The 72,089-nt window shown below is 35.6% G+C and overlaps 1 long non-coding RNA gene and 1 pseudogene across 1 annotated transcript; one reads left to right on the plus strand and one right to left on the minus strand.

Moving 5' to 3' along the window:
- Nucleotides 1-7,858: 7,858 nt before the first annotated feature.
- On the minus strand, nt 7,859-24,446 carry LOC116572464. The gene is made up of 3 exons (XR_004278342.1): nt 24,435-24,446; nt 12,975-12,979; nt 7,859-7,937 (listed from the first exon to the last, which is right to left on the minus strand). It is a non-coding gene; the product is annotated as an uncharacterized LOC116572464 (long non-coding RNA).
- A 10,250-nt stretch (nt 24,447-34,696) lies between these two features.
- Nucleotides 34,697-37,980, plus strand: LOC116571486 (annotated as a pseudogene).
- Nucleotides 37,981-72,089: the final 34,109 nt, after the last annotated feature.

Here is a 72,089-nt window from a genome sequence, read left to right on the forward strand (position 1 = left end):
CTTGTTTGCCTTAACATTTCCCATCCATTGTTCTCTTGACTCTCTCTTCTAGACTTACCAAATTGCTTCTTGTCCTGGTACTATGTTCTCTCTCATCCCCCTAACATCGAACTTCCTGTTCTTTCCTGAAATGCCCTCATGCTTTCTCTGCATTCCTCAAAGCTGTGCAAGCATTCTCTGTAAAGCTCTCTTTAACTTCTTATATAAGCAGGGCAAGTAACTCTTTCTTTCTTTTATGTGATATTTTTTATTAACCACCAAGCTTCCTCGGTTACATGGTCCTCTTCTGCTATGTTTGATTCTATATAAATTTATGTCTGCGTAACGTTTGGCTACCACGTGAACTGAGGCTTCAGTATACATACAATCAGTTCAGTAGGAATAATTTTAAATAGAATATTGGGTGTTGAGGTTAGAAAAAGTAAAAGCAGGCAAATGAGAGTGCTTCAATTCAAGCGTTGAGAGAAATAAAGATAGCTGCACTTATTTGTAGCCTTCTTTGTAGTCTTATTCTTAGACTTCAGCTGAGGAGGGTATTTGGAAACAACAGCAAAGAGTACCTGCTTAAACATGAACTCATCATACACAAAGCTCAGATTATACTCAAATATGTTTTTCCTTCTCCTGATCTATGCTTTCCACACAGTATTTCTGACCATACAACTGGTATAAGAAACATCCTGCTGTAGTCTTCTTACCACACACTTTTCTCTTTGTTGAGATGTCCTATAAAGAGCAAATTCTTCAAAAACTTGAATACAAAATGTTTTGAGATTTTTTATATCAAGTAAATTTTGTAACACTTAAATTGGCTTTCATTGTGTTAATCAGAAAAATCTTCACAGGTATTTGCCTATGTTTTCCATTGAAACTCCTTTAGAGACAAATCTGCCTTACCTTCTTTCAGTTTTTTTTTTTTTTTTACTTTAGCTATCTGAAAAAGGTTTATGTTATATTTTGTGTTTAATCTGCTTGTTTATTTGTATTTGTTAATTACAAAAATCTATTATTAATCTCTCAGTATAAAATTTACAAATGTAATTGTACTCCTGGGTCTCTTAAGTAGTCAAACTGAAGGAAAGTTATTAGGAAAAAGGGAATTTCATTTCATTTATTTTATTTTAAGTAAGGTATTTTAATATACATTTTACAGAAGTTCTTTTTCTTATCTTTTTATTTTTTTCCTTTTTAGGTTGGCTTGCTGTCTATGTACTAAATGCGAGTATGTTCCCTCAGATGAAAAAAACTGACTTTGTTGATGTGATTAATGATCTTGGGATGAGGAGAATACCCTGTGTTATCAAGGCGGCCCAATAGCATAACAGGGTCATCACAATGGAAAGAGGAATATAGGACAGTTAGTTAGAGATACGAAAGCAGAAGAGGCCAGAGAGACATCTGTAGATGCAAATGGCCTCCAGAAGCTGGAAAAAGCAAAGGAACAGATTCTTCCCTAAAGCTCCCAGGAGGAATGCAGCCCTGCCAATACCTTGGTTTTAGGATTCTGGGCCTCCAGAGCTCTAAGATATGAATCTGTATTGTCCTGAACCACTAAGTTTGTGGCAATTTCTTAAAGTGGCACTAGGAAACTAGACCATGATCAATACTATAATGTTATAGTTTGTTATATGTTTTCAGATTATGGAAATTGTTTTACAAAGCATAGATAAAAGAACTAATAGGTATTGTATCAATGTATCAGAAATGACAAAGCTACACATTTTGACAACCTTATCTATTTTTATCTTTAAAATTTCATGAGATAGAGCTTATCTCCAGTTTAATAGTGAAGATTTGGTAATGAACAACACCAAAAAATTTAAATCAAAAATTTACACAATTAAATGATAGAACTAGGATTCAATAACCAGTATCTTTGGACTTGAAATCTATTATCTTTCAAATGAATGCTTGACTCAAATTTTAGATCAAAATTATTTCTGAATCTAGAAATATTTCTGTCTGATGGTGTTGAAATAACACCACCAATCCTCGCTTGATTATTTCATTTTAAAGATATTTTTACTGACTTTACTTTTTGTCATTTTTAATGATTTACCACTGTCAAGAAATCATTCTCGCCCTTTACTTCCTTCCGTCATCATGGTTTAGGTGGTTCTTTTAAATGTTTTCCTATTCTGCACCTCCGTCTATTTTTTTTAAGCATTTTTTTGTTTCCCTATATTCTACAAGCATCTTTACAACATGTAGAATTTTTTTTTTTTGTATCTAGTATGGTAACATGATAACTTGCACTTTTCAATATTTTTTGTGTAATTAATAATTCAGAGCATGGTCTGCTGATATTTTAGTAAAGTGTTAAAAAAGAAAATTTTGAAATATTGGACAGTTGCATTATTTAGACAAAACATCTTTATTTTTACATCTATATCTATCAATCAGTTTGATGATTTGTTGCAACAGTTTAACTCATGTTACAAATGTTGCCTGAATGTGGTTTTATTTGTCTGCATAGTTGATTCTAAAATATTTTGGAAATAACACTATTGCAGTAGTAGATGGAGACAATATTATTCGTAGTTCTCAGAAAGAAAGACTGCAAAGAGAAACAGAAGCAAGTTATCTACCAACAAGTCAATGGCAGAAATGAAAATAGGAGTGGCTCAGTCAGCAAAGTGACTGCCTTGGTTTTGGCTCAGGTTATGATCTCAAGGTTATGAGATTGAGCCCCATGTGTCAGGCTCTAAGTTCAGCACAGAGTAGCTTGAGATTCTCTCCTTCTCCCTTTACCCCCTCTCCCTGCTTGCACACTCTCTCTCAATAAAATAAATAGATAGATAGATAGATAGATAGATAGATAGATAGATAGATAAATATCTTTAAAAAAAGAAAATAGAGTCCAGGTAAGCTAACAGCACATACTACTTTTTCTTTTCAAATGTTTCCTTCTTTACCTCATGGTATCTGTGACTTTCAAGTTATTTCATCCAATATATCCCCACAAGAAAAACAGCTAAAGTTAATGGGTATATACATATTGGTTCAGTCACGTCTGGATCCCAGTTCTACCACCCACTAATAAGCTGTTCCCTGTTGTGAAGTCAAAATGTAAAGTGCAAAACTCATCAGAAACGTGTTCTGTTATAACAGCAAATCTGAAATAAACAGAATCCTTTTCTTAAAAGGGAGACTGTAGGAGTACAGAGTGCAGTGTGTATATGATTTTAATACAGGAAATATTTTCCTGGTAAAATCATATGTGGTTTACCAAATACATGAGACAACAGAAGAAAACTGTGAAAAGAGCTGTATGTATACATCTTGGGGCTCTGATTTAATCAGATTTGCTTGAGCTTTGGCTCTTGAGATTTTAAATCAAAATGTTACTTTTTGAGATGAAGAATATGAATAAATTGGAATATATATTTTAAAATATGCTGTATATTCTTAATATAACATAATCATGGAGTAAAACTTTCACATTAATCAATTGATCATGGAACTATCGAAAGGTAATTGTGCAAGAGACTTGTTAAAATTGGCAAGGAAGTATCTACTCAAGACTATTGCAACAGAGGTCAAGATTATAGGGGTGAGAACTTGAACTCAACCCCATTGAAACAAAAGGCAGAAGGGTTTTCAAACTCTAAAGCTGACTAATGGAAAAATACTGAAGACCCTATGGGAAGGTTGATCTGTGTGATTAGGCTATCAGTGTTTGCTAATTGACACTTATCAAAATGAGGCTTCCACTCTCTCACAGAGACTGGGCCACAGAAGCCTTATCTTCCTAATGGTTACAGTTCAGAGGGATAGCTCCCAGGTCTTAGAGTAGGACAATATATTTCTGCATTGTAAAATATTTGTATCTCAAAGAAACAAAGAAAGGATTTACAATTGAAAATTTTCTAAAGTAAATGCTCTGAGAAAAAGGAGTGCAGGAGTTTACAGTCAGTAAGAAATTGATCGAAAATATAGTGAACTTGGAGGGAATATTAAGGCCCTCCTGGTCAATGTATATAATGCATAATTTGAACAACATGAATTATAATACTAAAAACATTATGTTATCTTGAACAGATTTCAATAGTGTCTTTAGGATTCAAATTTTGGGGGAAATGTAATATTTTAGGACTTTCCTTTCTTTCTTTTGCCAGTAAGTAAATAATCTGTTTGCAGGATGTTGGGTAATATTTTCCTTTAGTTCAAGATCATAATGCAGAAAAATGTTCTTCCATGTGGTGCCTCATGACTCAGTCAATTAAGCATCCAACTCTTGATCTTGGCTCCAGTCTTGATCTCAGGGTTTTGAGTTCAAACCCTGCAGTTGAGCTCCATGTTGGTTTGGAGCTAACTTAAAAGAAAAGAAAAAAAAGAAAAATGGTCTTTCATCATTATTCAATTGTTACAAAGATATTTCAATAGTAATCTGTCCTCAGGTTGAATTTTGAATATAGGCTCTCCTGAAGAGTACAACTATGAAAACTAGATAATTCAAACAATGATGCTGATGGTTTACATTTCCAATCTTTTTAAAAAGAGATGTCAACACAATATTTCTATCCTTGATTGTATATCTTTATAACTCCAATTTAATTTCTGTATTTATAATCAGATCAGCAACATGTTGACATGGACAATAATAAGAAAAATTGTATCCAAGGTTAGTATTTTAATTTGTACTGGTGAGTCCATGCAAATTAATTTTTTAAAGTGATGTGGGGTGGGGCTTCAATTATTTTGCTTATCTATTGTGAAATTATTAAAACTGAAAAGGATAACAAAACATTTAAAGAAAAAGAATGAATTGTATGAAAACCAAGATAAGAGTACAGAGGTAAATTCCCCATTTGGACATTTTTAAAATTATATTTTATTATTTTTTAAAAGATTTATTTATTTATTTTAGAGAGAGAGAGAGCAGGGGTGGGAGGGCCAGGGGTAGAGGAAAAAGGAGAGAGAATCTCAAGCAGACTCCTGACTGAACTTGGAGCATGACATGGGCCTCAGTCTCACAACCCTGAGACCATGACCTGAGTTGCTACAAGTCAGATGCTTAACTGACTGAGCTACCCAGGCACCCCTGCTGGACATTTAATTTCCATTGGGTTCTACACAAAACAAAAGTGAAAACAAAATAAAAACTAATAAACAAGAACACCAATCAAGCAAAAACACTAATAATGGGGATTTTAAATCTCTAGCACTAAGAAGAAAGGAGGAGGAAAAGGAGCTAAATTCACTGCTATTCTTCCTGGAGACCCACTTTAAGGGGAACAGAACTTGTCACCCCAAAATATGTCTCTTGGAGATTAAGATTTTGTTAACTGGTTATCTGTAAAACAATAAAAAAAAAAAAGACAAATACAACAACAATAAAAAACAAGCAAATAAAAGACAATAGACATAAAAGAAGCTTTGAAAACCAAGTGGAAATTACCTTTTTGTAAAACACATGTACATTTATAAGGGAAACTTCCATTTGTAATAGTATCTCCATCTCTATAGAACTATGAATAAATCTCCATAAAATTTTAACAATGAAGAAAACATGGACTTAAATCACATAATAGCATACCCTTCTTTACTATGTTTTGCCTGATAGCTTCCCATAACTTCTCACCCCCAATATCTTTTTTTTTTTTTTCTTTAGCTGAAGATGTTATTTAAGGGGACAGCTTGGGCCATTTCAGGAGTTACTCAGTTCTCCTCGAGGAAATAAATCAGGAAGTATACATGTTATTAAAATTCTGTTTGTTTTTCCTTCTATTAACCTGCCTTTTGTTACAGAAGGGGTCTCAGCCAAGAACCTATAAGGGCAGAAGGAAAATTATTTTTCCTGAGAAAAACCTCTGAGATTTATTGTCTATCAGAATAAAAACAGTCTGTGCTTTGAAAATGGTCCAAATCATCTGGCTGTAGCATTTCCAAGGTTCTTATGAGTAAGACTGAATTGAAGATATCAAAGGTCATTGGTGTAAACGACAATAATAGAGCTATGGTAATATTGATAATGAGGCATATAATGAACTGGACTTCATTTTGGAGATCCTCAGTGACCAAAAAGAGAATTGCAAATGAAGTGGAAATTTAGAGAAGATTAGTCAGGGATGATGAAAAAAGACTATTTTAAAAGGTAGAATTTCAGGTTGGTTGCAATTTAGTATAATGAGATTCTACTCTTAAGTGAAAATCCATTAAATGACAGAAATAATTTAAATAATGAGAAATTCTATGAGATGAGACAGCAAAGTCCGTATATGCAGAAGAGATGTTCTCTCCTGACTTTAGTCCCTGAGAACTGCAATGAATCTGTTTCAGTACTGGTCCAATTTGATCAATTTGACCTATGCAATCCATAAAAAACCCAAGAACTTTTTCCTTGATGGCACTGAATTAATTTATTATTAAAATTTTGTTAAATTATTGTAGAAATTAACATATATATTTTATTATTTAAATGTATAAGTTTATGACCTTTTTCCTGATTTTATATAGCTTTTCAAGTTTAATAAATTTTTATTTGTACCTACAGTGATGCAAGTTGATCTATCCTATCCACTTATCACCTATATGTTTACATAAAAAATAACCACTACACTGCCTTTAAATGATTATAATAATGATTCATTTAAGTAATTATTTTTTATTCTTAGAAAACTGTCCTTTACCATAAAAGCATCTTTGAGAAAGCCACCATTCCTCTGACAGTGTTGCTTTCCATTGTTATAGGTAGATACCTAGTTTCACCATTTATCACCTATATGAACTCCAATAAACTTATTATCCTTTCCAAACTTCAGTTTTCTAACTGGTAAAATGGTGGTAACTACCATTCTCATAGGGTTGTTCTGAGAAGTAAGTGACTTTACTCAGATTATCCTAAATTATGGGAATGGAGGTTGGATTTATATATATATTATAGATACATATGTATAATATATATTATATATCTATCATATATATGATAGATAGTATGATAGAAAAGGCTAAATACATTTGGAAATCACTTTTCGTTATATATTTTTAAAAAATATATAACGAAAAGTGATTTCCAAATGTATTTAGCCTTTTCTATCATTTACAGATAAGGAAATTAAAGATAATGGAGTATAATGAATTACCAAGGTTATACAACTTGGTAGAAACCATGACAATATTAGAATCCAGTATTCCTAATTGTCTAAGTCAGTGCTAAGAAAGAATTTCTTTATTTTTTTTTAAAGATTTTATTTACTTGAATGACAGAGATCACAACTAGGCAGAGAGGCAGGCAGAAAGAGAGAGAGGGAAGACTCCCTGCTGAGCAGAGAGTTTGATGTGGGGCTGGATCTCAAGACCCTGAGATCATGACCTGAGCCCAAGGCAGAGGCTTAACCTACTGAGCCACCCAAGTGCCCCAAATTCATTTCTTTAAATATTCTACTAAGTAAATAACAATAACTACAGCAATGAAAATAACAAATTGCCCTATAATGTGTTTCAATAAGACACTTCTGTCTCCACTTCTGAACTCTCAGCAACCTTTTTGATAGTCATATGAAAATTTTCAGTTCTAGAGATATTTTACATTTTTTTTTATATTCCAAGAAATCAGTAAAAGTTTAAAACTAATTTCAAGAAAGCTATGTGCCTCCTTTCAGGTTATAGTTTTATCACCTATCCTTTCTTCAGGGGAAAAAGAAGTCAGTTGAGTAAACATACATATATTTCCATGCATACAGAGAAATAGTAAAATAATTCATAATACCAAGAATCAAGAAAGAAAATACATAAACTTACTATTTTAAATATCCTAAAAGTATTCGGTTTACATACACACACACACAATCTTTTTTTATATTATTTTTATTAACATATAATGTATTATTTCCCCCAGGGGTACAGGTTTGTGAATTGTCAGACTTACACACTTCATAGCTCACCACATCACATACCCTCCCAATGTCCATACCCCAGCCACCTTCTCCACACCCCTCCACTCCCCAGCAACGCTCAGTTTGCATCCTGAGATTAAGAGTCTGTAATGGTTTGTCTCCCTCCTGATCTCATCTTGAAACATTTGTAATGACATGAATGGAACTAGAGGATATTATGCTGAGAAAAATAAGTCAATTAGAGGAAAACAATTATCATATGATCTCCCTGAGATGAGGAATTTGAGAGGGAGTGTTGGGGGTTTGGGAAGTAGGGAAGGAAGAAATGACACATACAATCTTTTACTCATTGGTTGAGGAGAACAAACTTGGTGACATTTAAGGAAAAACTTGTGAGGGTAGGTACTACAGATTTGTAGATTTTTCTCTCATCAGAATTTTATAACCCAAGAATAATTAACAAATTTGACAAAAATTTTTGCCTAATGAGCATGGAATATTTGGTGCTATAACTCTTAATTTCATGAGAAAAACTGAATTATAGGGTGTTACATTATCTGGTAGGTCTCAAATATTTGCTTCTAGTAGACAGTAATCTTCCCTTATTGATATAACTGTCTTGCTTAGACAAAAATACATTAGTACTTATATATAATTGTAATGTAAAAACATAAAAATCTAATTCTTTGTTATACATTTATTTATAATCCCTATAATCCTTTATGAGTATATATAATTAAATAACAATTACCTCACTTAAAAACTTGATTTTATGTACTGTAATATGAAGTGTTTATTTATTAATATTTAATTACTTCTTAATTAAAATTTGCAATTTATAAAATATGTATTCCTTTAAAATAGCTAATGATAAATATAAATAAATGAAAGTAATTATTTTACTTACAAGTTAATAATTATTAATTATTATCTTTTTAAACTGACATTTTATTTCCTTTAAGTTTTTAATAACATATACTTACAGACTTTCTAAGTGAATAGGTAGGAACATTTTAAGTATAGATGATCTCATAGATTATTGTCCATAACAAGTATTATTTTCACTTAGTTAGTGAAACACAGTTCTTGTGTTTGGTAATTCAGGATGAAGAGAGTTCCTGCAGTTATATTCTCAACTTAAATGGTGATTGACTCCTCAGAAGTCTTACTAGAATATCATTTTGTGGATTTCTCCTGGGCCTTCGTTATTGCAAGTGTCAGCAGTAATTTGTTAGAACACTTCATTTCCTATAACATAGACTTGTGACCTGAATTTGGATAATAGTTTCTTTTTGTAACAACTCTTCAGTGTAGCTGAAATAAGCTCCATTTTACAGATCAAATAGTGTTAAGGGAACAAAAATTCCATTAATCCTTATTCAAATTATAAAAGCAGATTTATTTTTCCCAATATGCTCAAATCAATAGCAAATGGCATAAATGATTAAAAAGGAATTATCTAATAGATTATTTCATGTAATATTTTTAAAAATATGAGGTAAATTATTTTATGATTACTAATACATGCATATTTTGGTTCTATCATTATTCATGTGAAAATGTGCCATGCACATAAATCTACAGCATATATTTAAAAAGTTTGTCCAATAAGAGGCTTTCTCCAAGATGCTGTCGGAAGTTAAACACCATGAAACATTTACTTCCAGTGAAAATATATTTCTGATTTACTGAATAAATCTTGCTCAATTGCCCTAAAACATTAAGCTCTTCACACTTCAAGTGGTCTCTTCTAATTATGTTTTCATTAGCTTTGGATTTATAACATAAGCTGGTCTATTGGGTCAAAGGGAGGATATTAGAAAATCAGATGGGAACACACAAAAGACAAGCTGAATAGGAACATTTCAAAACTTAGAAACTGAAAAAAATATTTTTCATACATAGTAATGGGAGGAGAAAGATGTATACAATATCGGGTTTTGATGAATATATCTATCCCATTTGTCTTTCCAATTATTCAAAAGTTTTGTGGGACTTTTCCAGAGGAAAGCAATGGTCTATTTCTGTGATGAGTCAGCAGGGGGCAGTAGGTATCACAGAAAGAGGATGGAAGAAGCTTTAACAAACTCTTTTCCAATGAGTTCCCTCCCAAACTTCTAAGAACTGACTTGTTACCAACACATAGCTTTGTTGTTTCCATGTCAGTGCTTTTATACACCTGTTTGAAAATGAGCTGATGTAAAAAGTAAACCTATTCTCAATTTCCCCAGAGTATACTTGTTGAGTGCATTTATTTTCAACAGGAGAAAGTTAATCCATGTAAATAAAAACTTACTGGAACATCAAAAATAACACATTTGGAGTTAAATGAGCCCTTGGTTTGATTTGAACAGCTTAGAATTTCATAGGGGTGGTACTCTCACCCAGTCCCCCATCCAGTAGATATTTAACCATAAATTTTAATTTTTCTATGTAGTTGAGATTAAAGCAATATTTAGAATATAAACCACTGTAAAGCCAAGGTTTTCTAAAATAAAATCAATAAAATATTAAAAATACTGTGATGTCTTTTAAAAACTATGTCAATGCGGGTTTTTGCTTTGCTTTGTTTTGTTTTCTGAAGTCCATTTAAAATATAGTTTTCTGTGGTTACTATGGGATAATGGTAGCTGATTATATGATAGAGCTGCACAATAATAATTTGCAATCTGTCATGTGTGAAATCTTGCATTGAAGCAGATAAACCCAGGCTGCTGAAGTGTGCTCGGTATCATTGCATTAGACGTAATAGCACAGATTGTATAACAGTATATAATAAAAACACTGTGTTCTTTCTATGATTAGAAATTTGATTACTCTAAATTATCATTCTGCCAAATGTTTTAAAGATTTTTTATAAGTTTAACTGGAACTTTGTACCTTAATTAAAACGATCCACCACCAATGCAGAAAATCCATTAGGAAGAACAAAGTTTGCTCCACCTGGTTATTTTTTACAACCTCAAGAAGATTTGAATAAACGTCATGTTCAATTCTACCCATCATCCTATTGCCTTTTTTCTGTAATGAATATGGAAAAGATGATGAGGGCAGTTTACCAAGGAGACAGGCCATGACACTCAGATGCTGAATAACATTACCATGATTCTTATCTCCCAATGAAACTAGAAAATTAAAAATGTAGGGAGCATGACCTCATGTAAAATTGAGGTCATTCCTTTGAATGTTGTGACAAAGAAAACTTCCAGGTGTATTACGCCCTGTACCAGTGTCACAACTCAGGCACATACATGTACTGTGGGGGCATCAAAACTTGTTAGTCTATTCCTGTTGGTAAAAATTTCCCTAGGTTTATTCAGTAATCATAAAATTATCTTTATGTCCATGATAAAAAAAACAAAAAGAAAAAGAAACAGCTTTGTGTATAGGTATATATGGATAAATTTTAACCACATGAAGTAGTTTTGAAACTTAGCCACAGGTAGGTATGAACTGTGAGATGTGGGTTGCAAGACTGGGTAAGCAAATATAGAATTTTCATGGACCGGGAAAGAAGTCTTATGGTTAATTGGTATTAGTTTAGGATGGACTGCATGAAAAGAGACTGCTTGGTTGTCTTTTTATGAAGGGTAGGTAGCTGGTTAGGATCCCAAGATAAAGAAGATGCCCTAGTCAAGAAGAGGTATGCACACAGATTCATAAGCAGCAGGCTTTTTTGAAATTGGGTGCTTTCAATCAAAAAAAGAAGGTAGGTGGAGAAGTTGCCAAAAAAAAAAAAAAAAAAAAGAAAGAAAGAAAGAAAGAAATTGTTCACAAAGAGCTTACTTTTCTCACTAAAAAAATCTCTAACAATCCAGAATTTTGTGGTGGTACCAAATTTTGTAGGGGATACGCCAATAACTGACTGTAGCAGAAACAACTATTTAATCAATAATAGTGGTAATAATGACAACAATAGCTAAGATTTCTTGATCGAAAATGATGTGTCAGAAACATTTCAAAGTTTCTTGGTAAGTTTAAGAGGCTGATATTAATTTTATGCCATTTTATACATGTAAATATTGAAACAAAGAGTGATTGGCATACCCAATGTTCTGAGAGCTAGTTAGTAGTGGACCCGGGATTTGCATCTAAGATATCTGGATTGAGAAATACAGACCCCCTACTTATATCTATAAAGTTATTTGTGAAGAATTTTGAAATAGCTAACAAATTTATGCTCTAGATTTTTGTTGCTAATTAGTATTTTGGTCATTAACACATTACTAAAACCTTTTAGTTTTATATTACCAATGTAAAATTTAAGTCATCGAACACTGAACTTAGCTATTTCGATTAATTAACATACAATATATAGCCTTTCTAACCATGCTTGGAATTTTTCAAATTTGACAATTCTGACAGAATTGAATGATTAGAAATGAAAGAGGTTATATATATTTCACTAAAAACAATGTAGAGAATTACAAGAGACCTGAAGAGGCTTGGGTTGTGCTTAACTGTTCATGTGAGGAAGGAGGTAAAAAACTTAGATTATAAAAAAATGCTGAGTAGAAGTCAAATGTATATTCTATGAACATTCTATTGTCTCTAAGTTGCTAAATTATATATTTCTCCAATTCTCTTCTTTTCACTTTTTGCATTATATTACTACTATTTATGAACTTTCCTTTACCCTATGATATTCTCATCTCCTTGAGATCAAGGTCATTATTCATATCTGTTGGCCAGCAAAATGCAATGGATGGTAATAAAAGAGGAAAGCATATATCAAACAGTTACTGTGCACTAGAGTCTGCGCTAACCTGATTATTTTATGTTCGTTACTTCAGTTAATCCTTACAACAGCATGAAGTCCTGATAAATGAGGAGCTTCAGTTCCCACCATAGTAAGTGGTGAGGCTGGTGTCGCTTCTGTTAACTCCGGAGTTTTGCATGAGAAAATGGAAAAAAACAAAACAAAACAAAACAAAACAAAACACCCCCCAAAACCATGAAAGAGTGGAGAGGAGAGTGTGGTGACTAAGTGAATGAATAAATTAAAGTACATATGAGTAAGGCATGGTTCTCTATTTTACCTTATATTGCATCAAGCTGTTTCTTTCTGTACGTGCCCCAAAAAATGTTTTTTCAGAAATTTTAACTCTCTTAAAGTGTCTCCTTATATTTTGGAACCCATCCTCACTAAACTCCATTTATTTTCAGAATATAAACAATTGAATGATCTGTTCACTGTGACTGTTTTGCTGAAGTTTGTATGGCATTGCTTATGGTACAGAAATTTATTGAGCTTTTTGATAAAGTGCCAAAAGAATTTTACTGTCATAAGTGACCTTGAGGAAAATCTTTTCTTCCCTGATTTGACATTCTCTTATAATATGATGGGTGTGCACATGTGTGTTTATTATATGGATCGTGGTTAAAACATCATTGTAGTGAGGGGCACGCGGGTGGCTTAAGCAGTTAAGTGTATGGGTTTGGTTCAGCTCAAGGGCTTGGCGTCCTGGGATCCAGCCCCGTGTAGGGCTCCCTGCTCAGTGGGGAGTTTGTTCCTCCCTCTCCCTCTGCCCCCACCACCTGCTTGTGCTCTCTCTCTCTCTCAAATACATAAATAAAATCTTTTTTTAAAAAAAAGTAAATGTAGTAAATCGGTGAGAAATTTTTCACCCTTCGTTATTTTTTTTTTTTTAAAGATTTTATTTATTTGTCAGAGAGAGAGAGGGAGAGAGAGCGAGCACAGGCAGACAGAATGGCAGGCAGAGGCAGAGGAAGAAGCAGGCTCCCCGCCGAGCAAGGAGCCCGATGCGGGACTCGATCCCAGGACGCCGGGATCATGACCTGAGCCGAAGGCAGCCGCTTAACCAACTGAGCCACCCAGGCGTCCCCACCCTTCGTTCTTTTCAGAGAAGTAAGTGAACTATTATTGGGTGAAGCTGGCTGCCAATTTTATCATGGACACCTTGATTCTTCCCTATGTTCTGAATCACCAAAATAGGAGGGTAGTACATCCATAAAATCAACAAAATATTTACATTTGGAAATCTGCATTTAGCATGATCTTCAATATGACATTTGACATGATCAGATTTCCAATGCTCTGATCATTATGTCTATAAGCGAAGAGAAGTGAACACAACTTAAGTAAAAAACTTGATTACATTCATTTTTTATAAAAATAGGTGTTCAATTTTTGTCTCTATCAAATTAACGTTAACTTAAAAATATCATCAGGATTGTTGTGTAATTATCATTCTATGCTAATAGGATTTATAATAGCAATAAAAACTTTTCTATAATTCTATGCACGAGATGTATTACCAATTGAAAATTGAAATGTTATACTTATAACTTACATGTTTATAAAATGGGATAGAATGTTGGCATTTCAATTTAAGTCTCTATTATTGTTATTTTGTTTGTATGCTTTTATTTTCATGTTTCAGGTTTTATATTATGCAATAGCCGCTACGAACTTTTAAACAAAATATAATTCTGAAGTAATAGTTTGCTTCAGTAGGGATGTAGATTACCAAAGCATATCAATGCAAGTATCTTTTAAATTTATCAAATTATTTTTAGTTTGGGAAGTTATCATAAATTGGCCTTCCCAAGAAATTTATATATGAAAGGGAATTTTTTAAACTAGCTGAAATAAAAATCTTTGAGCAAATTGTGCTTCATTTAATTGAAGAAAAACTTTTAAAATCTGAATAACTTAGAGCAAATGTTTATATTACAGTTGCTATAGGTCAGATATAATTATGAATATTTTTATATATTTCAATTCAATTCATTAAAGTGTTGTAATTATTATCTGATAGGTATGAAAACAGAGGCAAAGAGAGGTAAGGTAAATTACCCAGGGACATGTGGTTAAAAACACAACAACTGGGATTTGAACTAAATACTTGCCTCAGAATTTGAGTCTTTAATTATTACTCTAGACTAAATCTTCTATTTTGTTACCATATTAAGAGTCCAGAAACATTAGAATATATTTTTATTTATTGACCCTTTTTATCTATAAGCTCATGTTAACATTTATCTATCAAGCTCATTGATTTCTTTCTGTTGAAACATCATTTCATCTCAGGGATAGGTCCTATTTGATCATGGCTCATGATCCTTTCACTGTGCTACTGAATTTGGTTTGCTAGTATTTTATTAAGAATTTTTGTATCAGGGCATCTGGCTGGCTCAGTGGGTTAAAGCCTCTGCCTTTGGTTCAGGTCATGATCCCAGGGTCCTGGGATCGAGCCCTGCATCGGGCTCTCTGCCTAGCAGGGAGCCTGCTTCCTCCTCTTTCTCTGAATGCCTCTGCCTACTTGTGATCTCTGTCTGTCAAATAAATAAATAAAATCTTTAAAAAAAAATTTGGTATCTATATTCATCAGGGTTATTGGCCTTTAGTTTTCTTTTCTGGTAGTATTCTTTTCTGGTTTTGGTATCAGGATAATGAGTTTGGAACTGTTCCCTTCCCTTTGGTTTTCTGAAAGAGTTTGAAGAGTTTTGGTGTTCGTTATTCCTTGAGTATTTGGCACAATTCAACAGTGAAGCCAGCCGGTCCTGGGCTTTTCTGACTGGGAAATTTTTGATTGCTGATTCAATTATTTTGCTAATAATAGGCCCATACAGATTTTCTATTTCTTCCTGATTCAGCCTTGGTAATCTGTAGGTTTTAAGGATTTTTCGATTTCTTCCATTGTCTAGTTTGTTGGCATATAGTTGTTCATAGTAGCCTCTTATGATCCTTTGAGTATCTGTCATATCAGTCACAATGTCTCCTTTTTAGCTTATAATCTTGTTGATTTGTTTCCTTTCTCTTTCTTCTTAGGTTAATCTAGCTAAGGGTTTGTCAATTTTGTTTATCTTTTCAAAGCACCAGCTCTTAGTTTAATTAATCTCTTCTATTGTTTGTTCTCCATTTATTTCTGCTGTAATTGCTATTATACCCTTTCTTCCACTAACTTCAGACTCACTTTTTTTTTTTTTTTTCCAGTTTCCTAGGGCATAGAGTTAGGTTGTTTATTTGGGATCTCTTTTGCTTCCCAGAGTAGGTATTTATTGCTATGAACTTCCTACTCATGGCTGCTTTTCTGCACCCTATAAGTTTTGGTGTGTTGTGTTTCTACTTTTGTTTCTCTCAAGAAAACTTATTTCCCCTTTAATGTCTTCTTTGACCCACTGGTTATTCAGGAGAGTGCTGTTTAATTTTCATGTGTTTGCAAATTTTCTAGTTTTCCTCTTGTTTTTGATTTCTAGTCCTATGTCACTGTGGTCAAAGAAAATATTTGGTATGATTTCAATCTTCTTCAATTTACTAAGACTCGTTTTGTGGCCTAGCATATGGTCTATCCTAGAAAATGTTCCAGGTGTGCTTGAGTATGTATATGCAGTTGCTGTTAAGAAAGATGTTCTATATAATTCTGTTAGGCCTATTTAGTCTATAGTATTGTTTAAATCCACTGTTTCCTTACTGATTCTCTGTCTGGATGATCTATCCATTGCTGAGAGTGGAGTATTAAAGTTTCCAACTATTATTGTATTACTCTTTATTTCTCCTTTTAGATCTGTTAGTTCTTGCTTTATGCATTTAGGTGTTCTTATGTTGGGTGCATAAATATTTATAATTGTTCATATATTCTTCGCATATTGACCTCTTTATCATTACCTAATGACCTTTATTGTCTATTTTTAATATTTTAGTTTAAAGTCTATTTTCTCTAAGTATAGCTACCTCTGCTTTTTTTTTTTTTTTTTTTTAGTTACCATCTGCTAGAAATATTTCTTTCCTTCCATTCACTTAGCCTCTGTGTGTCTTTTTTTATAATTTTTTTTCTTTAATTTGATAGAGAGAGATCACAAGTAGGCAGACAGGCAGGCAAAGAGAGAGAGAGGAGGAAGCAGGCACTCTGCTGAGCAGAGAACCCAATGCGGAACTCGATCTCAAAACCCTGAGATCATGACCTGAGCTGAAGGCAGAGGCTTAACCCACTGAGCCACCCAGATGCCCAGCCTTTGTGTGTCTTTAAATTTAAAGTGAGTCTTTTGTAGGGAGCATACTCCCTACAAATAATTTCATAATCCATTCAGCCATTCCATGTCTTTTGATTGAAGAATTTATCCATTTATGTTTAAAATAATTATTGACAGTTAAGAACTAATTATTTCCATTTGGTAACAGTTTTCTGGTTGTTTTGTAGATCCCGTGTCCCTTGTTTCTTATCTTGTAATTTTGTGTGTGTGTGTGTTCGGATGTATTTTGGTCTATATGCTTTAACTTCTTGATCATGTTCTTTTGTGTAATTATTACAAGATTTTCTCTTGTGGTTACCATGAGGCTGACATAAAATATCTTAAACTCCTCATTCAGGATTGATTCAGGAGGTCTGCACCCTATTGAGTTCTCTGATTGAACTATACTCTCAACTTGGTCCTGCAGATGAGCAAAACTATCAGATGGCATTTTTACTTGGGTACTGCAGGTATGAATTTGATCTGCCAAGATCTATGTGCTGATTGTTGCAAGCTTCCTCCCCTTTCTTTATAATAGTTCAATTCCTGGTGGCTGGGTCCTGTTGGTTCTTCCACAATTCCCATGGTGCAAAATAAGAGTAGGTGCTCCCAGGAAGCCAACCATAATGCTGGGTGGTGGGGAGCCTGGTTTGAGTTCCCTTTTCGCATTGAAGGATCTGGAAGCTCAAGGGAGACCTCTCCATATGATGCTGTGCTGTCCTGGGGGGTGGGGGCAGTGTGATCAACTTCTCTTACCTAGATACTTCTCTTTCCCTTTTAATATAGTCTGTTGTGGTCTTTGAGAAGCTGAAGGTGCTGCAGCCCAACTCCCATGTTCTAAGATTCTCTCAGTGGTGAAATTTTCTTGAATAGATATTAGCTGTTCTTTTTGTGAGAAGTGAAGTCAGGAACAAAATATGTTACCATCTTGGTGATGCCCTCCTAAATTATATATATATATAAATATATATATATATATATAGCTATTAATAGAAAAATTTACAATCAATTCTGGAGCTTATTTTTTATACATTCCCTTCCCTACCATGCACCAGTAAGTGCCAGTTTCAGTTGAAAGTAAATTCCAATGTCACAAAACATTCCATATTAAACTTGACTATAATACTTTGAAAAGTAAACTATCTATGTAAATTTGTGGGTAATGGTACAAGGAGCAGATTCGGGTTTGGTGATCAAAGGGGACTTTAAATCTTTATAAGGAGAACAGCAAATAATTTAAAACATAAAGTTTAAGTAGTAGTTTATAAATAATTTAGTATATGTTATATGTTCTTAAAATTGGGAGTTTTATAGCCCATTTGATTGCCCTCTATTACTCTGGCTTTGTCAAGCTATTGAATATTCAATATTCTTATCAGATAGCATTTCTTTCCCATATAATTTAGTTGGAAAGAGCTCATTTCTTTATGATGTAGTTGACAGTATTTATTCCTACTTAATTTTTAGTAAGTTTGCATCTATATTAAATCAAATATGTATCTATAAGTTTATACTCCTTGTCATTAAGTAGTTTTGACTGCCATGAATATATATAAGAATTATAAGTTAAAAGTTAGTTCAAGCAATCAACTTAGTATTTGTGCAAACCATATATCCAGAAGTATGTTAAGGACCTATAAGGGTGAACAAAATATAAGATAGTGCCTTTGCTCACAAAGACCTGGAGAAAATAAGTGAAGACCAATTAAGAGCTAAAGAGTGAGATACTGATTTTAAGGTCAATAGAATGCAGAGAATGACAAGCTCACTCTGGGCTGAAACTCAATGGAAAGGGTCAGGAGTGAATACTCAGGGAGAAGAAAGAAATTGAAAAGCATAAGACTTCCTGTGATTGAAAAGAATCCAGACAAAAGGAATTGGAACAAATTTGTAGTTCTTAGAGTGACTTATAAGATTAGACATCAGGAGCTGACCTAAGCAAACCCTGAAGAAATCATGGGGCATAAGTAAAAGGAAAGACAGACAAATTTGGAAGGGAAAAAAATTGCTTGAGAAATCAAGAGATGAATTCTCAGTGCAGATACAGAAGGTTACAGAGGGGAAAATACAGCCATTGGTTTCAGAATGGGTCTCAAGTTTCAACCTGCAAAAATAGAAGATATATTTTTAAGTCAAAATTATGTGCTTTGGTGAGTGCTGTGAAGTGTGTAAACCTGGTGATTCACAGACCTGTACCCCTGGGGATAAAAATATATGTTTATAAAAAATAAAAAATTAATTAAAAAAAATAAAATAAAAAAAAATTATGTTTAAAAGAAGAAAAATGGTTAAGTGCAGTAAAAATTGCAAAAGGGAAGAAAAGCACATATTTATTTTTCAGGAATGGTTATGATCATGATTAGTGGTTGAATGAAAGCTAAGTGCTAATCTTTTACAGTGCACTTAAAACAATAATATCCCTCATTGGTATATGATTATATCAATTGTTATTGAAAATTTTATGTGTTTTCATATTTAGCACAGTTTAAGAACAACTTTGGGAAATCAGGTTATTATTAGTCACTATTTTCTCTTACCAAATATTTTTGTAAAGATTATTTATTTATTTATTTGAGAGAGAAGGGATCACAAGTAGGCAGAGAGGCAGGCAGAGAGAGAGAGGGGAAATCAGGCTCCCCACAAAGCAGAGAGCCCGATGTGGGGCCCGATCCCAGGACCCCGAGATCATGACCCGAGCTGAAGGCAGAGGATTAACCCAGTGAGCCACCCAGGCATCCCATCTCTTACCAAATTTTTGAAAGAAGAGAAATATTAACACTGAAATGTTAAAATTTCTTGAACATAATAACAAGGCTTATAAGTGTCAGAACTCAGATATTTGTTTGAAGATTTTAATCATTTATTTATTTATTTTTGGAGAGTATGCATCTAGAAGTGGGAGGAAGGGCAGAGAGGGAGTGGAAAAGAGAATCTCCAGCAGACTACATTCTAAGCATAGAGCCTGAGGAGGGACTCAATCCCAGGACCCCTAAGATCATGACCTAGGCCAAATCAAAAGCTGGACATTTCACTGACTGAGCCACTCAGGCAATCCAAGAACTCAGATATTTATTTATTTAGTTATTTTTAATTTTTTATTTTTTATAAACATATATTTTTCCCCCCAGGGGTACAGGTCTGTGAATTGCCAGGTTTACACACTTCACAGCACTCACCAAAGAGAACTCAGATATTTTGAAAGCTAGTTGTGTGGTCTTTTTTCACTATACCATGTTGCTCTCCACCTGTTGGATGACTGTGTTTATGCATATTAAATGTATTATAATAATACACATATATCTTTTTCTACATGTGTACATTATATACACATAATATGTGAATGTTTTAATTAAAATAAATGCTTTATTTTTTATATTTGATTTTTTATTTTTCCTTAAATATTCATTTGCTTTTGTTATTTTTTAAACCATTTTGCTGAGATATAATTGACATACAAAAAACTATATATACTTAATATACAACTTGATGAGTTTGGGCATAAAGATATACTCATGAGATCATCACCACCACCACCAAAGCCATAAAAATATCCAAGGTTGTGACAATTAACTTTTCTCAACCTGAATGTTCTCCCACTTTTGTCCACTGAAAGATATTCTGCTTAATAATTCAGAAGGTCTGAAATTAGAACAAGTTCAACTCTTTTTTTTTTTAAGATTTTATTTATTTATTTGACAGACAGATCACAAGCCGGCAGAGAGGCAGACAGAGAGAGATGGAGAAGCAGGCTTCCCACTGAGCAGAGAGCCCGATGTGGGACTTGATCCCAGGGCTCTGGGATCATGACTTGAGCCGAAGGCAAAGGCTTTAACCCACTGAGCCTCCCAGGTGCCCCAGAACAAGTTCAACTCTTAATTAACAATTTCCTTGGGGTGCTTGGGTGGCTCCATCAGTTAAGCATATGCCTTTGGCTCAGGTCATGATCCCATGGTCCTGGGATAAAGCCTGCATCGGGCTCCCTGCTCAGTGGGGAGACTGCTTCTCCCTTTCCCTCTGCCCTTCTGCCCTGCTTGTGCTCTCCCTCCCTCTCTCTCTCAATCTATTTCAAATAAATAAATAAATTCTTTTTAAAAAATTTCCTGTAAGTTCTGGCAGTTAGGAAGTCTTTAACAATAGCACAGGGATCTAAGTTTACTGAAAAACCAGTATCTTTTCCATGTGGAGGCTATATGTTGACTTATAACTAACTTCCCATGATTTCTGAGATTGAGTGAAAAATTGCAAATGCACAAAGAACTCCAAAATTTTCTTTCTCCCTTTCTCTGTCCACTGTTAAGAATATTCAACATGGAATTTTTATTTGCATTCAAACATGCACAAATAGAGACTGAGATAATAGCAAGTAAAGCAAGAACTGAAAAAAAAATGATTTCTAAAATCTCATGGACATAGGAATACATCTGTTATTCATAACTCCTACTCATAACTAACTGATCATAAACACAGTTGAATTATTGAAAAGTTAATGAATTTACAGGCTAAAAATAAATTGAACTAGTTTTGTCGCTTAAGTAATTTAAAAATTAATTACAGTGGTAAGAAATAGATTTGTTGAATTTATGTAATTTATGAAAAAAATCAGAATGCAAGATATTTAGAGCATCCTGACAATGTCAATACAAAATGCAAACCAAAATCATTCAATATACGACATGCTCGGATATATGGGATGCCTGGCAACCTTAGGTAGAAGTCTTTTTATAGACCTATGCTTTCACTTTTCCTGGAGGAGTGCCTTAGAGTGGAAAGGCTGCTTCATATCATAAGTCTGTATTTAATGTTTATAAAATCTCAAATTTATTTCCAAATTGGTTTTATCATTTTGCATTCTTACCAGCACTCCATGAGTTCTCCTGGTTCTCTATTTCATTCTCCAAACTTGGCATAGTTTGCCTGTTCACTTTTAGCCACTCTAAAAAGTATATATTGATCTTCCATTGTCATATTACTTGGTAATCTTCTAATATTGATAATATTAATGGTTTTTCATGTTCTTAGCTTGTCATCCTTATATCATCTATCTCTCTATCTCTCTAGTGAAGTGTCTATTCAAATAATTTGCTCAGTTTTTACTGGGACATTAGTTTTCTTAAAATTGGTGTTTTAGATTAATACATATATCTATATGTCTATATAGATATATCGATATTCTGACTAGAGATTCTTTATCTGACATATGATTTGCAAATATATTTTTCCCAGTCAGTGGCTTGTCTTTTCTTTATTTTAATAATGCCTTTCAAAGAGCAGGAGCTTTTAATTTTTCTACTCCTTTGCATTTCTAGTAATATTTTTTCTTGTTGGGTGGTAGATATTTTTGTATTCCTATAAATATTCTTAAGCTTTGTTGTAGAATGCAGTTAAGTCACTTAAAACAGTTTAAATCTCTCTAATCTTTTTTTTTTTTTTTTAAGATTTGTTAGTGGAGACCAGAGTAGAGGTCAGCCTAAAGTCAGTATTTCTTGAATATCTTTCATAATACTCTAGGAAATATTTTTAGATTTTTTTTTCCAAATTACTTTCCTTTCATGAAATTCAATGCCACCATTTATACAGCATTTCCATTTATAAACTGTGGCTCATTAGAGGTCTATAAAACATTGTGATATCTAAGATCTTCTTGACTCTGGTTGACTTAAATCAGAAACTGATTTTTAACCTTTAGAGGTGATATTGCCCCTATTGAGACTATATGAGCTACGGATACTTATTTCCCACTACTGTGAACTTCTCTCTGTTCTTGTCTGTTACTCTGTCCAAGGCACAGCATAAGATTTCCCATCCATCTGCTAGGAATAGGCAACTATTTCCAGCCCTGCATCAGGGCCAGTCCCTGTTACTTGTTATCCTTTTGGGCTCTTTTTCTTGACATTGTGTAGGTACCACACACTTGTACATTGATCCGCACTCAGCTGAATGTTTATGGTGAAGTTTTTGAAGATCTCTGAAGTTCTTGCTCTACCTCGCAGTTTCCTTTCTTATATTCTTCCTTGTGAACTCTAGTTGCTTTGTTTTCTGGACTCTCAGATCCATGTCCTTAGGTGATCCACTGTATTTTACCAGGATTTTCTCTCCCTCTTCCCCTTCCTGGCAGTAAGCTGGCACAATCGTAGGGTTCACCTCAACATATCTCATTTCTCAGGGATCACTGTCTTTCAATCCCTGATGAATTGTCTTGAAACCACTGCTTCAGATGTTTTACTTTTTGTTTCTTTGTTTTGAGTGATAGGGCAAATCCAGTCTCTTTCCACATCTTGGGTTGAAGCAGAAATTTCCCTTTATAAAGCTTTACAATGGTGATCCACAACAAAAATTTGTCAAAAGGACAAGGGTATGAGAATTAGCTTTTTAAACTCTTTCATTCCAGGAGCAAGTTCGGGGTTGAAATTAACATTCCTCTGCCTGCCCTTCCTTTTTGCTCTGTTTTGTTTTGTCTTAATAGAAAAATGATCCTCAAGATCCTGGACAAGCATACAGACAGTAGAAACAGGTCTTAGAATCTCATCAAGCGAATGAACAGGTGATTAAGAATAAACAAGGTAGTAGTTGCAGAACAATGTGAATGCACTAAATGTCACTGGATTGTTCACTTTAATTTTATATTATATGAACTTTGATTCAATAGATTATTTTTAGAAACTCTCAGTTTCTTTTAAAGATGTATATGTCTTTGATGAAAAGTTCTCCTATATTAATTCCTTCTCCATTAGACTCATGATATTCATAAGAGATAGAGTTTATGGTTTTTCCAAATTCTTAAATACATTGGTTACAACAAAAGATTAATTACTAACCTGAATGAGAATCAACAATATTATTTGAAACTACTATTTAAGCTGACTCGTGCCCCACACCCAGAAATGATTCAGTAGGTCTTGATTTGTGGCCTTGGCATCGGTATTTATGAAAAGTTGTTTAAATATCTTAATCTACATTCTTTCTTTTGAATTCTGCACTAAATCACAAAACTATCCTCATTATATTAAGGACAATTTAGTTGAAAAAATTTGATGATAAATTTTAGACTCCCTGTATTAATATGGAATACTGTATTTGCTTAAAAGTTAAACTCCACACTGTATTACACTGTACAATGAATGTTGCATGATTGAGCACACACTTATCTGATACAAAAAACCAAAGTGGAAATGATGACGGATAGAGTTCAGTACATGTTCAACATCTATGATGTAAGGCAATGCACACTGCTAGGGGGAAGCCGGTTATGATCAGTGCACCTTTTTCTGGGTCATCAACATCAACCCTTTATAGAACAAGGAAAACAGGAAAATGAGGTGATGGAAAAGAGAAGGAAGACAGCTGTAACTCGAACATGAAAGACCAGCAGAAGAGGGCAAAATCGAAGCTGTAGTTTCAATCTTTGCAAGAATATTACCACCATCAGGCCTCCTATATATAAAAGGAGAGAAATCCCTTTTAATGGGGATGGCAAGTTTCAGAAAGAGCATGTAGAGTAAAAAGTACTGTTGAGGACAGTTTGGAAAATACATTCTTCCTTTAAACATTAAAAAAAAGTTGATAAATAAAATTGAAAAATGAAATTAAAAGTTTCAGATATTTAGATCAAAATTGGGCTACATAATATTTTTACTTGATTAGTTACTATGTGACAGCTTTCTGATTAAGACTGTTTAATTTAAGGATTTTAACTCTTTATAATTTATCAGAAATAAATCTGTTTCTTCACCTTTATTTTTCAGCATTTATTATTAGATTCAAAAATATCTTAAAATACCTGTAACTCTTCAGAGTATTAAACATAAACAACATAAACATGAGAAGGTTTCGTCTCTGTAAAGTTATAGTTATTATAAGAAGTGTGATTTCCAGAGATATCTGTGAAGTTTTTGTTGTTTTTTTTACAAAAAATTCAGTACAACCTACAGATCATAAATAGGTACATGAAAATATGCTCAACATCACTAATCACCAGGGACATGCAAATCTAAACCACAGTGAGATACCGCCTCACACCTGTCAGAATGGCTATTATTAAAACGACAAGAGGGGCGGCTGGGTGGCTCAGTGGTTTGAATGTATGACTCTTGATCTCAGCTCAGATCTTGAACTCAGGGTTGTGAGTTCAAGCTCCGCATTGGTCTCTATGCTGGGCATGGGGCTTACTTAATTAAAAAAAAAAAAATGGCAGACAAGAAATAACAAGTGTTGGCAATGATGTGAAGAAAAGAGAACCCTTATCCCTGTCAATGTGAATGTAAATCTCTATAGCCACTAATGGAAAATAACATAGCAGTTCTTCAAAAAACTCAAAATAGGACTACCATATGATCCAGCAATTCTACTTCCAGGTATTTATTCAAAGGAAACAAAAACACTAATTTAAAAAGATATGTGCGTCCCTATGTTCTTTGCAGCATTATTCACAATAGCCAATATATGGAAACAACCAAAATGTCCACTGATGGATGGAATGTATAAAAATCTGATAGGATAAAGATTGATGTACTTACACACACACACAAGTGTGTGTGAAAACTACTCAGCCATAGAAAAAGAATTAAATCTTCCATTTGTAATAACATGGATGGAAATTATGGATATTATGCTAAGTGAATTAAGTCAGACAGAGAAAGACAAATATCCTATGATTTCAACTATATGTGGAATCTGGAAAAAAACAAATAAACAAAACAAAGTAAAACCAAATGTATAGATGCAGAGAACACAGATTTATGCTTGCCAGAGGGGAAGTTGGTTGAGGAGTGGGTGAATGAAAGAAAGGGTCAAAAGGTACAAACTCCCAAGTCATAAAATAGATAAGTCATCAGGATGTAATGTGACAATAGTCAATAATATTGTGTTGCATATTATGAAACATTTTATGGTGATGGGAGAAACTGGACTTACTGTGGTGATCATTTTGCAGTATATACAAATATCAAATCATTATATTATACAACTGAATTTAATACAATATTATGTCAATTATACCCTAATTAAAAAAATCAGTACTAAGTATTTCAGTTACTATTTTAATGTAATGTAGTTCCATAAATTGATATAATTCCTCTCAGAGGAGCAACAAAGGAGAACAGAGTAGTTTGGTGTTTATTTTTATAGTGATACTCTTTGGAATGCAAGCTTCTTGTTGGTTTGATTGTTTGGTTGTTATGTTATTTTTTGTTCTTAAAAAAAATTAAGTATGCTTTTAGCTATTTCCAGGAACTCTGGAGAAGGAAAATACCTAGGAAGACAATACTTCATTAAATAAATGCATGTAATGTGTTGATCAACTTTATGAACTTATATTGGTGTGGATAAATTAGATAGTTTTCTATTGAACAAAAACCATCTGAATTTCATAACAATTTACTTGTTTATTTTAGAGAAAGAGAGAGCATGAGTTGGGGGGAAGGAGAGAATCTCAAGCAGACTCCCTGCTGAGCTCAGAGCTTGATCTCACAACCCTGAGTCCATGACCTGAGCTGAAATCAAGAGTCAGAAGCTTAACCCACTGAGCCACCCAGGCGCTCTGAAATTATTTCGTTTACAACTGATTTTCATTTGTCTTGAAAGTGAACATGAGATCATATCAATAATTGGCAAAGCTATCAAACTGTCTGCTTTGATGGCACATGATGTGATGAGCACTGGGTATACACAAAAACTAATGAATCACCGAACATGCCTTCAAAAACTAACAATGTTCATCATCACTAGCCATCAGAGAGATTCAAATTAAAACCACATTGAAGACCACCTTACAGCAGTTAGAATGGCCAAAATTAGCAAGACAGGAAACAACATGTGTTGGAGGGGAGGTGGAGAAAGGGGAGCCCTCTTACACTGTTGGTGGGAATGCAAGTTGATACAGCCTCTTTGGAGAACAGTGTGGAGATTCCTCAGGAAATTAAAAACAGAGCTTCCCTATGACCCTGCCATTGCACTCCTGGGTATTTACCCCAAAGATACAGATGTAGTGAAAGAAGGGCCATCTGTACCCCAATGTTTATAGCAGCAATGGCCACAGTCACCAGACTGTGGAAAGAACCAAGATGCCCTTCAATGGATGAATGGATAAGGAAGATGTGGTCCATATACACTATGGAGTATTATGCCTCCATCAGAAAGGATGAATACCCAACTTTTGTAGCAACATGGACAGGACTGGAAGAGATTATGCTGAGTGAAATAAGTCTAGGAGAGAGAGTCAATTATCATATGGTTTCACTTATTTGTGGAGCATAACAAATAGCATGGAGGACAAGGGGAGATGGAGAGGAGAAGGGAGTTGAGGGAAATGGGAAGGGGAGGTGAACCACGAGAGACTATGGATTCTGAAAAACAATCTGAGGGTTTTGAAGGGGCGGGAGGTGAGAGGTTGGGGGAACCAGGTGGTGGGTATTATAGAGGGCACGGATTGCATGGAGCACTGGGTGTGGTGCAAAAATAATGAATACTGTTATGCTGAAAATAAATTAAAAAAAACTAACGATGTACTAATTGAATTTAAATTTTAAAAATTAATTAAAATAAATTTTTTAAATTTATTTTTTATTTATTTTCGGCATCATAGTATTTATTTTTTTTTCACCACACCCAGTGCTCCATGCAATCTGCGTCCTCTATAATACCCACCACCTGGTACCCCAACCTCCCACCCCACCTCCCGCCAATTCAAACCCCTCAGATTGTTTTTTAGAGTCCATAGTCTCTCATGGTTCACCTCCCCTTCCAATTTCCCCCAACTCCCTTCTCCTCTCTAACTCCCCATGTCCTCCATGCTATTTGTTATGCTCCACAAGTAAGTGAAACCATATGATAATTGACTCTCTCTGCTTGACTTATTTCACTCAGCATAATCTCTTCCAGTCCCGTCCATGTTGCTACAAAAGTTGGGTATTCATCCTTTCTGACAGAGGCATAAATTTTTAAAAAAGAGTGGCTTTTGCACAGAAAAAAAATTCAAATTAAGATTTTATTTATAATCAGTATAAACCTTATAAATCTTAGCAAAATTGTTTTTACAAAATGTGACCAATATTTAGAGTCTGAATTACAAAATAATATTTTATTATCTATTTTTCTAAATTTTTATTATGCTATCATATATGAATGGGATAGAATTTGATGGTGAATTTAGGATATTTGAAAGGATGGGGCTTATAACACACTATTGGGAATTTTCTCAAATATAGTATAGCTAAGTTAAGGAATGAAACAATTATTTACATACTACATGAAGACATAGTTTTTTCCTAGTTTAATACTGTCTATAATACTATAATAGAGCTAACACTAATATTATCATAATTATACTTATAATTAATATATTAATATACTAATATATAATACGGTGTTAGCATTATAATCAGTGAAGTAAGCAGCACTTAAATTGCACTACTTCTTAGAACACTGGATTTTTTTTTTAATTCCACAAATGGCCTGTTTTAAGACAATTATAACCTAGGAAAATAATCCAGGAATTTAATTTTCTAACTCACTAAATTTTAATTCAAACTATCAATCCAAGTGCTTCCATAGACTTTCAATTAATTCTTTTGTATAGCCATTTGAAAATAGTATTTCTATCTGTCTATAGCTTGTGTATATACACATATACATCAGCATATTATTATGTTTTGGCATATTTAAAGCCACTTCCGTGTGAATGTTCTATTTTTCAACCAGACTATGATATTCTCAGTGTCTATTCATCTTATAAAAACCAGTAGAGTTGTCTCTTAATATAAGTTTGTGATATTTGCCACATCCTTATAAAATACAGGTTTAAAGGGAATCATAGTTTTAGAGATTTCTGCCCAGTATCTTGCCCAAAGTTATGTTGCTCATAGTTGTCACCTGGGTTTCCAGATCAGATAATCTGACTCTAGATACCATTTTTACAGAAAACACCTCTTGGGAATTAGACAGAACAGGCTTTAAATTTTAGTTTCTCAAGTTACTAGCTCTGTGGCCTCAAGCAAGTCATATAAACTTCCTGAGCTTCAGTTTCTTTATCTGTAAAACCGGCCTAATAAAATCTAGTGTATAGCTATGTTATAGAAATAATATTTGATAATGAGTGCACAGTGTCTAGTAGATCTTACATATAAGTAGACAGCTAAGTTGTATTATTATGTCGATGAATTGTTTCTTGTTAGAGATGAGGAAACTTTCATCTTTAAAATTAGTTGGGCCCCACCTAAAATATAGGAAGGTTTTAATATCAATTCAACACTTCATTCAAGTGAGGCAAGAGGGTTTAAAGCTATCAAACATATTCTGGATTTACGTGGACGTTTTCACTGGTTATATATGGATAAAAGGCAAACTGTTTTAGTTAATGATGAAAAGGTGACTGAATAATGCATGGAGTGAAAAGTGCATTCTCAAATCATTCGAATAAGTCTTAGATAAGCAACATTTCTTAACTGGATAATTGAGGTAATCTGTGGATTGCCATGTGTAAACAGATAGCATATTTGTTTTGGTGAGTGTAATCAGTGTGGACTCAAATGAATTACTGTCCAGATTTAAAATCTAGCCCTAAAATACTATATTAAATTTGAAATTGAGCATTTTTATGATTGCTCTTCTTATTTAAAACTGTACTTGCTCTTAGAAGGATATTTACAAGAGACTGCTTCCCCCCGCTTCATGGTTTTCTATTCCTAGGCAAATCACCCAGTTGGTCTCTGAAGATAAATTTTTAAATGCTTGGTGTCTACATCATTCCAAGCTTTTCTAATCAGTTTGAAATGCAGTTGTGCCTTGTAACTTTAGAGAATTAAATGGCAGTTTCTATGGTCTTTAAAAATCAGAACTGAATTTGTCTCAGGCCTGATCTATTTACTTATGTTTTTAGAAATTCAATATATTCACAGATGGATATTATGTAGCCAGCATTTTGTGGTGTTCTAACATGCAATATATATAACAAATTTCCAGCTAGGTTATTATATGTTTAAGAGTTTTAATTGCTGTGTACTTCAAACATTTTTTACATTGTGCCATCTGGCACATGGAAGCGTTAATGAATTTTTAAACTTAATGGGATATGCTTTGCATTAGGAAGGTCTGAAAATTAGTTGCTAACCACTGGTAAATGACAGATTTATCAACACGAACTCACAAAAACTGCAATCCATTGCTTTGTGCCATTAAGGTAGCAACACATTTTTAAGTGCTAGTAAAAGTTTTTCAAACAATTGTCTGGATGGAAATAATTCATAAATATAATAGTTCTCCTTACTATTTAAAAAAATTGCATCTGTAAAATCAAAACCTTTTTTTCTTTGAATGTAGTCTTAGAAAAGTATTTTTGATACCCAGTAGAATAATTTACTTAAATTTTAAACAAATTTTAGACATGTTGGAAAAGTCTGCTAATGTTCTCAAGAGCTCTTACTGAAAAGTTTCTGTCTCTGTAATTCAAAGACACTTTCTTTTTATTAGTCTTCCATATCTGTTGTAAATACATTTTATGTACATTAAGTTAGGTGATAATATAAAATGACTAGCTGCCAGAACATCTAATTCAAAGCAGGATAATCCACTGTGCTCTTCTCCATAATAATCTTAGTTTCTATATGCTTTGGTGTTCTTCCTTCTATAAAAGTACTAAAGAGTAGATTTCCCATAGTCCTGTCAAAGACAAAAATGCAGAGAAATCTTTCAAGAATGCAAGCAGTAAACAGAAAGCTATAGTATAAAAAACAAGAGACAGGTGAGACAATCTGTTGGATAAGTTGGGGAAAATGTCTTTAAAAAGAACTTATCTGTGGAAATTACAAAGAAAATATTACCACAGTTGTTAAATCATAAATGAACATTTATAAAGTATAAAAAGCCATAATAAAGCCAACTTCAAACCATTAGCTCAGATTTTTTAAAATCATTATAGCAAGTAGCATAAAATTAATCTTTATATTCTTTATGAAAATATTCCTTCTAGGAAATTACTAGAATGCCCATGATTATACTAACATAACATAAAAGATTTTGTTAGCTAGGCATGCTTATGATACATTTTGTTTTAACTTACAGCTGTGTTATGTAAATATATACATTATAAGCACAGGTGTTCACTGCTTAAACTATTGCTTTGCTACTGAAACTTGGAGGATTTCAAATAACTCTATTTAGTTTAAATAATTCCAGTAGATAGTTGATGAGAATTTAAAAAATTCCCCCCAAAATTCCTAGAACAATAATTTCAAATCATTTTCCCATCAATTCTCATCCCTTCCTCAAACTGCATCCTTCCTGGAGTTAGAGATGGTGGGAGGTGGAGGTCATAGGGAATGGCTCCCTAAAGAGGGTGTTATGGAGAGGGACTGCCATTGCAGATTTGCAGATGCCAACTCTTGCCAACTTGGCTATTTTTAGTACTACCTGCAAATGCAAAATGTCTTCCAGCTGGTCTTGTGGAAGTGGGCAAAACTGCCTCATCAGAGAGAATTTAGAAAAATACCAAGATGCACAGCAAAGAAAGAAAGACCTTTGGAGATCTCTGGGAAATTGGAGATGTGAGGTGTCAGAGATGGAAATGTGATACAAAGGAAAAGATCTAACAGAAGCACTTCATATCCCTTCCTCTCATAAAGCCACACTTCATCTGAAGTGACGGTGCTCTACCAATCTCTAGGCAACCACTTAAACCTACTCTCAGCTTCTGGTGGGCTCTGCAGTTGTGTGCTCTCTGCTTTTAGGACCTCAGCTATGTCAAGTTACTTAGAAGACTGCCAATACCAGATTAATCATACAGGTTATGTCCTTTCCTTTTGCTCCTAGTGTGTTTACTATTTAGTCAGTATAAAATGTTACATACTCAATTTTTTGTTAATTGTATCATGTAGTGCTAGCCTGATTTTCTCAGTGAGATTCTAAGCCCCATAAGGGAAGTCACTCTTACTTTTCATTGTTTGCAATAGACTTAGCTCAAAGCACATTATTCCCAATAAATATTGGGATTGACATATTGATAACACTTTCATTGACAACCCATGTTTTTCTAGTTTTGTATGTGTGTCTGTGTGGGGGGGAGTTTCTATAAATCTTTGTAGTTTCTTGTTATAAAGTTGGCTGTTTTGTGATAAGAAAAAGTTGCTTATCTTACCTCAAACAGAAAGGTGACATCAATCTATAGAAGTATATAGAGATAATAAGCAATGGCAAATTTTTATTAAATTAATAGGAAAATTAGTTTTTTTCAAAGTATAACCAACATTTGTATGAAGCTAGAATTTCAAAGATTGAATTAGGGCATAGGAATTTTTAAAATTATTATTTTATTTTATTTTAGTTAGATTCTTTGTTCATTTAGTAGCTGTATAAACTTTGGGCAAGTTATTTAACCACACTCCACTCCAGGAAAGTTGTGAAAATAATTGTTCATACCTCAAAGGATTGTTAAAAAGAAAACTAAATGAGTTAATGTTGTGTAATAAAGAACTTAACCCTACTTTGATCCTGGATCCCTAGGAGTCAAGGATTTCTTGGAATTTCCTTAGTGGTAAGAGTGACTTTATTATTCATAATAGGCCCCTGGGAGCACATCTGAATTTATACTGACTAAGTCACACCTGATAAGCTATGGACAGTTTCAGGATAGGGTTAGAGTGTTGGGGCTTTGAGTCCTGTGGTACCAGCCTGACCTCATGACCTCTAGGGAGAGAGGCTATCGACTGCATTCAACTACATGGCCATTGATTCAATCAATCATACTTATGTAACAAAACCCCAGTAAAATCTCTAGGCACCTGCCCATGAGTGAGCTTCCTTGGTTGTTAATCACACAATGATGTGCTGGGAGTGTGATATTTCCTGAGGACTCAGAGTCATCACATTTAAGACCCTTTTAATGGTCTTTTGGCTGGTCGGGATTTGTACCCTTTGCAATAAAAACGTACCTATACGCATAGAGCATTCCCAAGTTCCATGAGTTCTTTCTTTTTTTTTTTTTTTTAAGATTTTATATATTTTAGAGATAGAAAGAAGAGGGTGAGTTGGGGGAGAACAGAGGAAGAAGGAGAAGCAGAATCCTCACTGAGTGTAGAGTTCAAGGCAGGGCTCAATTTCATGACCCCCAGATCATGACCTGAACTGGGTCAGGTCAGACACCTGTCAGACACCTAACTGACAGGTGCCCCTTCATGAGGAAATATTAACAAAGCTGTAACTCTTGGGTTAGTCCTACCATTTTCATCTCTGGAGTCCTGACCAACTGGAAAGTGAGGAAGGAAGGTGCCCACAAGGACAGTCCTCCTGGCTGTCACGTATGCACGGCTTGGTTTATACCTTGCTGTAGTGTTTCCCATTGATGCTGAGGGTTTTTCCCTCCATCCTATATATGCTGTATTGATTTTGTAGGCCACAAACCTGTGGCCTTAATCTCTAAGGTGCTTACAGTGCTTTGTGATATAGGCTTTTCACTTGCTCTAGTATACCCCATGCTCCCCAGTGTGCAGGCATAGAGGAGATGGGGCCAGAGGGTAATATGAGTTGGATTCCCCCCTACTTTCCCAATATAAATATTATTTCTCTTATAATCTTAAATTAATTGAACATTTATCTTATCTTTCTTTAGAAGAGTTTACTCTAGGGGGTGCCTGAGTGGCTCAATCAGTTAAATATCTGACTTCTGCTCAGGCCATGATTCCAGGGTTCTGGGATTGAGCCCCACATCGGGCTCCCTGCTCAGTGGGGATCCTGCTTCTTCCTCTCCCACTCACTCCTGCTTGTGCTCATTCTCTCTCTCTCTCTCTCTCACTCTCTCTCTGTTAAATAAATAAATAAAATCTTTCAAAAAGGAAAAAAAAAAAAGAGTTTACTCCAGTAGTTACACAAACTGAAAGTTTAAAGGGATGGTTCATGGATCTTAGTTTCATAAAAATTGGGGTGCAGCGAACAGTCTAGATACTTTTTATCCTCTTCTTTCCCACTAACCACTTAAATAATGTTGCAAATTTAACCCCTAAGGATTGCCTCGTTAAATCTCCAAATGTGATCAGACAAGTCTGAATTTGCAATACTGCTTTGAAGTTCCTACATAATAAAAATTAAAATATACACCTTTCTGAACTGCTTTCTGCATTACTGAATTACCACTTCCCTACATGCCAGTTTAAAGGTTATTTTGAGCTCCTGTATGATGATACTGCCTGCTGGTGGGAACCCTGTAACCCGTGTGGCATGGGAGTGAATTTGGTTAGTTTTTGCTAAGGTTGTGTGGGAATCCTTGCAGTAGTAAATGGGCAGAACTCAGTCCCTTTACATTTCTACAAGTGCATATTTCAAAATTCCCCATTGTCCAAAACTGCCACAGCCATCATTCATAGATCTGCACATTTTTTAAGGAAGTTTCTAACTGATTAAATCAGATGAACAATCTTATTAAAATGCCATAGAGGCTATAGATCTTGGAGATTCTCAGGGTGGCACCTAAAACCATCTACACTTGGAGCTTTGTCTATATTCAGAGCTGATAAAATAAGCTTTTCCATCTTGACTACACCCGCATTTATCTAGGTAGAAGCCTGGTTCAGGTCAAAGGTCTGAGTGGAGATTAACACAATACTTATATTTCATTTTCCTTTCTTTTCCTTTCCTTTCCTTTTCCTTTCCTTTTCTTTCTTTCTTTTTTCTTTTCTTTTCTTTTCTTTTCTTTTCTTTTCTTTTCTGTGTGTGTGTGTGTTGTTGATGTTATCGTTGTTGTTGTTGCTATTGTTGAAAGTTTATACTAAGAGAATGTTAACGTGCAGGGTGATATGGCCACAGGGAGGTGGCCTGTGTGGAACCTCAGCCAGACCACTGATGCTCACTGCAGCTGTCTAACAAAGGGCTATTACTCTTGTCGGCACCTGGCCGCCACCACCATGCTGCAGCAGTTCAACAAGAGAAACAAGGAAGCAGGTGGAGGCTCCAACCCATCCCAGCATCTTGAGAAGAGCACAGTACTCCAGGAGGTCCATGTGTTTATTGACACTCTGGTTAGCCCTTGAAAATTTGCCTACATCCTCACCAAGATCCCTTACTTCATAAACCAGGGGGAACACCTAGGGACCACTGATGTGACCAGGGACATGACTGAGCTCTTTCAGTCCAATGATCCCATACTCCATTGGATGTACTACTTAGTCATCAGGGAGATATCTTGCATTGATGAGGATGACATTATCATCACCAGAAGCCCGACAAAGGACACGACCAGGGAAGAAGACAGCCAAAAGGTCTGGCTCTGCATGCCCTTTGCCAGATAAGTGATAGCACCATGCTGCAGGCTATTGAGTGCTACACGAAGCAGGCCATCATGGCCAAGGTGCCCAGTGTCTCCATCACTTCCCTGGTATCCTCCCTGCACCTGCTGGAGTGCAGCTTTGATAAGATCAAGCTCTGGGTGAATGAGACCGAGTAGGTGGCATCCAGTGATAACCCCATGGCCCAGTACTATGTGCTGGGGTTCCTCTACCCTGTACATAAGAATGACCACCTGGCTGTCAATAAGCTGATTAGCAAGTTCACCCAGCATAATCTCAAGTCTACCTTTGCCTACTGCATGATGATCCAGGTGGCTGCAAGCAGTTGGAGGAGGAGGATGGCAGTCATGACAACCCACTGTTTGACGTCACTGTTAGCTTCTTGCCAACAAGTGCAAGATGATGGTGTACAAAGTTGTCTCATACATTGTGAATCTGCCAGGCTGCAGTGTCAAAAGCTGGCCCCAGCTCCGTCAATGCTCCAGCTCTTCTGCAGTTCACCCAACTGCAGTTCACCCAAGGTCACTGCTGTGCACACCCTCAATAAAGTGGTCCTGGAGAATCTGTCAGCAGTGATGGCCTGCATTCTGGACGTGGAGAAGCTGGTTGCATATTTGAATGAGACTGAGAACAAATCTGCCTCATGAAGCAGATCTCATCCTTCATGTCGGAGATCTTGGATGAGTTCAAGGTGGTGGTGGTCCAGACTGCCATGTGTCAGAAGTATCCTCTGTGGTCATGAACTTCCTATTCATCATGCTGTGAGAAGATGGTGGTTTTGAGTATGAGTAGGCCATCATAGACTGCATTATCAGAATCACTGAGAAGAACTCAGAGAACAAGGAGATCAGGCCTTCAGAACCTATGTGAGTTCATCGAGGACTTCAAGTTCACCATGTTGGCCACCCATGTCCTGAATCTCCTGAGCCAGGAGCGACCCAAGACCAACAACCCCTCCACATACATGCTTCATGTATGACTGCTTGGTCCTGAAGCATGAGGAGGTCAAGGCAGGTGCTGTGAGTGTTCTGCCCAAATTTGGAGCCCAGAAAGAAGAGATGTCACTCAGTATCCTGACGTTGCTGAAGAGATCTGTGATGAATGATGACAGTGAAGTAAGGGACCAAGCTTCCCACTATCTCAATATCCTGGAGCAGAAGGAGAAGGCCCTCAATTCAGTCTATATCCTAAATGGTCTGACTGTTTCCATCACTGGTCTGGAGAGAGCTCTGAAGCAGTATACCCTAGAGCCATCCAAAAAAACCTTTTAGCCTCCAGTCTGTTCCCCTGGCCACCATGCCAATGGCAGATCAGAGAACCAAAAGCACCCTCATCATAGCTGCCAAGCAGCCTGAGAAAGTAGCAGCCACCTGGCAAGGGATCTTCCAGGAGCAACTAACAAAAGTACCAGAGTTCCATGGGTGGATTCCCCTCTTCAAGTCCTTGCTGTTACCCTCACTGAGTCAGAGACAGAGTATGTTATCATAGCACCAAACACACATGGAGTTCCAGTTTAATTGCGCAAACACACTCAATGAACAGACTTTGGAGAATGGTACAGCACAGGTGAAGCCCACTGAAGCCTGCAAAGTGCTCTGTTACATGGATGCCCAAAGCTTACCCTACAACTAGCCTGGGACCTGTTGCACACTGGTGGCACTGTCCAAGGAAGACCCCACAGCTGCGTCTTGCACATTCAGCTGCATAATGAAGTTCACTGTCAGGACTGTGACCCCACCATTGGCAAGACTTGTGATGAGGGCTATGAAGATGAATATGTGCTGGAAGATCTGGGATTCATCATGGCTGACTGCATCCGAAAGGTCATGAAGTTGAACTTTGAAACAGTCTGGGTTGAGGTAGGGAATGAGTTTGAGAAGGAGGAAACATTCACCTAGTCTACCCTCAAGACATTTGAGAGACTGTGGGCAATATGGTGAAATTCCTGGGAATGTCCCCTTGTGGAGCCCAAAGTTCCAGGTAACAAGAACACCCACACATTCCTCCTGGCTGGTGTGTTCCAGGATGGTCACAACATCTTTGTGTGCTCCCAACGGCTGCTTTTGGATTCAGTAAGAAAGTAGATGATAGCAAGAAGTTCGGAGGATGCAGTGCAAGTTGGTGCAGACTCTTTGGAGAACAGTGTGGAGATTCCTCAAGAAATTAAAAATAGAACTTCCCTATGACCCTGCAATTGCACTCCTGGGTATTTACCCCAAGGATACAGATGTCGTGTAAAGAAGGGCTATCTGTACCCCAATGTTTATAGCAGCAATGGCCACAATCGCCAAACTGTGGAAAAAACAAAGATGCCCTTCAATGGACGAATGGATAAGGAAAATGTGGTCCATATACACTATGGAGTATTATGCCTCCATCAGAAAGGATGAATACCCAACTTTTGTAGCAACATGGACGGGACTGGAAGAGATTATGCTGAGTGAAATAAGTCTAGGAGAGAGAGTCAATTATCATATGGTTTCACTTATTTGTAGAGCATGACAAATAGCATGGAGGACATGGGGAGTTAGGAGAAGGGAGTTGAAGGAAATTGGAAGGGGAGGTGAACCATGAGAGACTATGGACTCTGAAAAACAATCTGATGGGTTTGAAGTGGCGGTGGGGTGGGAGGTTGGGGTACCAGGTGGTGGGTATTATAGAGGGCGCGGATTGCATGGAGCACTGGGTGTGGTGCAAAAATAATGAATACTGTTATGCTGAAAATAAATAAAAAATAAATTAAAAAATAAAAAAGAAGAAATTCAGAGGAGAAGCCAGCAGACATCATCTTGGCTTCTGTGGTTAAGAGGCCAGACTGCATGGGCCCTATTCTTACCCTTACCCCTCCAGCACTAGGCAGAAGTCACACCTTCCTTTTGAAACCAGTGGAAAATTCTTCCTAAGCCTCAGTATTCAAAAATAGCAATCACTAAATAATAATAATAATAATAATAATAATAATAATATTAATAAAAAAAGTAAAAAATAAAAATTTGTTTAACCCCTGCCCCAGGACTTTTAAGGAGTAACTTTTTCTTTTTTCCCCTTTTTTTCAATGGGGGATGATTTTAGCTTGTCCTAGAACCTGCTGCCCTGCTTGTTAGGGAGGGGACATCCAAATGAATAGAAAACTCTCACCTCCTTTTGAATTTATTACCAAGGAAATAATCTTATCCTTATAAATAAACCAGTACATTGTTTTAAAATAAATAAATAAATGAAGAATGTTAAGAAATTGTAGGAATAAATACACACGGACATTTGGGATTTTACAAAAGGGTCAACTTGTCAGAATTTGTGTTAATGAAGCTAAAGCAAGGCCTCCTCACAGAGATGAATGTTAGCGATAATTCTGGAACTTTGTGGCTTGACATACCTTGTCTTTTAACATCGTCCCCAGGATTCTGAGATGTCCCACAGAGAACTCGTGGTTAGGCACTGGAGGCATTTGAGCTTGTTCCTCAGGTCAGGAATCTTACAACTGACACATTACCTTGTGGTGATGGTATTGGAATAATTTGCAAAGCAAGGTCCCTAGGAAAAAACAGAGCAAAAACAAAATAATGGAGAAAACCCTTATTTTTGAGAAAACAGGTGCAGCCAAATGTATAGGTTCAATTATTTTGGTGGAATCCAACCACCACTTTGGGGCTGATGCAGAAAGGAAAGTTCCTACAGGAAAATATCAGGGTCAAATCCCTTATCCCTGGGGACAACTGGCAAGTCACCATGGCTTTTACCTCAAAGCCCCCAGTCACCTGTGAAAATGCTTAGCCTCATGATTTTAGGATCTCAAAATAGGAAATGCCTCCACGAAAAATAATTAGAAACTTTAATATATAAAGTATAACTCTGGTTATAACATATGACACTTGTTTTTTATTTTGTCTTTTCTTCTTCCCAATAAAACACATTTTATATACAATGTGGCTATTTCCAGCAAAATTCTTTTTATGGTACACTGTAACTATAAAGTGAATGTAGGAGTCACTAATGTGCATTCTATTTTATAATTCTGAAATTCAATACTGAAGCAAGCCTGTATCAGCCTTGAGTACTCATGTACATCCAGACAATGAAATAGTATTCAGAGCTAAAAAGAAATGAGCTATCAAGCCGTGAAAAGATGTAGAGGAACATTTAATACATATTACTAAGTGAAAAAAAAAAAAGCCAATCTGAAAAGGCTACTTACTGTATCATTCCAACTATATGACACTCTGGACTATATGACTTTCCAAAAAAAGTAAAATCAGGGAGGTTGGGGTTGGGAGAGAGAGTTGAGTAAGCAGAGTACAGAGAAATTTTAGGGCAATGAAGCTGTTCTGTGAAATATTATAATGGTAATTCCTTGTCAAATTCCATAGAATGGACAACACTGAGAGTGAATCCTAATAAAAATATAATACAAATATATATATAAATTATAAATATAATATAAATTATAAACTTTGCATAATAATGCTGTGTCAATATAGGTCAATATAGGTTCAGTGGAATGTTGATAGTGTGGGAGGCTGTGCTTTTGTGGAGTCAGTGGGTACACAGGAATTCCTCGTACTTTTTGTCCAATTTTGCTTTGACCTAAAACTGCCCTAAATCATCAAGTCTGCTTTAAAAAATCTAAAATGAGATTTTCTGATGAAATACCAGAAGTCTAAAATATCAATATGAACTCAATTTTCATTCCATTTTTTCTATGCATATATTGAAATCATTGATATCACACTCTACCTCTATAGAATTTATAAAATTTCGCATGTAATTCAGAAGTCTGTTTATTCTTTCCTTTGTCTAAGCAAGCCTATTTCTTAAAAATTCTTTATAACTATTTTAATTACTTAAATATCAATATAATAAAAATCTTCCTATCGCTGGATATTTGGGATATTTCCAGTTGCTGATTATTATAATAATGTTCTATCAGCATTTTCTATAATTCCAATCATTTCATTAAGATGCCTTACCATGTGTGGAATGACCAACATTTTAAGGCTTTTATTGAATAGTGTGCAATACTTTCCCCCCAAATTAATTTAGATGTTACTCTTACAGGGAGCAGGAGAGTATGCTCTCACATTCCATCTTCTTCCTTGAACCTTATAATTTCTGATAGGTAATATTTACCCAGTCAACTTTGCCAGTATTTTTTTTAAGTATTCCCCTATCTCCTCTTCTTTATCCAGAAGAATAACAATTTGATTAAATAGAGAGGGTTGAAAGTATTGCATAATTTCATAGTGATCTACAGTCTCATTTCATTAATAAGATTTGACATACACCCTAGTGACATAAGCAACCAGATGTGTATAATTGTTTTCAGAACACAATGTGTGAATAAATGGTCCATCTTTTTAAGTTTTATGTGAATGGGTCCAGTTTGAATAGTTCAGCATCTCTCTTTTAAGTTTGAGTTTCCCAGATCATGTCCTGGGTAAGCTGGTAATTACTTCCTATGGTAAAGGGGTCTGATGGGATCCTTAGTGACTAATTACTATTGGTATGAACATATGTGCTCCCAAAGACTTTCAACAACTTCTAGTGATGAGAAGAACTATTGCATATTTAGAAAAAGCTACTAGAACCATCAATCATGTGATCTTTGAAATCTTGACAAAGTCTCAATTCTCCTGGAAAGTTTGTCAAAGGGCATCTTGAGGAAATGCTATAGGTTCATGAATATTTATAAATACTGTTGTAAATTTGGCAACATCCTCCGGCTTTCTGCCTTAACCTTTTAAATGTGATGGACTGTATGAACTAAATTATGATATGAATGACTAGGAAAACTGATCAGGTGATATGAGTGCTGTGACATTTCCTCAAGTCCAATATATTATATATACATGTATTACTCTTTCAACATAGCTCTTGCTTTGCCAAAATAGGCACTTTACATTCTCTAAATTGAAAGAGCTATATTAGTGTAACACTGCAAAACCATGTTAGGGATTAGTTTGCCTATAATTTTCAGTTATTTCGGAAGATGTGTGACTGACAGGGTACATGCTAATGTACAGAAAACATTTGTATTAGAAGTTACTACTTTAATTTGTGGTTCATTGAATATATTCCTTTTGTCAAATGATGGCTTTCTCACAGCCTCTGTTCTAGGTGCCATGATTGCTGCTCTATCTAAGCCTGACCTGGGTCTACCCTCATGAAGGTTCTAATTTTGGGAACAAAGAATTTGATGATCTGTGATGACCCCTACATAAAAGGAAGTACAGAGTGGAAAAAAATCACATACAAGGGAAACTAAATCTAATTTGAAAGAATTTGAAAAAAAGAATTTTACAGGTTTGTAAAGTATTTTAGTTAGTTCTATGTGAATCTGAAGGCTATGAGAAATCTTGTCATCACAAGTATTTGGGCCACAGCTAGTCAGAAGCCCATCATGATTCTGTTTGAGTCATTTATTTTGTTTCCTTAAAGATTAATTGAAAATTTCTTAAAACATCATATTTGGAAGCTAGTTTACTGATATAACTTCCATCCATATGTCCTCACTCAGCCATTTCATGCCATGGTTCTGCTCAAAATCTCAGATGGAAATACCATTTCACTATTTATTATTCATATTTCAGAATGGATTTCTATGACCTGATTTTGACTGAAATTAAACTGGAGTTTATCCATTTTTATTGGGACATAATGCTATAGTCAGAAGCTGTAAATACCCAATAAGTGAATAGGCAATAAAATGGTAATAGGCACTATCATTTATGAAACTGAAAATCTCTGTACTGATATAATATAAATCAGAGAATTGTATAATTATATGGATTCACAGGGAAAAGAGTGCCCTTCTCTGCACATGGCCATCATAACTCTGGCTCATGTTCTTCTAATAGAAGCCCAATAAGATTTTATTCTCTTTGATATTTCATTTCATATAAAGGATAATAGTCAGTTTTATGTGTTTATGAGGCTTATATTTTTGATAGTGAGAAGGTGTAAACAAGACTGGAAAAGAAACTCTAAGGCATCCTGATGGTAGAAGAAGGGTCCCTTTTGATGCCAAGCTCAACAATTATACTAGGCAGTCCCAAATCCCAATACTCTGGGAGAATATATAACTGCAGTTCGCAATGATGGCTCTGATTCCAGGGCAAATAAAAGTGAAAGTGAGTTTCTTTTTTCCAATACATAGTTCATTTTGGCAGCAAAGCCAATGGGAAGAATTGATGATGCAAGGCAGATATCAAATTGTGTGATTTAGTGCACACACTGATCTGATCATGTAATAAGTAATAACCAACAGTCTCCAGCAGCACATTCAACTGCTCTTTTATATACAACTCAAATTCTTCCCCAGCTGCATGAATTCATTCTTTACCAATAGCACAAACTAAAGCAAAATCCTTTCTCGTTCTTGCCCCAAGGTTAAGCTCACAAGATTTTATTACTGCTTATTTCCTTTAAATGAGATTTTTCTCATGATAATGTTATTAGCTTGAAGGTTCTATTGCCAGGACCATAAGGAGTGGTTTACCCAATTTCAGTCTTTTTTTTTTTTTTTTCTTTTATAAAGAAGGGAGGGAGAGAGTGAGTAGGAGAGAGAATCTTAGGCAGGTATCCATGCCCAGCATGGAGCCCAATATGGGGTTTGAGCTCACAACCCTTAGATCACAACCTGAACTGAAACAGAGTCATATGCTTAACCAACATAGCCACTCTGGTGCCCCTCACCCAATTTTAGTATTGTTAGAGACCTTGAACCTATCAATCAGATGCCTTTTTCTTCTTCTTCTTATCTCTTGACGATCAGTAAGAATCCAGATTATTTCATAATTTGGCTTGATTTTTACCATTGATTTTATATCTTCTTAACATCTGGTTGATCTGTGTAATTTTTCTTGAATTTACTATGTTAATTCAAAAATACAAAAAGCTCACCTCTATCCATATGGTTATCATAACTCCATTCCCTTTGGGGCTCATGTTCCTATAAAAGATTCACAGTGAGCTTTGGTTCTCTAGCTGAATTAAGTTTACTACATAATTTTATTTATTTTTAAAAGTAAATGTTTCAGGGGTGCCTGGGTGGCTCCGTCGTTAAGCATCTGGCTTTGGCTCGGGTCACGATCACAGGGTCCTGGGACTGAGCCCAGCATATGGCTCCCTGCTCAGCAGGAAGCCTGCTTCTCCCTGTCGCACTCTCCCTGCTTGTGTTCCTTCTCTCGCTGTCTCTCCTCTGTCAAATAAATAAATAAAATTTTCAAAAAAAATGTTTCATTTCACTTTCACTATGTAATAGAATTTCCCTTTAATCAAGCCTATCAGTCAACATTGGTCATGTCTCTTTCTAAATATTAATATCTTCCTGAAACTATCATATTTATTATTTCATCATTTAATATTTCATCTGCTCATTCTTTTGTTTTACTTATTCTTTTATAATACATTACACTAACCGAAGACGATTCCTTGATCATTGGAACCAGTTTTAATACCACCCCAGATCTGCCTGGTTACGTTTACATTTTTAGGCCCACAGACAATTTCTTTGCTTCAGGACTTGAAGAGACCTGTGTTTTTTTGTGATCATAAAGCCATAAGTGCTGTCTCCTTTGCACAAGACTCTTAGCACAAGACTGTTTCACATTTGCCAGATGTGCAACCTAGGATGTAGCAAGTTTTCCATCATGTCTCTAAGCACAGTTCCTGTAATGGTATTTTTGAGATTCAAAGAGCTCGTGTTTCCTTTCTTTCCTTCTTTACTTCACTCCCCTTAGAACTGCACGTCTCAGCAATTATCCGTAAACTGAGTTAGCCTCTATTTCAAAGACTTTATCATCACTTTTATTGTAACTCTCCTTATCATGCTGCTGTTAAATACACTTTCAAGTGTCTCAGTTTCTAAAGGTTGGCATCCTTTTACCTGGGCTGTAGTATTGCAACTAGGAGTGATACCATTTTATTATCATAGAGAATTTTGACCAATTTCATTTTAATCTAAGTACGGTCAGTGCAAATACTGGCATGTTTACTAAACCCTGTAATTTCTACACATTTCTACTCAATTTTTCATCACTTTTGCAATAAATTCCAAAATATCACACGTTTTCCCCTTATGACTTAACCACAATATATTTTCCATTGTGTGTCACTCTAATTTACCTTGTAGACTAAAAGTTTTCCATGGTGCATTTTGCATGGTCCAAGAAGAGTTTCTCAGGACCTCTGCTTTACTTCCAAATATAAATTTCAGAAGTTTTTCCCCTCCAAATGAACTTAAAGCATAATCACACAACCCTGATAATAACACAGAGTCAGATCACACCTTGTATAACTTGTCTTCAAGCACAGTCCCTTTTTCCAAAATTGGGGTCCACATATCCTGGTGGGATCCCAAGTGATAGCCAAAAGCACTGTCTCACATTGACACAGTGGGATTTCCAAAGTCTGGCAGGCTGAGTAAGCATAGTAGAAGATGCCAAAGTAATTTGATTCTTAAAAAACAGAGACATGTCAAAAAGACTAATTCTTTAACATTCTACACAAATCTTTTTACTTATTTTAGTCCTTTTAGAAGACATGGGCCCACATCTCTATTTTCAGTTACATTTTTGAAATTCCTGTTCACAGAATTTTTATTGATCAAGAAATTTATATATGTATGCCAGTTAATTTTATTATAATTTGTGATAGAGTCCACCATTATCATTATTATATTCTCATGAATTTTTCAAAAGACTCCACTTTATTCTTATCAACTGCTATTTTTTCCCTTTTCGATGCACAAATCATCTATGTTTGTCAACTATTAGAGCTGTCTTCAGGCTGGACTATCTGTCCTCTGTAGGAATATCAAGTAATATCTAAGAACAAACAACACATCTCAGGTTCAGTATATCTATTATTATTATTACTGCTGGCTCTAAAATGCAGAATCAGCTCCTTTCTGGATACCAAGGATGTACATTGATAAGTAGAAGAAAGAATGAAGACAGGATAGAAGGTTCAGCCTTTTTTCATATTAAAATAGGAGTTTTACTTTTCCTTTAAAAAAAATATAACATAGAATTATGTTGGTAATTAAATTTATTCCTTTTTTTCTAAATTTCATGTTTTACTTTACTTGAATTTGAGTTTTGAGTTGTCCATTTTACTTTTGTTTAGGTCTTTTTGGCCCAACAGTCTTAAAAGTGACTATAAATTGGGCAGGTCCAGGAAGGACCCTTTTAATCATTAGGACACCAATCACCTGAAAAATAAAATAACACAGTACACAGTCCCAATTTTTGGGACAAAAACACAGTCCCAATACATTAATAAGATATAGTGATTAAAAATAAAGATAAATACTATTTTTCAAAGTTTGGCTTCACATCGTCTTCTAGCCTTTTTTGTTTGGACTCCACTAAGGGAATTTCTTTACCATTTATAGACAGCTGCTTTATTACTGCCACTTATGCACTTACGTTTTTACTGCAGGTGCTTTTTAATCATTGATTACAGTTTCAGGGAGGAGGAGTCAAGATGGCGGAGAAGTAGCAGGCTGAGACTGCTTCAGCTAGCCGGAGATCAGCTAGATAGCTTATCTAAAGATTGCAAACACCTGAAAATCCATCGGCAGATCGAAGAGAAGAAGAACAGCAATTCTGGAAACAGAAAAATAACCACTTTCTGAAAGGTAGGACCGGCGGAGAAGTGAATCCAAAGCGACGGGAAGATAGACCCCGGGGGGAGGGGCCGGCTCCCGGCAAGCGGCGGAGCAACGGTGCACAAAATCAGGACTTTTAAAAGTCTGTTCCGCTGAGGGACATCGCTCCAGAGGCTAAACCGGGGCGAAGCCCACGCGGGTTCAGCGTGGCCTCAGGTCCCGCAGGGTCACAGAAGGATCAGGGGTGTCTGAGTGTCGCAGACCTTGCGGGTATTGGAACGGGAAAGCCGGCTACAGAGACAGAGCCGACAGTAAGCTCACAGCTCGGTGTTACCTTGAACTGGTCGCAGGCTCGGAGAGCTCGGAGCGCGGCCGGAGGTCAGGCAGACGGGAGTAACTGGGCGCTGTTCTCTGAGGGCGCACTGAGGAGTGCGGCCCTGGGCTCTCGGCTCCTCCGGGCCGGAGACCAGGAGGCCGCCATTTGTATTCCCGTCCTCCGGAACTCTACGGAAAGCGCTCAGGGAACAAAAGCTCCTGAAAGCAAACCCGAGCGGATTACTCACCCCGGCCCCGGGTAAGGGCGGTGTAATTCCGCCTGGGGCAAAGACACTTGAGAATCACTACAACAGGCCCCTCCCCCAGAAGATCAACAAGAAATCCAGCCGAGACCAAGTTCACCTACCAAGGAGTGCGGTTTCAATACCAAGGAGAGCAGCAGAATTCCAGAGGAGGAGAAAGCCAAGCACGAAACTCATGGCTTTTTCCCTATGATTTTTTTTTAGTCTTGCAGTTAATTTAATTTTTTTCTTTTTCATTTTATGGTTTTTTTTTTTTTTTTTTCTCGCCTTCGGGTAAATTTTTTTTTTAACTGTTACCTTTTTCTTTTTTAACGATTTTTTACTAGTTTATCTAATATATATATTTTTTCTTTTTTACATTTTTCTTAGGTGTTTTCCTTTTTTTTTTAAATTTTTTTCTTTCTTTTTTTTTTTTTTTTCTTTTTTCTTTCTTCCTTTTTGAACCTCTTTTTATCCCCTTTCTCCCCCCTCACGATTTTGGATCTCTTCTAATTTGGTTAAAGCATTTTTTCCTGGGGTTGTTGCCACCCTTTTAGTATTTTACTTACCCCTTCATATACTCTTATCTGGACAAAATGACAAGACGGAAAAATTCAACACAAAAAAAAGAACAAGAGGCAGTACCGAAGGCTAGGGACCTAATCAATACAGACATTGGTAATATGTCAGATCTAGAGTTCAGAATGACAATTCTCAAGGTTCTAGCCGGGCTCGAAAAAGGCATGGAAGATATTAGAGAAACCCTCTCGAGAGATATAAAAGCCCTTTCTGGAGAAATAAAAGAACTAAAATCTAACCAAGTTGAAATCAAAAAAGCTATTAATGAAGTGCAATCAAAAATGGAGGCTCTCACTGCTAGGATCAATGAGGCAGAAGAAAGAATTAGTGATATAGAAGACCAAATGACAGAGAATAAAGAAGCTGAGCAAAAGAGGGACAAACAGCTACTGGACCACGAGGGGAGAATTCGAGAGATAAGTGACACCGTAAGACAAAACAACATTAGAATAATTGGGATTCCAGAAGAAGAAGAAAGAGAGAGGGGAGCAGAAGGTATACTGGAGAGAATTATTGGGGAGAATTTCCCCAATATGGCAAAGGGAACGAGCATCAAAATTCAGGAGGTTCAGAGAACGCCCCTCAAAATCAATAGGAATAGGCCCACACCCCGTCACCTAATAGTAAAATTTACAAGTCTCAGTGACAAAGAGAAAATCCTGAAAGCAGCCCGGGAAAAGAAGTCTGTAACATACAATGGTAAAAATATTAGATTGGCAGCTGACTTATCCACAGAGACCTGGCAGGCCAGAAAGAGCTGGCATGATATTTTCAGAGCACTAAACGAGAAAAACATGCAGCCAAGAATACTATATCCAGCTAGGCTATCATTGAAAATAGAAGGAGAGATTAAAAGCTTCCAGGACAAACAAAAACTGAAAGAATTTGCAAATACCAAACCAGCTCTACAGGAAATATTGAAAGGGGTCCTCTAAGCAAAGAGAGAGCCTACAAGTGGTAGATCAGAAAGGAACAGAGACCATATACAGTAACAGTCACCTTACAGGCAATACAATGGCACTAAATTCATATCTCTCAATAGTTACCCTGAATGTTAATGGGCTAAATGCCCCTATCAAAAGACACAGGGTATCAGAATGGATAAAAAAACAAAACCCATCTATATGTTGCCTCCAAGAAACTCATTTTAAGCCCGAAGACACCTCCAGATTTAAAGTGAGGGGGTGGAAAAGAATTTACCATGCTAATGGACATCAGAAGAAAGCAGGAGTGGCAATCCTTATATCAGATCAATTAGATTTTAAGCCAAAGACTATAATAAGAGATGCAGAAGGACACTGTATCATACTCAAAGGGTCTGTCCAACAAGAAGATCTAACAATTTTAAATATCTATGCCCCCAACGTGGGAGCAGCCAACTATATAAACCAATTAATAACAAAATCAAAGAAACACATCAACAATAATACAATAATAGTAGGGGACTTTAACACTCCCCTCACTGAAATGGACAGATCATCCAAGCAAAAGATCAGCAAGGAAATAAAGGCCTTAAACGACACACTGGACCAGATGGACATCACAGATATATTCAGAATATTTCATCCCAAAGCAACAGAATACACATTCTTCTCTAGTGCACATGGAACATTCTCCAGAATAGATCACATCCTCGGTCCTAAATCAGGACTCAACCGGTATCAAAAGATTGGGATCATTCCCTGCATATTTTCAGACCACAATGCTCTAAAGCTAGAACTCAACCACAAAAGGAAGTTTGGAAAGAACCCAAATACATGGAGACTAAACAGCATCCTTCTAAAGAATGAATGGGTCAACCGGGAAATTAAAGAAGAATTGAAAAAAATCATGGAAACAAATGATAATGAAAATACAACGGTTCAAAATCTGTGGGACACAACAAAGGCAGTCCTGAGAGGAAAATATATAGCGGTACAAGCCTTTCTCAAGAAACAAGAAAGGTCTCAGGTACACAACCTAACCCTACACCTAAAGGAGCTGGAGAAAGAACAAGAAAGAAACCCTAAGCCCAGCAGGAGAAGAGAAATCATAAAGATCAGAGCAGAAATCAATGAAATAGAAACCAAAAAAACAATAGAACAAATCAACAAAACTAGGAGCTGGTTCTTTGAAAGAATTAATAAAATTGATAAACCCCTGGCCCGACTTATCAAAAAGAAAAGAGAAAGGACCCAAATAAATAAAATCATGAATGAAAGAGGAGAGATCACAACTAACACCAAAGAAATACAAACTATTATAAGAACATACTATGAGCAACTCTACGCCAATAAATTTGACAATCTGGAAGAAATGGATGCATTCCTAGAAACATATAAACTACCACAACTGAACCAGGAAGAAATAGAAAGCCTGAACAGACCCATAACCAGTAAGGAGATTGAAACAGTCATTAAAAATCTCCAAACAAACAAAAGCCCAGGGACAGACGGCTTCCCGGGGGAATTCTACCAAACATTTAAAGAAGAACTAATTCCTATTCTCCTGAAACTGTTCCAAAAAATAGAAATGGAAGGAAAACTTCCAAACTCATTTTATGAGGCCAGCATCACCTTGATCCTAAAACCAGACAAGGATCCCACCAAAAAAGAGAGCTATAGACCGATATCCTTGATGAACACAGATGAGAAAATACTCAACAAAATACTAGCCAATAGGATTCAACAGTACATTAAAAAGATTATTCACCACGACCAAGTGGGATTTATTCCAGGGCTGCAAGGTTGGTTCAACATCCGCAAATCAGTCAATGTGATACAACACATCAATAAAAGAAAGAACAAGAACCATATGATACTCTCAGTAGATGCTGAAAAAGCATTTGCCAAAGTTCAGCATCCCTTCCTGATCAAAACTCTTCAAAGTGTAGGGATAGAGGGCACATACCTCAATATCATCAAAGCCATCTATGAAAAACCCATCGCAAATATCATTCTCAATGGAGAAAAACTGAAAGCTTTTCCGCTAAGGTCAGGAACACGGCAGGGATGTCCATTATCACCACTGCTATTCAACATAGTACTAGAGGTCCTAGCCTCAGCAATCAGACAACAAAAGGAAATTAAAGGCATCCAAATCGGCAAAGAAGAAGTCAAATTATCACTCTTCGCAGATGATATGATACTATATGTGGAAAACCCAAAAGACTCCACTCCAAAACTGCTAGAACTTATACAGGAATTCAGTAAAGTGTCAGGATATAAAATCAATGCACAGAAATCAGTTGCATTTCTCTACACCAACAGCAAGACAGAAGAAAGAGAAATTAAGGAGTCAATCCCATTTACAATTGCACCCAAAACCATAAGATACCTAGGAATAAACCTAACCAAAGAGACACAGAATCTATACTCAGAAAACTATAAAGTACTCATGAAAGAAATTGAGGAAGACACAAAGAAATGGAAAAATGTTCCATGCTCCTGGATTGGAAGAATAAATATTGTGAAAATGTCTATGCTACCTAAAGCAATCTACACATTTAATGCAATTCCTATCAAAGTACCATCCATCTTTTTCAAAGAAATGGAACAAATAATGCTAAAATTTATATGGAACCAGAAAAGACCTCGAATAGCCAAAGGGATATTGAAAAAGAAAGCCAACGTTGGTGGCATCACAATTCCGGACTTCAAGCTCTATTACAAAGCTGTCGTCATCAAGACAGCATGGTACTGGCACAAAAACAGACACATAGATCAATGGAACAGAATAGAGAGCCCAGAAATAGACCCTCAACTCTATGGTCAACTAATCTTCGACAAAGCAGGAAAGAATGTCCAATGGAAAAAAGACAGCCTCTTCAATAAATGGTGCTGGGAAAATTGGACAGCCACATGCAGAAAAATGAAATTGGACCATTTCCTTACACCACACACAAAAATAGACTCAAAATGGATGAAGGACCTCAATGTGCGAAAGGAATCCATCAAAATCCTTGAGGAGAACACAGGCAGCAACTTCTTTGACCTCAACCGCAGCAACATCTTCCTAGGAACAACGCAAAAGGCAAGGGAAGCAAGGGCAAAAATGAACTATTGGGATTTCATCAAGATCAAAAAGCTTTTGCACAGCAAAGGAAACAGTTAACAAAATCAAAAGACAACTGACAGAATGGGAGAAGATATTTGCAAGTGACATATCAGATAAAGGACTAGTGTCCAGAATCTATAAAGAACTTAGCAAACTCAACACCCAAAGAACAAATAATCCAATCAAGAAATGGGCAGAGGACATGAACAGACATTTCTGCAAAGAAGACATCCAGATGGCCAACAGACACATGAAAAAGTGCTCCATATCACTCGGCATCAGGGAAATACAAATCAAAACCACAATGAGATATCACCTCACACCAGTCAGAATGGCTAAAATCAACAAGTCAGGAAATGACAGATGCTGGTGAGGATGCGGAGAAAGGGGAACCCTCCTACACTGTTGGTGGGAATGCAAGCTGGTGCAGCCACTCTGGAAAACAGCATGGAGGTTCCTCAAAATGTTGAAAATAGAACTGCCCTATGACCCAGCAATTGCACTATTGGGTATTTACCCTAAGGATACAAACGTAGTGATCCAAAGGGGCACATGCACCCGAATGTTTATAGCAGCAATGTCCACAATAGCCAAACTATGGAAAGAACCTAGATGTCCATCAACAGATGAATGGATCAAGAAGATGTGGTATATATACACAATGGAATACTATGCAGCCATCAAAAGAAATGAAATCTTGCCATTTGCGACAACATGGATGGAACTAGAGCGTATCATGCTTAGCGAAATAAGTCAAGCAGAGAAAGACAACTATCATATGATCTCCTTGATATGAGGAAGTGGTGATGCAACATGGGGGCTTAAGTGGGTAGGAGAAGAATAAAGGAAACAAGATGGGATTGGGAGGGAGACAAACCATAAGTGACTTTTAATCTCACAAAACAAACTGAGGGTTGCTGGGGGGAGGGGGTTTGGGAGAAGGGGGTGGGATTATGGACATTGGGGAGGGTATGTGCTTTGGTGAGTGCTGTGAAGTGTGTAAACCTGGTGATTCACAGACCTGTACCCCTGGGGATAGAGTATTATGCCTCCATCAGAAAGGATGAATACCCAACTTTTGTAGCAACATGGACGGGACTGGAAGAGATTATGCTGAGTGAAATAAGTCAAGCAGAGAGAGTCAATTATCATATGGTTTCACTTATTTGTGGAGCATAACAAATAGCATGGAGGACATGGGGACTTAGAGTGGAGAAGGGAGTTGGGGGAAATTGGAAGGGGAGGTGAACCATGAGAGACTATGGACTCTGAAAAACAATCTGAGGGTTTTGAAGGGACGGGGGGTGGGAGGTTGGGGTACCAGGTGGTGGGTATTATAGAGGGCACGGATTGCATGGAGCACGGGGTGTGGTGCAAAAATAATGAATACTGTTATGCTGGAAATAAATTAAAAAAAAAAAAAAAAAAAAGAAAGACTGATTACAGTTTCACAAAGTCCCCTCCCTATTCGTGTCATCATGGTATTGCTCTACTTAAACTCCCCAAACTAGTAAAATGACTCAATAACGCCCACCGGAATTAATACCCAGAATTCTTAAAGTCAGATATGGAAGCACAATTTTAAAAGTTGCAACTCAGAAAAGTAGTACAGATTAGCTTCTGTAAATCCTTGTAACCTCCCTAATTTTAAACAAGTATTTTGCAATATAAGAGTTTTCTTAAGATAGATAGATAATCGGTAGCTATGTAGATAGATGGATGATAGTTAGATGACATATACATGATAGATGAGCGAGAGAGAGAGAATGACAAACCAACAGCTTCAGATTTACTCTGTCTGCAATGTTCTTCCCTGTTTCTTGCAGTTCAGTTTGGAGGCAGAGTCACAGTTCAGGGGCAGGGCAGCTTTTCTTTATCTTGTTCCCGGTAGCAACGGTATGGTAAAGTCACTTTGTGTTTTTTCTTGTTAATCCATTTTCTCTCTTCTATTCTACCTCTTCCATGGAACAATCACAATAGGGAATCTATAAGGCTGTATCTCTTCAGTGTATCAACGTCTGAGCTTAAAAGGTAATCAGATTCCAACGGGATGTCAACCAAAGCAATGTTATACAAACAAAATTATTCTATCTTCCCCAGTTTTTATTTTTAAACTTATCATGAGAAATTGGATATAATATTAAATATTTTATTAAACTTAAATTCTTTAAGTTCACCTGAATCCAAGTATCAAGTTACAGTTCCATACTCATAATGCACAGTATATACAAATGTTGGCACTTTTCCATTTCCCTTGATACACATCCAAGTTTTATAGATGTGATTTTGGAGCCTCTTGTTGAAAATTTATCTGCAATGGCAAAAGAAGTGACTGCACTCATCCACAAGGCTTGCCACTAAAATTACACCTCATGGAGACATAGAAAGACAATGTTTACCCCTGTAAAACTGAAGGAACACCTGCAAACATAGATGGGGATAAAGGTCAAGAGCAACATAGAGCACCTGGTATAGGGAGTATTTTTAATCATTCATCTCCTGGAAAAGAAACAATGCTAAATCCCTCTCTCAATTGAACTAACTCATTACAGGCAAATTCTTGCCAAGTTTCTGTTGTGGGATTTTCTATTCCCTCAAAGGTAGGCTATTTATCCTAGTGAAATACATTCCTTTCCTGAACCATGTCTTTTCATGTGAACTACTAGCATTAGTGCATTCCTGTGTCATGAATAAAAATGGCCACTGAACAAATGTGTTAAATTTCATCTTGCCCAAGAGGAACAGTCTGTATATCTCCCACCCACCCTGTATTTCTATTTTACCCTGATAACCCCTTATGTTCATATGGAAAACAAATGTTTAACCTTGGAGGAGTAGAAAATACAACATTATATACAATTGAAATTTATAGGAAATTATCACTAAATGGCTGATTCAAAGGAATTATTTTAGTACCTTATTCTTCTCCTAGTTACATAGGAGAACTTCAAGGGTCTTTTGTTTTTGTTTTTGTTTTCATTTTTTCCCTAAAGGACTAGAATTTACACAATGTTAAAGCATAAAATATTGTATAACAGTTTGCAAAGATTTAGGAGGTATTCTGGAAATATTAGCCTAGGAAAAATACATTGTAACCAGGAGAATTTCAAGATTACAGAGCATTTGTATTTGTGGGCATATAGTCATGAATAATACTTCATAAAAGAAAAGTTGCATTTGTAATAAAATGAGTTATTACTCAGCTGGAGGCAAAATAGACAGTTGATACTTTTGTCCCATGCTGGCTTTGGATTTTAGAAAATTCAAAAACAACAACAGCCATACCTCTACGTTATATATAATTCTAGTTAACATTGTATATATTTTCACTTAGTTCCATGGGGCTGCTTCCATGTTAATGCTGAGATGGTCTCAAGTCTCTCTGATTGTTTTTGAGTGTCTGTTGGTCCAAGAGCTTAAGGTTCATGTGATCCTGTATGTGTTGCAGCTAGATGGTGCTAGCCATCTCCTATTAACAATGTGATAGACAAGTAAAAGTCAATTCAATGTATCTGCACAACTGTGAAATATTTTCAAAATGCTACTGATGCCAGCTGGGTAGGGGAGACACCCTGTTTAGTACTCAATTCCCTGGGCTGTTACGGTGTTTCTTAAAGATGGGACTAAGGTAAGAAATAGCCAGCGGACAATTGCAGGATGGCATTTTCAGCATTCCTTCAGTCAACTCATGAGAGAATTATGGAAATCTTTTATTTATGTTTTTTCCATGTTAAAGTAAAAGCATCTGACAACAATGGGTTCTGGCCCTTGATGATAGTTGGTGTTGTTGTCATACTAATGTAAGTTTTGTTTTTTGAAAGCTGGGTCATTTGGTCATGTTAGGTTTCTTGGGGCAAAGCAGAACTACAGGGGAAAAATATCTACTTGAATAAGTTTTTCTCTTCCTTTCCTGTTTCTCCTTTCCATACTCTGTCCATCCTCTAAGAAACACTATAGCAATGGAAATGCAAAATCTCTTTTCAGCCACTTCACTATTTAACAGCATGACAAGAGTAAACCAGTTAGGTTAAACAATCTCCTAGTTCTTCTTTGAATCTTTCTTGCTCATTGATTTAAAACCATGGGAGGTAAAAATTAATATTTTTCATGTGACATTTGTTTGTCTAATTTTACCAAATGAAAATACAAAAGCAAAGAGAAAAAATTTTTGGATGTTTCTAACCGTTGCAGCAGGCAGAAAATATCTTATTTATAAGGTAATATTTAGGAGTTCATAGGGATGATAAAATGGTAATTTATGAATGCATCCTCTTCAGTGTGTGCAAAATCTGTAGCTTCTCCCCCTAGGTAGGAGGGGAAGAAATTCAAGTGATGAACACTCGTCACTCTTCTAGCTAAAACTCTGTGGTCTTGCTCAATCAATGAAGATTGAAAAGCAGAGTAAAATTCTCAGAAGTCACTTTTGATGAAAACTAATACCTGCAGCAACACACATATGTCCACACACAGTATAAATACAATCATGTAGAGAGAAAAATAAGAGGGGACTTCTGGCAGGAAAACATGAACCACTTGTTTGTGTAATAATTGTTTCTCTAGCCTATTCATTTTATATACCAGAACCCATATTTCCCATGAATTATCTATGATGGTATGAGGGTATCCTAATCACCATCAATGCATTCCCATAGGCAGGGCTCCTGTGTGGTTCGGTTGGGTAAGCATCTGACTCTAGATTTGGCTCAGGTCATGATCTCAGGGTTGTGGGATGGAGCTCCACATTGGGCTCAATGTGGGGAGTCTGCTTGAGATTCTCTCTCTCCCTCTCCCTCTGCTCTTCCCTCAGCTTGGGTGTGCATTCTCTCTCTCTCTTCCCATAGGTAACTGTCATCAAAATTATACTTACTAAGGCGTTTTTTTTGTTTGTTTGTTTGTTTTTTAAGATTTTATTTATTTATTTGTCAGAGAGAGAGCGAGCGAGAGCGAGCACAGGCAGACAGAGTGGCAGGCAGAGTCAGAGGGAGAAGCAGGCTCCCTGCGGAGCAAGGAGCCCGATGTGGGACTCGATCCCAGGACGCTGGGATCATGACCTGAGCCGAAGGCAGCTGCTTAACCAACTGAGCCACCCAGGCGTCCCTACTAAGGCGTTTTTGAAAAAGATTTATAGAACAAAACAAATATACATTTTCAAAAAGCATGGGCATGAAATGTTAAAGTTTTCCTGAATTTTTGTTATACCAAGAAATGTCTGTTGTTACTAAACCAAGTTAGAATGGATCCAATCTAACCTTTTATCTCCCAGGGATAATGAAGGAAAGGTAAATTCCTTAATACTCAATGAATAGCTAATAATGGAAAATAGTTCCTCAGAAAACAGTTTTAAGGATAAACACATGAGTGTCACTGAAAAGCCTTACATATTTTTCATATGAAATTAATGACATTACCTCTTAGAGCAAAGCAAAATCATGTTAAGGCTTAAAAACTACCCAAGAGTCATCTGTCCATAACGTTAGTAATATCAGTAACACTTTAATATAGTCGATGTGAATATCACATGTACTTTTATATAATTTCTACTTTTGTTCTGCGTAAATGAACTGGACTATTTTTGTACAGGGCCGCTCAGTTTGAGTTCTTCTATAGTGCTATGATGATCTTTCTTTGAATTATGAAATAAGATGTTTTCATATCCTCTGTACTTTTTTCTCTTCGTTTAACTGAAATGCATATACTACAGAGTTTGAGTGGATCCTTTCATTAAGTCAGTTAATTATAAGAGGTTATGCAACAAATCTGGGCAAAGTCCTCAGTACATGCACCACAGTCCTCTTTTAATTGGAGGGTTATTGTATTAGAAATAAACTGACACACAGAAGGAGCAAACACTCCCAAGTTTCTTTTATCTCAATTCCTCTTACTGTGAAAGCTAGAGCTCCACACTCTTCCCATTTTCTGTACCTCCTACAGTGATGGCGACACTCAGTTCAGAATGATGAAATCTCATGAAAAGCTTGCTGCTATGCTGCTTTCTTGATGAAAAGACAAAACAAAACTCGTGTCTAAACTAAAGGAAGGTTAAAAAAAAAAAAAAAAAACTTCCTTTCTGCCTCAAAAGAAGTATGAGAAAGGGAACGGAAGTAGTCTTCCTATAACCATCAATATAAAAATAAGTTTAAAAATGTCAGCATATTGAGGATAAAGGAACAGAGATAAAGGGAGAATACTGGGTCCTTGAAGGGATCTTGGTCTTGCTGAGTCTGAACCAATCATCTCCTACTAGGATTTGCTAGATGAAGAAAGGAAACTCTTTTTGCAATTAATGCAGTTACTTTGATTTTCTATTCCTTGAAAATGACTGGTTGAGTCACATTTCATATGTATTTGCTAAATTTTGAATTAAAGTAGTTGTATTATATTTGACTACAGTATTATATTTGGCTATATGCTATATATATTTTTTATATATATATGCTATATATATATTTTATATATATAATATATATATATTATATTTTATATTGATGTGTATGTGACCTACATCTATCATTTCATGTTCCAAGGAGGATGCTTTAGACCCATATAATGTATCTCCCTATCAACAATAAAGCAAGGATACAGTCCACCGATTCTTAAGAGCATGGAAGTCCATTTGCTTACATCTTGTTCACTAAAACTTAGTTTTACAAACACATCTAAGTAAAAGCAAGGCTGACAAATGTGCTCACTTATAAATTTTGTTACCAAAAAGGGGAGAGATTAGTATCCGAGGGCCAGATATGGTCACTGTTTCTGCCCTCCTCTTTGGCCACCAGAATATTCATATTCTCTATTTTTCTTACATATGTAAAATTTCTCCTTCTTCCCTAGAGTGAAAAATCTTAAACCCTCCTCTAGCTTCCGCAGCCAGTTCAACTGTCAAAGTCAGCCAGGTGACCCCATTGTTGTTGTTGTTTTTCCTGCAGCCTGTTCAAAGCCCAGTATCTCTCAATGTGTGGTACAGTCTTTTCCAGGAGGTATACCTGTTCAGTGGTGAAATACAGGCAGAAAACCACAGTAAAAACATACAGGCATCACTAGGCCATAGCAACAGTACAAGTCCATTAGGTGGGGATAATGAATAGTCTTGCCTCTGACACAGGTATAAATTACTATATTAGCACATCTGGCAACCCTGATTGTATTCTCTGGGAAGAATCCACTTTTTCATTATTTTCTGAGCACTTTCTATGTCCTTAGAGTGGTTCTTCTTTGTTTTTTGTTCTTCACAGCCACATCTATGGTGAGCATCAGAAAATATGTACTTTGAGGGGACTGCACAGATTTAAGAGCTCAACTTCTGCTCACTCAGATTTGTGGGTCCTGAAAATACTATTGCATAGAAAATTTATTAACTTTTGCAGCCCAGTCTGTCTCTTGTTTTCTGTAGCAATATAATCTATTCAACAGCTCTCTGAGCTTCTTAATTGCTTCTAGTCAATTTCATTTCCATGTTCCCCTAGCACAATAGTTTGTTTACACCTAGTTTTTAACCTTGAAATCTCTGGTGTTTTTGGAAAAAAAAAAAACTTTACCCATCCTCAATCCTCTCAATTTGTGTTGGTTATCTTACACTATCTGAAATAATGTCATAGAAGGGGGGAACAACACTTTTTACCAAAATATGCCGTTAGGCTTGTAATCTTTGTGGAGAAGATCATCAGTATTATTTCTTATTAAGTCTACCATTTTGAAGCTACTACTTAACTGGTCCAGTTTTGATACAGAAGCAGGTGGCAGTTTTAATCATACATGGCTGCAAATTATGGATCTTCCCATCAGTTTTCAGGCCAAGACAGAAAGTGCTTCCTATGGCATGCCTGATCCCCTTTCTAGCTTGTGGTTCTGGATAGCTCTGACCTAAGTTCATCTTTTTAAGCATTTTTTTTAAAGTAGTAGCAACATCTTCTGAAATAGTAGGATTATGATTATCACCTGGTTAATAAATGATCTGGTTTCAAAATTGCAATAGATAATATTTGGCTAAAAGTTTTCCATGCCATGATAAGGATAAGGAGCAACTCAGCCTTCATAATCTGAGTCTTTGCTATTGGACTGAAACATTCTCACTAAGCCTATGTTAATAAATTCTAAAATGGTAAAAGTCCTAATTTCAGTCAACAAAATCTTTTTTTTTTTAAGATTTTATTTTTTTACTTGAGAAAGAGAAACATAAAGTGAGAGAGAACATGATGGGGAGAAGGTCAGAGGGAGAAGCAGACTCCCCACAGGTCTAGTAGCCAAATGAGGAACTTGATCCCAGGACTCCGGGACCATGACCTCAGCCAAAGGCAGCGGCCCAACCAACTGAGCCACCCAGGTGCCCTCAGTCAGTGAAATTTTATCATCTTAAAATCAACCAAAATGACATTGACTTAAGCAATTTTGAAGTTCCTCCTATCAATCCAAAAGTCCAGAGATCAACATGGCTGGATTTGGGTGGCAGTACCGTTCTACTAGCTCAATATGGCCCAGACTCCTCCATCCCTAGGGAATGGCTGTATTGTCTTGGTTTAAGATGGTATCGTTTCCATTCTAGGCAGCAAGTTGAATAAAATGACTTGGGACAGAGACAAAGTGTGCACAGAATTATCTTTTATAGAAGGTACTGTAGACACTGCCAAATAAACTTCTAGTTATATCTCATGGGCCAGGATTTAGTCAGATGGCACTATTTAGCTGCAAGAGTCTGGAAATTTGACCTATATTCTAAGTAGTATCAGTCACAAATACAACTTTTAGAAAGGTGGGAGGAATAATATTATTCAAAAAATTCAAGAAACAAAGAATAATATTAGGGGAAATAGCCATTTTTATCATATTGTTCTACCATTGTTTTTCTTTTTTCTTTTCTTTTCTTTTTTTTTTTTTTTAACACACCATTGGGGTATTTTGTATTCAAGGGTGATAGTTGGGGATAAACTTGGGAGATGGTAACAAAGTACTCAGTTGCTAATCAGAGAATCAGCGCCCGAGGAACCAGTGCTTTCTTAGAATTGGCAATATTATGATGTGAAAATCCATTTCTATGTTCCTTAAAATATTCTGAAAGTATGCAAGATGGAAGTGATGTACCAGCTTTATTGAGCCAGTGTTTCACTCTATTCATATTGGAAACAACCTTATAATTCAGCATTTGGTGGTAAAATTCTAGTTAACATTACAATAAATTCAAAGAGCTATACCTTAGTGGGTTTTTTTTTGTTTGTTTGTTTGTTTGTTTTTCCCTCACATCCCCCCTCCTCTTTGTCTGATGTTTAGGAACTAACAGTCACACTTTGTCTTTTTTGTTAAAAACAACAACAACAACAACTGACAATCCTCTTAACTTCCATGAAACTGGGTAAAGATAAGTGTAACCGTCCCTCAGAACCATGTAATGCTTAAAATATAACCCATGAGAAATTATATTACAACCTTGAAATGGAGCAGCCTGGCTCGCTCAGGGCAGGACTCTGCCTGCTTCATTTTTCCATTATCTCCCCTTCCTCAGAGATCACCTGTAGTTAGTCAGACAATCCTTTTGTTTGGGCTTGCTCACTATAGGTCAGGTACTACGTGACCAAACATATTTTGCCTTTCTTCTTACTTATCTACAAGACTCATGGTCAATGTGTAACCTACTCTGATTTTGTTGGTTTGTTACTTACTTTCCAATAAATAGGAGACTGAGGGCAATAGCCTTTTCTACTGTTGACCGCTGCTCCCTTTCTCTTACAGCTGACTTGTTTGTGTCTCATTCTTCTCCCATGTGCCATCAGGAAGCGTCAACAAGTGATTTATTCCTCCTCATTTGGATAATTTTTGATTAAATATTCTATTGAAAACATTTTTTTATAGACTTATCTATTTATTTTGGAGAGGGAGAGAGAAAGAGTTGGGGAAGAAGAACAGAGTGAGAAGGAAAGAATCTCAAGCAGACTCCCAGCTCAGCATGGAGACCCACGTGGGGTTTGATCTCAAGACCTGAACTGGAATCAAGAGTTGAATGCTTAACTGACTGTGCCACTGAGGTACCCCACTAAAAACTGTTTCTAATTCAGTGTTAACCTAGTTTCTTAATGTAAAGTTAGACAAATTCTAGAAAATATAGACCCTCAGGATTGGGTCTTCAAGTTTCATAGTCTCAAACTGAAGCAAGGATAGGCAATTTGATTTTACTTTATTTTTTAAAAATTTTTTAAAAGAATTTATTTATTTATTTATTACAGAGAAAGAAGGAGAGAGAGAGAGAGAGAGAGAGCACAAGCAGGCAGAGTGGCAGGCAGACAGAGGAAGCAGCCTCCCTATTGAGCAAGGACCCCGATGTAGGACTTGATCCCAGGACCCTAGGATCATGACCTGAGCTGAAGGCAGCCACTTAACCAACTGAGCTACCCAGTTGTCCTATGGATAGGCAACTTTAAAGGCTATAGAAGAAATCCCAAATGTTTTTCAAAAGTGCTTGGATTTTGCCTCAAACAGAAAGGAAGCAACACTGAATCAGAAATAAATCAACTTCAGAAAAGATAGTATTCTGTTATGCCAAAAGATTTGTTCCTCTTATAGATACTCATTATATTATAAAACACATTTTAATAACATTTATCATGCATTATCATTTTTAAGAAACTTCAAGCTATTGATGTACATCTCAATGGATATCAAAAGAGTCTCCTTTGTGCAGTTGCTAAGAAACTGATGCATCAAAGTCAGAAAATTTTACCCTCATTGATTGTATTTTCTAACAAAAATGAATATTTGGACTGATAGAAACAGGAGAAAAGTCATCAAATGAGGAAATAGAACTTTTCTATCTTTTTGCTCCCAAAGAACACCAATTCTGACAAATACTCATGGATGAAAGCATTTTTGTGAAAGTCCAGGAATCCAGAGACACTGGAATAAAACCAATCTGACACTGGAAATATTGAAGAAAACAGTTCTATTTTACCTGTGCCACTCCTAACTCAAGGCAGCATAGCTCAGCATCAAAAGGATTTTCTTGGCTTATGATTTCTTCCATGGAGAAAGTGAAAAAATGTGAATGAGTACCTAGCTTCCTCAGCTATATAGGATGCTTCCAAAGAGAACTACATCTTTCTTATCCCATCCCAAATACTAAGGTATGCTGCACAACTGTGGGGCAAGGAGTAGCTGGGAAAACACCAATCAGGGCTCTTGGAGGGCATCAGAGGGACCTGAATCTTACTAACTACTTTGGGAACTCTACCAGAAAGCCTACCCACATGCTTCTGGGGATGGATGGCTTGTATATGGATCACCCCAACCAGTCCAAGGGCATCCTTTATGCTCCACATGCCTTAGCAACACACATATACACATCACCCATGGCCATTTAATTATTTACCCCCAAAGGTGGTGAAAGCATGCTTTTGTAATTAGCTAGTGAGCATATGTACAAAGTGGCCCAACTGTCCAAGATTGGAAGAAAGTACACACATCTGAGATTTGGCATCACTCAGCATGAAAGATAAAAGAACATGATACCACCAAAGGAACATAATAATTTTTCAGCAAAAGATCCTGAAGAAATATTGATTTGTGATTTTTCCAATAAAGAATAAAAAAAAATCATATTTTAAGAAAGCTCAGTGAACTATAAAAGAACATAGAAAAACAGCTTGATGAAATTAGGAAAACAACACAAAAAAGATAAGTTCAACAGAGAGATTAGAAATATAAAAAACATACATTATATGTTTATTAAATAAAAGAATTTAAAAAATAAATATAAAAAAACAAACAGCATAATAAAAAGTAAAATACTTCAGGTATCTGATATTAAAAAAAAACAACAGAAATTCTGGAGTTAAAGAATACTATGATTGAAATGAAAAATGTAAGAGCACCAATATCAGACTAGATCAAGAAGAATAAGAGATCTGTGAAACAGAAGGGAACTCATTTGAATTTATCCAGTCAGAAAAGAACAAAGACAAAGGAAAGGAAAACAAGTGAGGAAAGCCTATGTGAGCAATAGGATACAGCTAAAAGAAAAAATTTACATATTATTTGAGTCCCAAAGGAGAAAAAAGAGAGAAAGGGGATGCAAGCTCATTTAAAGAAATAATAACTGAGGGCACCTGGGTGGCTCAGTGGGTTAAGCCGCTGCCTTCGGCTCAGGTCATGATCTCAGGGTCCTGGGATCAAGGCCCGCATCCGCTCTCTGCTCAGCAGGGAGCCTGCTTCCCTCTCTCTCTCTCTGCCTGCCTCTCCATCTACTTGTGATTTCTCTCTGTCAAATAAATAAATAAAATCTTTAAAAAAAAAAAGAAATAATAACTGAGAACTTCCCAAGTTTCAGGAGATTTGAACATCCTAGTTCATACATTCAAAATGTCAAAAGAAAAAACTGCCAACCAAGAATACTTAACCTATTAAAGTTGTCTTTCAGAATTGATGAGATAAAGACTTTCCCAAACAAACAAAAGCTGAGCAAATTCATCATCCATAGGTGTGCCTTATAAGAAATGATAAAAGGAGTTCTTCAGAGTGATGCAAAGAACATGAATTAGTAAAAAGAAAACAGGAAAATATAAAACACAATTGTAAAGTATTTGGTGAAATTCAGAATACTCTAATACTACAATACTGTGTGTTAATCACTTAACTCTATTATAAAGTTAAAGGATGAATGTATTAATAATAACTATTGCTACCAAAAATTTTTAATGGATATACAATATAAGGAGATGTTAATGTGACATCAAAAACATAAAATATTTGAAGAGAGATAAAAGTGAACAGTTTTTGTGTGCAATCAATGTTAAGTTATTAGTTTAAATAGACTTAGTTATAACTTGTTTTATATAAGCCTCATGGTAAACACAAAAGAAAAACTATGTCAGACAACACAAAAGATAAAGAGAAGGGAAGCAAAGCATACCACTATGGAAAATCATCAATTCATGAAGGTAGCCAGCAAGAGATGAAGACAGGAACTCCCTTCTAGAAAATAATTAATGACATTAGTAAGTCTTTATCTATCCATAAATATGCTTTAAATGTAAATGGATTAAATTATACAATTGAAAGTCTTAGAGTGGCTGAAGAGATAAAAAAAAAAAAAGCACAAAAATTGCTAATTACAGTTACACAGCTTTAAGGACACACTAGACTGAAAGAATGAGAAAAGATACTCCATGCAAATGGAAACTGAAAGAGAACAGGGGTAGCTATGTTTATATTTATAGAGATACCGTTATATTTACATAGCTGTATGTGTATATAGATAAAATATTTAAGTAAAAACTGTCATAAGAGATGATGAGGGTTACAATAAAATGAAAAAATGACTTAATTTATCAAGAGGATTTAAGAATTGTAGGTAGATATATATGCAACTAACATTAGAGTACCAAAATATATTAAGCAAATTGGTATAGCTACTACTACCACTGCTATGACCACTATGGTGGTCTACTATGGAAAACAGTATGGAAGATACTAAAAAAATTAAAAGTAGAACTACCTATGACCTAGCAGTTTTATTTATGGGCATATATCCTAAGGAAATTAAGTAACTATCTCAAAAGAGATATCTGTGTCCTCACGTTCCTTACAGCATTATTTAAAATAGCCAAGAAATAAAAACAATCTAAGTGTTCACTGATGGATAAATGGATAAAGAAAATGTGTGTATATAAAATGGAACAGATGACAGATAGATATAGATATAGATATTATTTAGGAATAAAAATAACAAAAATGCTGCCACTTGTGAAAACATGTTAGGACCTCAAAGGTATTAAGCAACATAAAATAAGACAGAGAAAGACAAATACTGCCTGGTTTCACTTACATGTAAAGTCTAATAGAGCTGAACTCATAAGAGCATAAAATGGTGGTTCCCAGGAGCTGGTAGTTTGGTGAAATGGGAGATATTGATCAAAGGGTATTAATTTCCATTTATAAGATGAGTATGTACTGAACATTTAATTTACAACAGTGTCTATAGTTAACAATATTGTATTATATGCTTGAAAGCTGCTAAGAGAGGAGATCTCAAATGTTCTCACACATAAAAGAAAATTTGTGAGGCAATGAATATGCTAACTAACCTTATTCAGGTCATGATTTTACAACATATTTGTGTATGAAATCATCATGTACATCTTAAATGTACACAATGTTATATATCAAGTATATCTCAAAAAAACTAGTAAAATTATTGAAAAATAAAAACAAAAAAGGAAAAATAATTTTAAAACACATATTTGTTTAAATATATATTTAATATATAAATTTATATTGGTATATTGATATAATTATATAATATATAAATATATTTATATTAATATATATTTATATTGATGTATTTTTAATATATTTGTCCATATATATATGAATATATAAGTGTCTCCTCTCAAATGGAAATTTAGGGACATTTAAGTGCATTAATGAATAAGAACCATTTTATAGTAAAATATATCATGCATATTCCAAACAGAAATGCTGATTTTAAATTGAAAATATCACTCACACATCCTGGCAGAAATAGTTTCCTTTAAAGCAACACTTTTATAATAAATGTCATTCTATTTTGCCCATTTTATGCATCAAAAATTGTGACATGCAGGAAAAAAATCTAGAAGAGATAGCCATCATAATACATTTTTAAAGGTATGACACAGAATAATAATTCTCAAAAATATTCAGAAAAAATAATTTCTTGGCCAAATATTTTAGAGCATTACCCCTTTTATTTTTTTAAAGATTTTTTTATTATTTATTTGACAGACAGAGATCACAAGTAGGCAGAGAGGCAGGCAGAGAGAGAGGAGGAAGCAAGCTCCCTGCTGAGCAGAGAGTCTGATGCAGGGCTTGTTCCCAGGACCCTGGGCCAAAGGCAGAGGCTTTAACCCATTGAGCCACCCAGGTGCCCAAATATTACCCATTTTAGAAATCTGTAGTACACTCCAGCAATTTAGAATACCCAGGTTTCCCCAAATTTCTTTACAAGCCATCTTTTTTTTTTCCCCCACAATGCTAATTACATCCCTCTGAAAAAATTCTGCCAAATGTTGGGGGCCTGGGTGGCTCAGTGGGTTAAGCCTCTGCCTTTGGCTCAGGTCATGATCCCAGGGGCCTGGGATCGAGTCTCGCATTGGGCTCTCTGCTCAGCAGGGAGCCTGCTTCTCCTCATCTCTCTCTCTGTCTGTCTCTCTGCCTATTTGTGATCTCTCTCTCTGTCAAATAAATAAATAAAGTCTTAAAAAAAAAAAAGTTCTGCCAAATGTGCTTGGAAAAATGCTGATCTAAGGTAATATGTGAGATGGCATTTACTCAATACTTTATAAAGATGAAATGCTTAGTTTATAAGAACTCAATTTGCATTCTTCAAAGAAAACTACATTATAAGTGATGTTCTGACTTAAAATAACTTTTAAACTTTTTCTGATCTTATCCTCATAAAATAACTGGTCATGGTAACAAAATAAAAAGTAAACAAATGGGACTACATCAAACTGAAAGCTTCTGCACAGCAAGAGAAGCCATCAGCAAAATGAACACACTGAATGGGAGAAAATATTAGTAACTCATACATCTGATAAGGGGTTAATACCTGAAATGTATAAAGAACACACACAACTCAGTAGCAAAAAAAAATCAAATTAAAAAATGCACATAGGAGATGAATAGACATTTTTCCAAGGAAGACATACAGATGACCAACAGCCACTTGAAAAGAACAATATATCACTAGTCATCAGAAAAATGCAAATCAAAACCACATTAAGCTACAACCTCACACCTGTCAAAATGGCTATCAAAAAGAAAAGAAATAAAAAGTGGTGAGGATGTGGAGTAAAGGAACCATTGGGCACTGTTGGTAGAAATGTAATTCGTGTAACCACTATGAAAATCATTTGGAGCTTCCTCAAAAAATAGCACTACTATATGGTCCAGCAATTCCATTTCTGAATATTTATTCAAAGAAAATGAAAACACCATCTCAAAAAGAAAAAAGTACCCCCATGTTCATTCCAGCATTATTCATAATAGCGAAGACATGGAAACAACCCAAGTGCTCATCAATGGATGAATGGATAAATAAGACATGGTGTGTACATATCTGTAATGGAATACTGTTCAGCAATAAAAAAAAAGAATGACCCCTTGACATTTGTGACAATGTGGATAAAACTTGAGGTCATTATGCTAAGTGAAATAAGTCAGACCAGAAAAGACAAACACCATATAGGCTCTCATTCACATATGGAATTTAAAAAACAAAACAAAACAAAACAAAACAAAACAAAAAAACAAGACCAAAAAAGCAAGTTCACAGATACAAAGAACAAATTGGTGGTTGTCAGAGGTGGCAAATGGGGTGCGGAGAATGGGACAAATGGGCGCAAGGAGTCAAAAGGTATAAACTTCCAGTTATAAAATAAATAAGCCAAAGGACATAATGTAGAGCATGGAGACCATAGTTAATAATACTGTATTGCATATTTGGAAGTTGTCAAGAGAGTAGATTGGAAGTTCTTAGAACAGGAAAATAAATTCTGTTCCTGTGTATTGTGACAGATGATAACTAGACTTATTGCTGCGATCATTTTGCAATATATACAAATATTGATTCATGCTGTGCACCTGAAACTAATATAATGTTGTAGGTCAATTATATCTCAGTGAAAAAAAAGGTAAAACAGAATTTCTAAAAAAGAAGATATTTAGAAATCACTGGTTTCTATTACATGCCCAAAGTCACATTTTAATTGTAGCCTATAACATGAATCTTCTAAGCAATCTTGGAAATACACTTTTCAATATATAGTATAACACTCCATTCAGCAGGTCTTTCTCACTCTGATAGCCTGAAATTAAAATTTAAACACCCATAGTGTAGATGACACTATATTAGACGTCGGAAATTTTGCTCAGCGCTGCTAACCATAACACTGTTGAAGGAGGCCCAAACTCCTCAAGAAAATCATATCATTTTTCCTGAGCTCCATTTCCTTAGCTGTGTACTATAAATAGTAATTTCTACTTTATAATTTTTTTGCTTTGCTCAAGTTACTCTTTCAATGCCTAAAATAGTGCTTTGGAAACTGTTAAGAATTATGAAAATATAAGATATGATTATTACTGTCTTTTGGGTTCGGTTTTGATTTGGAACTTGTGTTTAGTTTATAGGAATAGTATGGAATTTGAGGTTAATTTGTGGAGATCAAGATATCTGTTATGTATAATTTAAGATTTAATTCAATGGCAATGTCGTGGGCATGATATTTCTGTTAGAAGTAAAGAAGCAAACACCTTAAGTAGCAACCACAAAAACAAACAACAAATAAATTACTGGTCAGAAAACTTATCGGAGGATAGCTCAGAGAATAATGTCTTCTTGACCATTTCAAGATTTTGCATCTATTCCATACTATTTCCCACCATTTTGCATCTTCCACAGTGTTCTTGTGACATGCTGATTGACATGACAATGTGACAATGTGAGGGAAGTACTTGAGGGTGAAAATGGAAAAATTACTAATCCAAAGAGTTAAAAGGAACTGGATAAATAATAGAAGATATAGTATTATTTAGATAGTTTTATTTAAGTTTTTTTTTTTTCTTAAATATGTCTTCTTGAGATTGATACCATTTATAATGATGGAAGGAAGGAAGGAAGAAAGGAAAGAAAAAGAAAGGAAGAAAGTAAAAAGAAAAGAAAGAAGTTAACCAGTGGCTAGGAAAATTAGTCACCCATAACCTGGATTTATGTGTGGTAAGACTTTGCATTTTTGAGCAAGTTTATTTCCTTAATTAATAATGACAGGAGTAATTTCAAATGATAGTCTAGGTTTTCCATACAATCCCATTCTGTGTCTGTTCTGTATCCTGTTTTCTATATTCTCAATTATCTCTTGTGTCAGCTATTTTACACTTCCTGGATGAGTCATGGCAACTTCCTGTTCCTGTGTCTGTAATCTCATTTTCTCTCTTCTCCTAGGCTGGGAATAAAATTTTTGGTCTTCTCTGACCAGGAAAACTGGCTAATTTTTTGTCCCACTTTATTTTTCCCTTTCCATCCTTACCCTGAATTTTGCTCTGCAGGGTTACCTAGCTTATAGTACTTGAACTTCTCTGACCTCTGATTTCCAGATGTGTTTAGTCCATGAGAGAAACTGCTAGAGATAAAAAGGCCATGCATAGAGTGGTAAGATATAGCCCCTTCCACCTCTCCGTCTGTAATTTACCTAAGGCAGAACTCCTATCTGGCAACACTGTACCCATAGCCATAGCGCTCCCTGGGATCAGTACATGTTCCCTTTCCTTGCCTTTTCAGGACTAGGAATGGGAACGGCTCCCCCACTGAACTTTACCATTGCTTTCTCCTAAACTCCAGCCATAACACTGGAAATTATAACTATTGAATTCTCTTTAACCCAAATTAAGTATACTTAATATACTTTTTTATCTTATTGCAACTCCAATTGATAGAGAAATAATGTGCAATTTTCAAAGTCAAATTTATCTCTTCTTTATAAGAAATACACTGAACACCTAAATTTATAGTGATTACATACTCTTTGAACCAAAAACTTCGACTTTTGTATGATAAACTCAACATTTAATCAAGTATGATCTTACAAAATAATCTTGCATTTTTTTCTCTAGTGTTAATGCTTGTGTTATTAATCTTTTGTCTGTTTGTCCCTATATTTTAGGATCCCTGAGAGGAATTAATATCTCATTTACTATACAAATATTTCTTGATTGTTTTTTAATCATTGTATACTAGTGGCCACTAAATGCATTTTCAATGTAAGGAGTTTTGACATGACTTCTCCATAGACTTCCATCATGTTTAAGGAAGTGTGTGCAGTACATGGACACCTAGCTTGATAATTCACTCAACTTAAAACCCAAGTTGACATTTTTCTCTGCTGAATTTGCTAAAATCATTAATTTTTTATTTAGTTGATTGCACATATATACCAGCTCAGGAAAATAATTATGAAAAGGTGAAAAGATATCTAATGAGATGTCAGGTCCATCAACTTCTACTGGATTTTTTCATAAGTCATAAGACCCAAAATAAATAAAGTAAAAATACAAAGCAGAACATTAAGGAAGTGAACTGGTTGGTATATATGGATAGTAAATTCTAATGGAGTATCCCATGTGCACACAGAGTGGTAGTTCTGAAATCAGCCAGCCAGAATCCAGACTAGTGGCTAGTTGTATAACTTTGTTGTATAACAAAGTTAACTTTGAGTTGTATAACTTTGAGAAAGACACTCGATAGCCCTGAGCTTCTATTTTCTCCTTAGACAGGTGGGGTCATTAGAACCTACTTCAGAGAGTAGTGCTGTGCTTGGTGTCACATATGAGTAGCCAGGGCTTGCCTGTTTGCACAAGCACACAATAAAGTGCAACTATTTTATCCTGTATATGCTGTTTTTGAAAATTCCAGGTTAAGTTACAGAACAAGGAACACAAAAATAATGTACAAATGTGAAAACCTGTATTTACATAAAACAACTATTTTAACATGATAACCCACACATCCACATGGAGTATCTTTCATTAAGGGAGCATTTGCTTAGTTTGACCTTTCATTTATGAAAAATATTAAATTATTATTCGAATCACTGACAACCTATGATATTATATTTTTGCAAGCTATATGATCCAATAGCACTGTAAAACAGGCAAGTGACTAGGATGAATGTATATATGTGATTTAGCATTATGGCCATAGCTCCATTCAGGTTAGGCTACTTATATATTGTTTAAATATACCACTGATGATTAAAAAATTTCATTCTACTTATTTTAGAGAAACATCAATATAGTCTTTATTTGCCGCAGTGAGGCATTTCTGCTATGCACTAATTTTCACTAAACTTATTTGTTCCCATAACTTATATTTCTCAACTTTCTTTTTTATATTGGTTAAAAATTCTTGTCTACTATGACATTAACCTCTAATGAGTCCATGTGTTTCTGTTTATAACTGTTTCTCAGAACTTTTGCATGAGAGCTGTATTAAATTCATATTGTAACATTTTGTTTTATAAAAACATAGAAACAAATTTTATCCTATTTATTTGGTACTGAACTAAAATATTCTGATAGTATTCTGAATGTACAGTATCTTTGTATGTAATATATTATGGATTGATTAAAATGTCAATTTATATAACTTTACAAATTGGAATGTGGTGATTTAGTTTTGGAAATGAAAGAATAACTCATCACAATGCAGTTCTGGGCTGTGTTATTAAGAGTTTTAAAAAATGTGTGAGGAGATGTCAAATACATAAATTCAACAATAAAAATAACAGAAAAGGCATATGTAAAGTTTAAAAATGGACCATTTGTACCCATATTATTTTCTTCTCAATAATGTTAATCATGTATATGTCCTCATCATGTATCATATATAATCTACCTACCTATATAGACATAGATTTACATATATAGACATAGATCTATATTTATTTTTCAAACTTTACCACCAATCCTAGCCTACTCTCTAAGAATTTTATGAAGATTTTTTAAATGGATAAAAGACCTAAATGTGAGACAGGAATCCATCAGAATCCTAGAGGAGAACCTCTTCGATATCAGCACAGCAACTTCTTTCAAGATATGTCTCCAAAGGCAAAGGAAACAAAAGCGAAGATGAACTTTTGGGACTTCATCAAAATCAAAAGTTTCTGCACAGCAAAGGAAACAGTCAAGAAAACAAAGAGGCAACCCACGGAATGGGAGAAGATATTTGCAAATGACAGTACAGACAAAAGGTTGATATCCAGGATCTACAATGAATTCCTCAAACTCAACACACACAAAACAGATAATCATACCAAAAAATGGGCAGAAGATATGGACAGACACTTCTCTAATCAAGACATACAAATGGCTATCAGACATGAAAAAATGTTCATCATCACTAGCCCTCAGGGAGATTCAAATTAAAACTGCATTGAGATATCACCTTACACCAGTTAGAATGGCCAAAATTAGCAAGACAGGAAACAACATGTGTTGGAGAGGATGTGGAGAAAGGGGAACCCTCTTACACTGTTGGTGGGAATGCAAGTTGGTGCAGCCACTTTGGAAAACAGTGTGGAGATTCCTCAAGAAATTAAAAATAGAACTTCCCTATGACCCTGCAATTGCACTCCTGGGTATTTACCCCAAAGATACAGATGTCGTGAAAAGAAGGGCCATCTGTACCCCAATGTTTATAGTAGCAATGGCCACGGTCGCC

This window comes from Mustela erminea, chromosome 13 (assembly GCF_009829155.1).
Source record: "Mustela erminea isolate mMusErm1 chromosome 13, mMusErm1.Pri, whole genome shotgun sequence".
NCBI classification, from domain to species: Eukaryota; Metazoa; Chordata; class Mammalia; order Carnivora; family Mustelidae; genus Mustela; species Mustela erminea.